General features: G+C 43.5%; 2 protein-coding genes across 4 annotated transcripts in view; both read left to right on the forward strand.

The window, feature by feature from the left end:
* The first annotated feature begins 28,819 nt into the window (after nucleotides 1-28,819).
* Nucleotides 28,820-51,590, forward strand: epc1a (enhancer of polycomb homolog 1 (Drosophila) a). 2 transcript variants are annotated; one of them, XM_028970113.1, is made up of 15 exons: nucleotides 28,820-29,118; nucleotides 31,396-31,473; nucleotides 42,904-43,063; nucleotides 44,574-44,719; nucleotides 44,822-45,028; nucleotides 45,205-45,353; nucleotides 45,780-45,933; nucleotides 46,037-46,195; nucleotides 46,296-46,385; nucleotides 47,373-47,521; nucleotides 47,608-47,939; nucleotides 48,887-48,987; nucleotides 49,092-49,236; nucleotides 49,334-49,694; nucleotides 51,122-51,590. In XM_028970113.1, the coding sequence occupies exons 3-15, from the start codon at nucleotides 42,964-42,966 to the stop codon at nucleotides 51,192-51,194; spliced, it is 2,166 nt and encodes a 721-aa protein (XP_028825946.1). In that variant the 5' UTR covers nucleotides 28,820-29,118; nucleotides 31,396-31,473; nucleotides 42,904-42,963; the 3' UTR covers nucleotides 51,195-51,590. The 2 variants fall into 2 exon arrangements, with proteins under 2 accessions (XP_028825946.1, XP_028825945.1); XM_028970112.1 differs by lacking the exons at nucleotides 28,820-29,118; nucleotides 31,396-31,473 and adding an exon at nucleotides 33,127-33,577.
* A 14,381-nt stretch (nucleotides 51,591-65,971) lies between these two features.
* LOC114783752 (kinesin-1 heavy chain-like) overlaps nucleotides 65,972-72,089 on the forward strand; it is a 14,078-nt gene continuing 7,960 nt past the window's right edge. The window contains exons 1-9 of one of the 2 annotated variants that reach the window (XM_028969261.1): nucleotides 65,972-66,440; nucleotides 70,157-70,244; nucleotides 70,449-70,522; nucleotides 70,598-70,702; nucleotides 70,780-70,828; nucleotides 71,359-71,414; nucleotides 71,499-71,586; nucleotides 71,762-71,886; nucleotides 71,990-72,089. The exon at nucleotides 71,990-72,089 is cut by the window's right edge and continues 5 nt beyond it. In XM_028969261.1, the coding sequence (XP_028825094.1) occupies nucleotides 66,315-66,440; nucleotides 70,157-70,244; nucleotides 70,449-70,522; nucleotides 70,598-70,702; nucleotides 70,780-70,828; nucleotides 71,359-71,414; nucleotides 71,499-71,586; nucleotides 71,762-71,886; nucleotides 71,990-72,089 (811 nt within the window). In that variant the 5' untranslated portion in view covers nucleotides 65,972-66,314. The remainder of the gene's footprint in view (nucleotides 66,441-70,156; nucleotides 70,245-70,448; nucleotides 70,523-70,597; nucleotides 70,703-70,779; nucleotides 70,829-71,358; nucleotides 71,415-71,498; nucleotides 71,587-71,761; nucleotides 71,887-71,989) is intronic. The other variant, XM_028969262.1, reaches the window with a different exon arrangement.

Here is a 72,089-nt window from a genome sequence, read left to right on the forward strand (position 1 = left end):
TGAGAGAGAGAGAGAGAGAGAGAGAGAGAGAGAGAGAAAGAGAGAGAGAGAGAAAAACACCATATATATATTTTTGGGGGCATGGAAAATCGTTTGGGCAAAAGTTTGCTTTGCAAGTTATTAATAACATTCTTAATTGAGGAAGAGTTTACCTAAAAATGAAAGTGAAGTGATAGTCATTGTGATACACTGCAGCACCTCATACGGTGACACAACGAAATGTGTCCTCTGCTTTTAACCATCACCCTTGGTGAGCAGTGGACAACAGTGAAAAAGGCGCTCGGGGAGCAGGGTGTGGGGACGGTGCTTTGCTCTGTGGCACGTCAGTGGCACCTTGGAGTTTCGGTATTCGAACTAGCAACCTTAAGATTAGGGGCCTGCTTCCTTACCCGCTAGGCCACCACTGCCAAATTGTTTTGCAATGCACCTCATGCTTTGTCATCAATATTTTTCCAAAATGCTTCAGGCAACCATATATAACAACACTACAGGTGAAAAAGATCAATATAATATATATAAGTATATAAATATAAAATAATATGCAAGTCATGCTGGAAGTACTTTTGCATTCCACTACAGATATTTTATTCAAATTATTTAAAATTCAAAGGACCTTTTTAATATAATTGTATGATCAGTATGTGGTTATTTAATCTTGGTAATTAGAATGAAATGAGAGCTGGACAGAAGTAACCCGGGAAAGAGGATTGTTCACTGATCTGAAAATATTGTCAACCTAATCGATCCTAATGAATTAATTTAACTTGGTATAATTATGTTATTAAAATGCAAAGTTAATCCATGCTAATTGTTAGACTTCACATGTGATAAATCATAACCGTCTGGCTGTCCACATATGAAAAGCCGCTGCTCTCAGGATTGAAGTCTGCCAGGTCAGAACAAAGAGCAGGACCTCATAATTATTTCATTAAAATAGAGACAACTTTAAACATTTATGATAAGTCCCATTCATTAATTTCTAATAATGTCACTTTATATATAAAGAGTATTATAATCCAAGAATATTGAAAACATTTGGAAAACGAGAGCTCGAGCGCTCTTTTATGTGAATTGGTTCAGATAATCTAGAAAAGAAGAATTTTAATAATTAGAGTTTAACCAGTGGAAGTTGGAATATATAAAATGCAGAGGCATGTAATATTAAGATCATGTTGTGTTGGATGTATGTGTTATGGAGGCAACGTGGTGAATGGATGGATTCATATGCATGACTTACAACAAAAATGGCATTTCATCACAAGCTTACGCAAAGACAGGAAAATGACCATGACCCGACGAGGACACAACACAGCAGGCAGACATTTATAATCCCACACGGATGCACACAATCACAAAAATCAGGAGCACAACATTGACAACATGAAAACACCACGGAAACGACCCCCAATAACAGTATGAATGTGTGTGCTGTTTTTTTGTCCAGTTGTTGATTTGAACATTTACAGCATTTGTCTGAGTGATGTACACAAGTGCTTTAAGAAGTTCCATCATGTCGGGGCTGGAGACATCACCTGGGGCCAATGCAGACAGGAGTTAAAAAGCACCATGCAGCCGCCTCTCTTTGGACCTTGCACCTCTTTGTGTTTAGTATAGTTTTGAGTTCTGCCAATCGGACCAGAATAGAAACAAATAAACCCGGACTCCCCTTCTATTCATGAATACAGCGAATCCCACTCAAAAGTAGATCTACTGTTCACAGTTCAACACAGCAGATGCTAATAGAGAGATTCAGAACCATGGAGAGCAGCCACCTCGGTGCGAGGTTGCAGTAGTGACAGCCCCAATACCCGGGTCCCCTATCGAGGCAATCCAGCTGCTTTCAGCACCCCAGACGGCTCCCCGTGCTGAGTCAGCGTCGGGAACTCCACACTGAGAAGTACACACCCACAGAGGAGCTAATCCGAGCCGAGCGAGCGGCTGGCCGCTCCCCATCCCACGGCAGGGCCAAGGGAGCCTGACACGTCCCTTCGAAAACTCTGTATTTGTTTACTTCGAAGATCAATAAGAGGCGTAAAGACCTGCCCCAGGCCGAGTTTGTGGGGGGCTCTGGCTGCCAGCTCACATGCGTGAGGGTCGATGAGAGTGTGTGGTCAGTGGAGCTCCGCTACTATCCACCCCATGAGTCACAAAGCATTACCTCAAAAGCTGCGAATGCATGTGTGACAGCACACACACACGTGCACCTACGCACACACTCAATCAAAGTCCTGACATAAGCAGGGACAAATTCACTGCTGTAGTCGTGCACAGGGAGGCGCATACTTGTAGTTGGGAAGAAGATTGCTGTAGTCAAGGGTTTCATTTTAAAAAAAGGGGGATTAGCCGCTTTGTTGGCCTCAGGAACGTCAGTCATTACGTCAGCATTATCCCTGACACTCACCGCTCCGTGGGCAATGGCTAAACTTCACATGCACATGCGTGTCTTTTGTAGAAGAGAGGGCTGTCCAAACTGTCATTTTGAACATTAAATATGTGGCAATGACCAAATTTGAGCTAGTATGCTAGTCACTGGTGCTAGTATAGCGCAACATCCAACATCATCTCTGTTCCTCTGCTTTTCTTTGCACGTAATATATGTTCTTCAAGGGCATTCAACATATATCACAACACCGATCTCTGTTTTTGTCATCTCCAGATTTAGGGTCACATAGAATTTTATTACCATGAAATGTTTTTGAATAGAAGCATTTTCAGACAGAATAATTAATAGTCCAAATATAGACAAGCTTGCTTTAGTTCTTAGCTTGACAAATACTCACGGCCACGATCATTCAGTCCTTAACAACCCATGAATCAGAGCAATAGACTTCATGGAATGTGTGCCATCCTAACGATCGTGAAAATGGAAGCGAGAGTTTGATGTGTGCGGTGTGTGTGTGTGTGTGTGTGTGTGCATGTGTGTGATCTGCTGCTGCTGTCAGCTGGGACAACGAAGGACTGTGCATCAATGCTGAATCTCCCACTTATCAGATCTGCTCAAGTTCACAGGTCAGATGTATATCTGCCAGGGATAACAGAGTGTGTATGTGTGCATGACAGCTTGAGAGGGAGAGTGAGAGAGGGAGAGAGAGAGAGAGTGTGTGTGTGTGTGTGTGTGTGTGTGAATACATTAGTGGCCCTGTTATATATATTAAAACCCTACTTCCCTAATACAGACACACACACACACACACACACAGGCACGTAACCACTGTAGCACACATTATCAACCTCCCTCATACAAATGAGTGCGCGGATGTGATGTTTGTGTGCGTGGCTTTTTCAGTGCTAAATTCTGAGACCCAAAGTGATTTGAGAAATAAAGTTTGATGATTTCATATTTTGCTATACACACACTTTTGCAAAACATCCAACTTGCAGACAAATCCTTTACCCTCCTGCTGAGGCGTTGTCATTAGGACCTCTAATACTGCGTCTCTCTGCCGTTTGCAGATGGGTTCAGGGCGTCGCGTAATTGATGCGATTCCCAGTACTCATTTTCAGGCGTAATTTAGCCTTTAAACAGAAGCGGCGACGTCTAAAATAAGTTTCCGATATGTTGTTGGATATGTTTAACATTCAGCACATATTGCACGTGCATGGTTGAGATAAAGTTCTACGATAGGAATCCAAGCAATATGGAATTTGTTCCTTCACCCAAAGTAAGAAAAATGGAGGTTCCGCTGTGATGAGGGTCGAGGGTGCTTGGGCTGGCGTGATTGTGGACCCTGGTGTCATAAATGTAATTTTTGCATTGTCAGTGCTCACTTTATTTGAAAGACCGCAGCGTTGACCCCATGGCTGTGACCGTGACTCAGAGATTAGCAGTAACTGTGAGAAAAGGAATGCCTGTGGCGTTGCAGGCATCACCGGCTCAAACAAATGAAGACGCTGGTGCTCAAATCAGACCCACCAACCTTAAGCAGACCGGATGTTTTAGTCTAAATGTGTCCAAGCCCTAAACACAGGTAATTAGTTGGTTAATGGCTGATGATGCAGCCGACGCAGGAAGGCTATGGCAGTTAACCTCCTCAGTCGGCTGTGTTCATGTTGGTTAGGTCATGTCATATCTAACCGGAATGAGCTGTCACACAGTGCCATGACGGACCGGTCCTGTGATGTCTTATTAGATGTACATTAATTTTTGACTCCGAGAGGATTCCTGCTCAGTAAAGTGTTACAGATTTAATGGATTCATTAAAAAAATGTGATGAGGCAGGTTATGCTGCATGTGAGTGTCTGTTAAATGCATGCTACACATAGAATCACATACACAGAATTACGCTCACACACACACACACACACAAGTGCAGCAGGTAGTTGAGGAGGCTTTGACGCCCGATGAATGTGTGTCTTCAAAATGCCTTTGTACCTTCATGCCCCACCCACTCAAATGAGCTTGTGGAGCTCTGCTGCCACCAAGAGATGAATGAAGATTAGTGAAACCGCTCATTAATTACATATTTGTATCTCAGCCCTGATAGGGGCCCCTAACAAAGAACTGAGTGCCGAGATCCATCACCTGAATCCAATTTTCACCAGCAGGCCCGGTTCTTCTGATTTGCTCAATCAAGACGCCGCAGCCGGTTCGCCAACTCCTCCCCCCTCCAGCTGACTCCTGACGTTCCAGGAGGGGGTGGAGGCCTGAAGTGGGCGATCTGTCAGCGCTCCCAGTGGAGATGCGGTCGCCCGTCTTTCTCCACTCCTCACTCTAATTGGGTTTGTTTCTCTGCCGCTGGCCCAGTGCTCTTCTGTTATTACTGCCTCCTGAGGACTTATAAACGAGAGAAGGAGACGGAGAGGGTGAGGGGGCTGAGCGAGGCACCTAAAAGGGTTAGGGTTATTGTTCACTCTGTTAGAAAGTGGATTTGAAATGTTTTTCTCTCTCCGCCCAGTCTCCCTCCATCTGTCCCCCTCAGCTCTGTGCTTGTGTGGCTAAACATCTTTTATAGATTGCAGCAGCTATCGGGATGATGAGACTCTTCCAAAGAATCCATTCCTCCCAGTGGCTTCTTATTGATCACATCTCTCTTTACCACGTAATCTGTCTACCTATCTGCCTATCTATCTATCTATCTATCTATCTATCACCTAAATATGACTTCCTGTCATAGGGTCAACAACTGTCATAGTCTATCAACAATTTGTTCTGTGATGTCACCAGACGTGGAAATCTGATCTTCTGTACATAGTATAGTATAGTAGTACATAGTAGTACATAGTATATAGTATGATTACAGACCTTGAAACAGTTCATGATATGAACTATTTATCAAACCATGGCCTCGTCCACACACGAACATGTTCTCCTACAACAGGTTTTCGGTCTCTAAAAAACCTGCATCCACACGAAAGTGTGTTCTGAAATTTTGACATCCACAAGGAGACACAGAGAATGACCCAAAACACTAAGAGGTTGGGTCCCATAAACACCGGTTTCATCTGGACACATGGCAAAGTCAAAATTGTCCTGTTTAATCAAAGACATTTGTGTGTGGTCCTATTTTTTAACAAAAGAAAAGCCTCATGAGACAGATTCTTCCCAGTGGCATCTCTATCTTCATGGCTGTTTTGCACACTGTTATCATCATAAACAGATTTATGAAACAATTGTTTGCATGAGTGAAGGAAGAGCGGCAACCAATGTTCAACTTAACAACTTTTCAGGACTGTTGGGAAACCATCTCCACTACCAAATATCCTCACATGGGTTATTTCCAAGTTTTTGTTCTACAAAGTAAAAAGAGCCTACCAGAACCACCTACCATCTGCCTATTGGTCAGCTCCACATATATAAAGAGACTTTGGATGGTGTTCAGGAGTTCTGCTAGGCCCTTACTCATTTGGGAGGTCCCCAGGGTCCGTGGAGATCTGCAAGTAGCTCCGTTGGGGATCTCATTTGCATGTGTTGTTGCTTTGTGTGATGGACCTCTTGTTGTTTTTGTTGTGTGTGTTTTTGGGCCCTTTTCATTAACCTTTGTGCGTGTTTGAGTTATCCCCTCTGGACCATCCCCTCCTTTAGGCTGTTCTGAGGCTTGTTGGCTGTACTGAGTTCGCTGTTTTATTGTACACGTTAGCACTGTTTGTACACGTTAGCACTGTTTGTATGCTTATGTTCGCTTCTGTGTGTAACAGTGGATTTCCTCCTCTCCACACCATGTCATAATTCTTAGACCCGTAACAGGGGGGGATGGGGGCATTTGTGGACATCTCATAAGCTGGCAGGAAAAGTGAAGTGATTGTCATTGTAAAAACACAGCAGCACAGCACACGGTGCCACAACGAAATGTGTCCTCTACTTTTAACCATCACCCTTGGTGAGCAGTGGGCAGCCATGACAGTGGCACCTTGGCGATTCAGGATTCGAACCAGCAACCGGCAAGCCGATTCCATAATGACCCTGAGAGAAGAGTGAATAAAGTGAATTCTTAGACCCCTACACTTAAGGAACGTAACAGGGGGGGATGGGGGCGGCATTTGTGGACATCTCTTAAGCTGGCAGGAAAAGTGAAGTGATTGTCATTGTGAAACACAGCAGCACAGCACATGGTGCACACATTGAAATGTGTCCTCTGCATTTAACCCATCACCCTTGGTGAGCAGTGGGCAGCCATGACAGGTGCCCGGGGAGCAGCGTGTGGGAACGATGCTTTGCTCAGTGGCCCCTCAGTGGCACCTTGGCGGTTCAGGATTCGAACCGTCAACCTTCTGATTATGGGGCCGCTTCCTTAACCGCTAGGCCACCACTGCACCATGATGGTGCTTGGGCTGACATGAAAGGATCAGGGCTCAAGTGCAGGAGTTCAGGATCGAGCAGGGCCTGAGACACGCACGATGGGGTTAGTAATTCAGTCTTTATCGTGGCTCTGGCACCGAAACAGGGGGCTGGAGAAAGAAGTGTCTTTGGGCATGAGTTGCCATAAGCAGGAGGGTTGGTTGAAAGAGGCAACAGGAAACAGGCGAGAAACATAATTGTCCAAATGGCCATAGGCGTATTCCAGGGAAAACGGTGCGCAGCAACAAAGGAAAAAAGTTCATTATGAAGAGCGGGCAACGTTCAAGATGGTGGCTGGATGTTCATACCGGATGCCGACCCCTTCTTTGCCCACGGCCAGGTGGCCACCCCCACAGACATCTTGGCACTTTGTTTATTCAGACACCAATTTTTGTAGAACCACCTGAGGAATGTGAATGAATTTAAAATGTCTCTTATTGCATTTGTCTGCGTTAGGCCCTCTAGAACTGATGAATCACTCAACCCCCCTCACGTGAATGAATCATTAGGGGAACAGCATGAGACATAGAAATGTGTGTGTGTGTGTGTGTGTGTGTGTGTGTGTGTGTATGTTGAGGAGGAGAATGCTTTCTCTAAAAGAGACAAAAAAATCTTAAGTGTAGTCATAGGCAATTCTTCTAACCACAAGGTAGTTACACATTTATAACACATGGTTACACATTTTATATATGTACTCTAGGTCCAAATACATGAGTCATTTGAATTCTAGCATGTATTCGTACATCTGATACAGGCCCAGGATGCTTCAATAGCGGCCTTAAGCTCATCCAGTGTTGGGACTTGCGTCTCTCAACTTTCAACTTTCTCAACAATATCCCACAGATTCTCTATGGGTTCAGGTCAGGAGAGTTGGCAGGCCAATTAAGCACAATATCATGGTCAGTAAACCATTTACCAGTGGTTTTGGCACTGTGAGCAGGTGCCAGGTCATGCTGAAAAATGAAATCTTCATCTCCATAAAGCTTTTCAGCAGGTGGAAGCATGAAGTGTTCCAAAATCTCCTGATAGCTAGCTGCATTGACCCTGCCCTTGATAAAACACTGTGGACCAACACCAGCAGCTGACATGGCACCCCAGACCATCACTGATTCAGGCATTTTGGCATTTCCATCTGCCCAGTCTTCCTCCAGACTCTGGCACCTTGATTTCCGAATGACATGTAAAATTTGCTTTCATTTCTCTGTAGCCCATGTCAGGCGCTTCTGCCACTGTTTCTGGTTCAAAAGTGGCTTCCACAGGTCCCCCAAGGTCTGAAATCGGTCCTTCTCCACAATCTTCCTCAGGGTCCGGTCCCCTCTTCTCGTTGTGCAGCGTTTTCTGCCACACTTTTTCCTCCCCACAGACTTCCCACTGAGGTTCCTTGATACAGCACTCTGGGAACAGCCTATTCGTTCAGAAATGTCTTTCTTGCTTGAGGGTGTCAATGATGGCCTTCTGGACAGCCATCAATGTGGTTGATGTGAATGTGGTTTTGAGCAATGAACCAGGCTGGGAGTTTTTAAAAGCCTCAGGAATCTTTTGCAGGTGTTTAGAGTTAATTAGTTGATTCAGATGATTAGGTAAATAGCTCGTTTAGAGAACCTTTTCATGATATGCAAATATTTTGAGATAGGAACTTTGTGTTTTCATGAGCTGTATGCCAAAATCATCAATATTAAAACAATAAGAGGCTTGAACTACCTTCAGTTGTGTGTAAGGAATCTAAAATTTATGAAAGTCTAATGTTTATCAGTACATTACAGGAAATAATGAACTTTATCACAATATGCTAATTTTTTTAGAAGGACCTGTATGCTCCTTGAGTAGCTAATGTGAAGTTTGCTTATGATGTTATCAACAGAGTTTTGATGGTTGTTACGCCCTAGGGATGCACTGTGTTTGGTGTGTGTGTTTCCCTTTCAGGCTGTTGGCTGGGTGGAGTTTGGGATTGATGGTTCCACCCATCTATCCACTCATCATCTGTCTACCAATCAACTCATCAGATAGGAGCATTTAAGGACAACTCCAGCCATCAGACGGTCCCTTTGTTGTGGAGCCAGAGGAAGATAAAGAGGAAAGTTCGGGGTTTTGGAGCAAAGCTAGAGAAAAACCTGTGGTGTGACATGTTTGAAGACTTCTGCAGGTCATATTAAGGGGAACTGAGACAAATTAAGGGAAAAGGGCATATGAGGCACAACTGCATGTCCAGGCAGTCACTGTGGCCAAGACATGATATCTGCTAATGTTGCTGATGTGGTGGAAACTTATGATAACCATGGAGATTTATAACTTTTCAATGCAGGTGAGTCCAGAGTTTGCCAAAGATGTTCTGATGAAGCTCTGGAGTGTTCTGTGGGAGACCTTGGAAGTGTTGGAATAGGCATCCCAGCTTCCCCTCTCTCCGTCTGGCATTTTCAGAACCGCTGACGGGGCTGTCCTTGATCCCCACGTGGCAGTCGGGACACTACCTGTGCCAGAAAAAAGACGGAGTCATCACAAACTACGTAGGCGCTGCTAATTAAAACACGACAGAGTGATATTCAAATGCCCTCTGTCTGTGTTTGTAGAGCAAACAAGAAGAACTTTAATTTCAGGAACAGTATCAGTCAGTAATTGTTCAGGATGTCCCAGCATGCCTCGCTCCATCTGCCCTGCTGTCTATCAGGTTTAAAGGGTCACAACCTATGTGCAGTTTTGAGAAATAATTTCACGCCCACTCGTTAGCGCGTCCTGGCTCATTTTTTACTGCAGTTCAGCAGGAGCTTAGCGGATTAGCACAGAAGCTCTGGCAGAACGTTTGGTCTGGCGAGCGGGGTTTGTGGGCTGGACCCTGATTTCAGACCCAGCAGTAGTGGGCAGAAGAAACCGAACCCCATAACCCCGTTCCCAGGTGGGATACAGCTGAGTGAGAGACCGGGGGAGTGGGAGCGGATTTAGAAAGGGGCCAATGGGAGAATCGTGGATCAATGGCAGAGTTAAGAGGTGACCCTGACACCCGTGCTACAGCAAGGAAGGACTTCATGCGGGTGACGCTACATATGTGTGTTCTCTGGTTTGTAATTGTTTTTGAGAGTGTGGCTTGCTACAAGACACACATATGGCAAGCCTTGCCAATCACAATACGTCACGTAAATTTCGGCGTAAATCCCGTTCAAAACGCCGCTCCCGACGACGTTGGGGCTGGCAGACGCCGCTCCCGACGGAGTTGGCAAGAACGCCGTCGAATGCGCCGCTCTCGTAGTCTCCACCCCTTAGTTTTCTCAGCCAATACATTCAAAAGGGATTGACCCAATCAGTGTTGAAGCAGGACAGTCCAAACTAAGCGAACACTGATGTCCTCAGACCTCAGTGGTGATGATTTCAAACGTCGGGAGCGGCGTTTCGAACAGGATTTACGCCGAGATTTACGTGACGTATTGTGATTGGCAAGGCTTGCCATACACACACACACACACACACACACACACACACACAGGAGTAAGAGAGATGTAGATGAAAATAACCAGCGCAGGAGAAGAAAGAAACGACACAATGCACATTGAAGAGAGGGACACGATACAAAAGATGAAGGCTAAAAGCATTCTGGGAGGCCACTTTTCTGCCATGAATCTGTCTAAATGAATCTGTGTGGGCATAATCTATATTATTCCATTTTTTTTTACCAAGGTCTACATGTACGCACGCTGGCCAGTCCACTGGATGACCTAATTACAAGGCTTCATGTCATGAGGTAGATTTATTAGCCGGCAAATGAGTTCTCAAGGCTGGCGAGTGACGTGAGGGCCAAATTGTGATATTGGATGACTGGGTCGGAGCATCTCCAAAATGGCAGGCCTTGATCCTAGTGGTCCAATTAAGGCCAAATGGTGAGACAGTGGCCTGGTCGTGATGTGCACGACGACTGAAAGCTACTGCCCTGCCTGTGCTTTTGATCTCAGGCGAGAGCCGCCACGGCACAAAGTGCTGAAGACGCAGCATGGTAGAAAGGTGTCTGCTCACTGCTGCCCACAATGGGCAAGAGAGGGTCAGAACTGTACCATGGACGAAGGTGGAGGTGAATGACTTTTCTTTTACATCAGGTGGGAGGCCGGATGTCTGAGCATTTTGACGTGGAAGTTCTCAAATTTTTTTTAGCGTGGTACTTTCAACAGCATTTCAGCCCTTTTGTTCAGATCCTCTCATCTCTCTCCACGTGGCATCAGAGTGCGCTTTCTGCAAACGCATTTCCTGCACTTTGCACATGCAGTAGTGGCTTTACAGGCTTGTTTTTCATGCATCTACTTGAGAAAGGTGTACAGTCACTTCACTTCACTTACACGTTTCAAAAGCTTCCAACCCATCGAGCAAGTCAACCGCAGACATCAATAAATGTTTTGCTTGTTTGTGCCGCTCTCTTTTAAATTCATGTCACTCCCCATTTGAGCCTCGTTCCTACACTTGTCTCGTCCTCTTTCCTTCGGCGGCTCTCGTTAGGGGATCAGTCAGTCTGGCTGTCCGCACCATAGTTTCAGGTCAAAACACTAACCTGAATTATAAAGAGGTTTTCTTCTCTTGTATTGTAACTCCAAACCCCCGCAATAACCTGCAAGAACACGTTTTGAGGGACGCTATTTCTGAACAGAAGGATTGAAATTGTTGAATCAAACGACACACACACACAGCACTCTTTGATGCAATATCTCGCTGCTCTGCCGTAGTCAGTGTTCCTGCAGCGCCGATAAGGACAGAGAGCAACCGAGACACGAAGAGAGACAGCTTTGTGCATCTCTTGCTCGAGAGACGGCGGATTCTTTCCCCAGCGAGCGGAATTAACAGGTTTGAGACATCTCCACCGAGGCCATGGCAGGTTTTAAGCTCTTTTGTTTGGTGAGTTGCCGCCTCCTGCCCAGCCTGTGTGTAAGAGGCAGAGAGCACAAAACCTACCCTTTGAATTTTTCACACCAGCAACAGTTTTGCAATTGTCAATTTCATGGCTGATTAATTGTCATTACTTTGGTTCTGACACAGACTGGGTGAGTGAGAGGGGAAGAATTTTGAGAGGCTTGCAGCACCAGGTGTGCTTACCAAACAGGCCTGAGGGCTGCCTTAGAATGAGATGATGGTGCACATACAGGGAGTGCAGAATTATTAGGCAAGTTGTATTTTTGAGGAATAATTTTATTATTGAACAACCATGTTCTCAATGAACCCAAAAAACTCATATCAAAGCTGAATGTTTTTGAAAGTAGTTTTTAGTTTGTTTTTATTTTTAGCTATTTTAGGGGGATATCTGTGTGTGCAGGGGACTATTACTGTGCATAATTATTAGGCAACTTAACAAAAAACAAATATATACCCATTTCAATTATTTATTTTTACCAGTGAAACCAATATAACATCTCCACATTCACAAATATACATTTCTGACATTCAAAAACAAAACAAAAAGAAATCAGCAACCAATATAGCCACCTTTCTTTGCAAGGACACTCAAAAGCCTGCCATCCATGGATTCTGTCAGTGTTTTGATCTGTTCACCATCAACATTGCGTGCAGCAGCAACCACAGCCTCCCAGACACTGTTCAGAGAGGTGTACTGTTTTCCCTCCTTGTAAATCTCACATTTGATGATGGACCACAGGTTCTCAATGGGGTTCAGATCAGGTGAACAAGGAGGCCATGTCATTAGTTTTTCTTCTTTTATACCCTTTCTTGCCAGCCACGCTGTGGAGTACTTGGACGCGTGTGATGGAGCATTGTCCTGCATGAAAATCATGTTTTTCTTGAAGGATGCAGACTTCTTCCTGTACCACTGCTTGAAGAAGGTGTCTTCCAGAAACTGGCAGTAGGACTGGGAGTTGAGCTTGACTTCATCCTCAACCCAAAAAGGCCCCACAAGCTCATCTTTGATGATACCAGCCCAAACCAGTACTCCACCTCCACCTTGCTGGCGTCTGAGTCGGACTGGAGCTCTCTGCCCTTTACCAATCCAGCCACGGGCCCATCCATCTGGCCCATCAAGACTCACTCTCATTTCATCAGTCCATAAAACCTTAGAAAACTCAGTCTTGAGATATTTCTTGGCCCAGACTTGACGTTTCAGCTTGGTTGTCTTGTTCAGTGGTGGTCGTCTTTCAGCGTTTCTTACCTTGGCCATGTCTCTGAGTATTGCACACCTTGTGCTTTTGGGCACTCCAGTGATGTTGCAGCTCTGAAATATGGCCAAACTGGTGGCAAGTGGCATCTTGGCAGCTGCACGCTTGACTTTTCTCAGGTCATGGGCAGTTATTTTGCGCCTTGGTTTTTCCACACGCTTCTTGCGACCCTGTTGACTATTTTGAATGAAACGCTTGATTGTTCGATGATCACGCTTCAGAAGCTTTGCAATTTTAAGAGTGCTGCATCCCTCTGCAAGATATCTCACTATTTTTACTTTTCTGAGCCTGTCAAGTCCTTCTTTTTACCCATTTTGCCAAAGGAAAGGAAGTTGCCTAATAATTATGCACACCTGATATAGGGTGTTGATGTCATTAGACCACACCCCTTCTCATTACAGAGATGCACATCACCTAATATGCTTAATTGGTAGTAGGCTTTCGAGCCTATACAGCTTGGAGTAAGACAACATGCATGAAGAGGATGATGTGGACAAAATACTCATTTGCCTAATAATTCTGCACTCCCTGTACATGGAAAAGGAGAAACTGGTGCACAGGGCCGGGAACTAAACATCCTTTAGAGGTGACACATTATTGTCACTTTATGTGCAGCTTTGACCACGGCACTATGCTCAAAATCATGTGAGTTCACTGACCTTCTGAGACCATATATTTGTGTGCTGTTATCCTTGCCAGATTTCTTTACATTGCTTTAAGTCAGAAATGAAGCTAGAAGAAGAGGAGGATTTTGGGTTTAAGCTTCAGTTTCTGCAGAATCTGTTTTGGTGTTGGTTGTGATATGACATTTGCATAACCTACTGGCTTTGTTTGTTGAAACTCTCCAATTGTTTTACTGACTAGAGGATAAGGAAGTCACCCCGGAGGTTTGCCGATTCAAATCCCGAACCGCCAAGGTGCCACTGGGGTGCCACTGAGCAAAGCACCGTCCCCACACACTGCTCCCCGGGCACCTGTGATGGCTGACCACTGCTCACCAATGGTGATGGTTAAAAGCAGAGGACCCATTCCGTTGTCACAATGACAATCACTTCACTTTCACTTTACTGAAAGCCATGAGCAATTTTTAGCCATTCTTTGGTTTTGTTCATAGGCTAGACTCAACTGACATAGTTTAAACGAACGGTGGTAATGGAGCCTAAAAGTACAAGTTGAACTTTTATTGGTATTATTTTGCAACAAAATATGCAGTCCTAATTACATCTGGAGGCAACGTAACCCGGCATAATCTGTAGTAATGGAGTTTAAAGGATTTGCATCTCCTGCTGTTATTTCTTCGAATGCTGACTTTATCTGAAAGCCATGTAAAGCTCTCCAGAGAGTTATAAAAAAAATCATTTTTACATGAAGCATGTTTTCTTAGATCTTCAAATAATGTGCTCTGCATTAACAGTGTGACATTTTACTTAAAAAAGTGATTATTTTTGAAGTCGAAGATAAAAATGAAGTGAGCATTAAATCTTTATAAGAACTAATTTATAAACTTCTTAATCGAGAAGTGTTAAATGTGGGAATAAAAATATTCTTGCTGGTTTAGTCATATCCTTTCTTTAGAGCAGGGGTTTCAAAGGGGGATGGTATTTGTGGATTATTTTTTGTGGCCCACATACTGTTTGATGTAAATTTGGCCCACAAATTTGATGATTTTTAAAAAAAAATGTATTCAGTGAATTCATGTTAAGAATGTCTTTTAAGTTTTCAATTGTACAAAAATGCTGAAAAGAGGGTCTTTTTTTTCAGAAATGAAACAAAATGAATGTGTTTTTTGTGCAAACAGAAAAACATTTCACAACAACAATGGAGTACCTTCTTACTGTGTTTGAAAAAGTATGTTAGAAATCATTTTCACCAGTGTTGGATTCGCCGCAATGTAGATTGTACTTTGTTTTTTCACCAGTTGAATGTGCTGATTTGTTTGAAAGTTGATGCCGATTTGGTCCCTACTATCTAGGCGGATGATTTGTCATCATGATGAATCTGCAAATTAATGATCAGATTAATTACCAACACTGATGGTCTGTTGACAACGTCAACAAGGGGAGTGGACCTCTGATAGGGCCACTCAGTTATAGCTCTCACCCGCCATACCGCTTCGGAGACAGGCTCCAACCTGGGGCCTTGCCACCTTGGTTATAAAGTCAGCAGAACTTCAGTGTCAGCTAGGACGTACCGCTGAATTCATTCGAAAAATAAATGCCACTAAATAACACCTACATCACAGTATCCCATGAGCACTTTCTCGATACTTTCTACTACTTATGCAAAAGACATGAACATCAAGCACAAAAAAGGTGGTACTAGCCTAGTGGGTAATACACTTGCCTATGATCCAGAAGACCCAGGTTCAAATCCCACATTGTGTCCCTGAGCAAGACACTTAACCCTGAGTATCTCCAGAGGGGGGATTGCCCTGTAACTACTGACTGTAAGTCGCTCTGGATAAGGGCTTCTGATAAATGCTGTAAATGTAAATGTAAAAAAAGGATTGTTATTGCAACCGAGCTGTTCTTTATCCTCCATGCAGTTGTTGCAGGAAGTAAAAGCAGAAATATGCAAAGAGGCAGGAAGAAGGCAAGAGAAGCCATGTTCAGAAGAACCATTCATATTCAGCTCAGTTTATGTTCAGAAGAACCCATTGAACTAATATTAATGATGTTTGAGAAGATTAGTTTAACAAAGCTTTTTTTGTGGAATTCCTGATGCAGCCCAGACTCCTGCAGCCCCCAGCTTATTTGAGGTTGAGACCCATGTTTTAGAGGCTATGGAGACCATGATGGGAGATATTAGGAAGCCTCTTTTTCCTTTCTTCTCTCCTTTGCAGGACACTTGCAGGCTATGTTCATTTGTTGTAGACATTTATTTGTTTATTTATTAGTTTGACAGCAGTTAAAAGCTGAAAAGCAAGATTCATAATGGTGACAGTCCTCAAAAGCCACAACATAAACATGTCAGCAGAAAGTGCTTATCTGCAGCTCAGATTTCTGTAACGCAGTCGGGTGAACTGGACTTAATGGTGTCCTTTATTTTGCAACCCAGAATCACTCAGGTGTTACCTGTCACATGATTCCATTGTGTGATTCCATCATGTGACTGGGAGTAACACGGAAACGAGGTAACGTGACTCCTATAAATTGGCAAGATGGCCAATGCCAGCAGCTCAGTTATTGATTGACATGCGTCATCGAGACTCGGCTCCTCTCTACTCGCCACTTCGTAAGACCGTTCCTGCCCTTATGGAATCCTTTTCTCCTGAACTCCTTCCTCTCGTCCTGCCCCGTCCTCTATTGTACCCTAACAATTGCGGCTCATGCCGGTTCGCGTTCACAGATTAAGTCAGAGGGAATTTATCTGCCTCCTTGCATTCCACTGCACCGAGGTTCCTCGTCTCCTCCTACACGTGATCACGTTCTGATTCCGGTGACCGTGACATAACCATGGCAGTTTTCCATTTAGAGCACACAGATCAGTGGTTCACCCAGTTTCACTCAGATTTTTTGCTAGTAGACAGGTTCCATGTCTCCGGAAGCAAGCCCCACATTTTAGGTTGCGGTGCGAGATTTCAGAGCGATGGTTTTATCCACCCACGTCTTCCCTCTGAACCGGAACTTCCTGTTTGAGCCTTTGTTTGTATTTAGGCATGAGGAAGATGGCGGCGTGGTCGGATTTTCCAAATGGTGGACGAGATTGCTACACTACAATTAAGGATGGCTGCAGGGCACAATGGTCCAGTGTCCTTTCGCCCCTGGTGGGGTAGGTGACGTGCTGATGAAAGTTTGGCGCTGCGGTTTGAGGCTGCCATTTTTAAAATCTGCCAGAATCTGCCAGATTAAAATCTGCCACAATAAGCGCAGCGTCGCTGTTGAGTGAATACCTCCTGCAGCTCACATATGGCAGTGTCCGTGTCCGCTTTCGGTGGAATGTAAGTGCCGCTGATGATGACCAATGTGAACTCCCGAGAAAGATTAAAGGACGACATTTGATGGACAATAGTTCCAGGTTTGGTGAGCAGGAGTGAGTGAGGGGAACAACACTGTTACACCAGCTGTTGTTTATCATCAAGCACACGTCGCCTCCCGTGTCTTCCCCAAGTCGCGTGTCCTGTCCATGCGGTGAACCGAGAAGAACTCGGCCAGCTGGATTCAGCCATGTCTCGGTGAAGCAGAGGAGGTTGCTGTCCTGGATGTCTCTCTGGAAATTTACCCTGGCCCTGAGGTCATTGAGCTTGTTCTCCAGGAAGCTAGGCAGAGGTGTGCTGTGTGCACGGGCCCTCAGCCTGTTCCTGACGCCGGCTCGGTTTTCCCGGGGTCACCGCTTTGCATCGCATCCTTTGTTCTTCCTCAGGATCTCACTCGGCCAGCTGGGATTAAAATCTTCGTATTGTAAGTGTATTGTATACTAATAGAAACAAGAGTGTCTCTACTGTATTTAATGCACTCCATGGTGGTGGATTTGCCGGTGAAGGGTTGTTGAAAAGAAGTTTAAAAGACAAAAACAAACTAAACGGGGTCGGAGCAGTCGCGACGGTAGCCAACCTCACCAGCGCCATCTTGGTCGGTTCGCGTTCGCATAGTAATTCGGAGGGAACTTACATGCCTCCTTGCGTCACACCGCACCGGGGTTCCTCGTCTCATCCTACACATGCTCACGTTCTGCTCTTGTAGACCGTGACAGAATGACTGAGCCCACAGTGAATCCAGCAGATTTCACTGCCTTGTGCAATCGGGTATCGCGCCAATCAAACCTCATTGAATGTCTTTCGCAGGAGGTTCGCCAACTGCGGCAGCGTTAATGAGGTGGCTGTCAGGTGCCATGAGCATGATGCGGCACAAGGTTTTCCCCCTCCCGCTGTTCCTGAACCCAGTCTGGCACTCCCGGAGCACTGGAATGGTACCGAGGAGAGCTGCAAGGCACTTCTAACCACTCTGTCTCTGGTTTTCGAGTTGCAGCCTTGCCGTTACCTGACTTCCTGATCGCAGATCGTGCTGCTGCTCTCGCCCAACATGACCCCCGACACCCACGCCGACTGCGCTTCCGAGTGGGACAGAGAGTGTGGCTGTCCACCCAAGATCTTCGTCTCAGGACCGAGTCACACAAACTGTCCCCTCGGTACATCAGGCCGTTTCGAATCCTCAGCCGTCTGAATCCCTTCACCTACTGTCTCCAACTCCTGCCCACTGTTTGTGCCCATCCAGTGTTTCATGTGGGCACTGTCACATGATTCCATTCATGTGACTGGGAGCAACATGGAAACGAGGTAACGTGACTCCTATAAATTGGCAAGATTGCCACTGCCAGCCGCTCAGTCATTGATTGACACCCGTCAACTAGACTCGGCTCTCATCTCTCGATTCAAAGTAAGACCATTCCAACTCTTCTCTTCTCATCTCCTCTCAACTCATTCCTCTCCTCCTCCCTAGTCCTAAATTGTACTTGAAACATGAATGACAACATCCATGTGGTGTTGCAGCTCACACCAGTTTGCGTTCGCATAGTAATTCGGAGGGGACTTACTTGCCTCCTTGCGTCACACCGCACCGAGGTTCCTCGTCTCAAGCTCTGGTCTCTTGGACCGTGACAAAGACATTTATTGAAAAATGGCTTGTGTTTACATTTGCATTTAACTTTGTGGCATTTATCATACACAAGGCATGTGTTTTGACAATACGTTTCACGATACATGGGTCACATATCATGGTATATTGTGATACTGATTTTTTTGTAGTGTTCTATAGTTCACTGAAAATGTAAAAACAGAGCTGATATACAAGATGGTGTGTACAATACGTGTGGTTCACATTACATTAATAATTCAGCCAAAATGAGATAACACGGAACTGAATTTTTTACTAAATTTGTATACAAAAATATCAATATTTAATTTCCATGTATCGATACATTATCACCACGAAAAATATCATGATATATTGCTGTATCATTATTTTCTAAGATAATCCTTTATTAGTCCAACAAGTGGGAAATTTGCAACACCCCTACTAAACACCCATATCCAGAGTGACTTACAATCATAAGTTACAGGAACAGTACCACTGCAGACAATCAGCAAGTGTCTTGCACAGAGACACATTGGTATTAATGGTTTGAACCTGGGTCTTCTTTGTTCATATGTGAGTGTTACCCACTAAACTATTACAACCCTTTTTTAGAGTAATGCAAATTCAGTAAAGTGTCCATCTACATACTGTGTGCATTTATTTTCGTGTTTTAGTGTTTTAGACAGGCAAAAGGCGCCCCCTACTGCCTGTGAATTCCATTTCACACTGTGTACTGCACTGAAGAGCACTTTATGAATTTCATCAATTTTCAGGATTAGTTTTTGTTAATGCAGGAGGCATAGGAAAAGAATAAGAATGCAAAAATTTGCAATACATATACAGTACAGGCCAAAAGTTTGGACAAACCTTCTCATTCGATGTGTTTTCTTTATTTTCATGAACATGCACATTGGTAGATTCTCACTGAAGGCATCAAATGAATTAACACTTTTGTTAAGTTATGTACTTAACAAAAAGTGGAGACCTGGCCTCCACAGTCACCAGACCTGAACCCAATCGAGATGGTTTGGGGTGAGCTGGACCGCAGAGTGAAGGCAAAGGGGCCAATAAGTGCTGAAAACCTCTGGGAACTGTTGGAAAACCATTTCAGGTGACGACCTCTTGAAGCTCATCGAGAGAATGCCAAGAGTGTGCAAAGCAGTAATCAGAGCAAATGGTGGCTATTTTGAAGAAACTAGAATATAAAACATGTTTTTGGTTATTTCACCTTTTTTTTGTTTAGTACATAACTATGTGTTCATTCATAGTTTTGATGCCTTGTGAATCTACCAATGTAAATGGTCATGAAAATAAAGAAAACACGTGTGTGTGTGTGTGTGTGTGTGTGTGTGCACACACACATTTGATTCTGTGAAGTCATTCAATAAAGTCATCATTACTGGAGAGCATGTTTCATATTATATATAATTATATACATATATCATTAATATGAAACATGTTCTCTAGTGATGAACGACTTCATCATTAATAATAAACTTTTTATAGTGACATGTTCTTCTTTGAGTCATGATTCTTTTGTTTGCCACAAGGAGGTGCCAAGGAGAGCTGCTTGAAACGGTTACATTGTTTTGGTACTGCATCTAAGGTCTTCATTGTCAAACCATGTAAAGGACATTGTGAAGATACTGGTTTCCTTTTTAAGAACTGATTATAAAGTTCTGGGGGTGTGATCTTGAAGGAGCGAAAGAGGGAGATCACACACACACCTCACTTCTGGAAAGGGGAGAAAAGGACAAAAAAGAGAAAAGACATATAGGTACATTTTCCACAGGACAAGCAGGAATATGGACACAAGGACAAAACCCTCACACCAGTGTCATAAGAGACACTCAGAACCTGTCGGCGGCAGGAATCCTAAACAATAGCAGACAGTACCATGTGCCGCTATGGGGAAAGGGGTTGGCTGAGGCTATTTCTGGCTGCCGAGAGCTGCCAGGGCATTCCTGCTCCGCAGTGGGCCGAGCCAACCCCAGGCCTGACATTTACTCGCGCTGTGGGCCTGCAGGCTGTGCAGGGCTTGTATAAGGCACAGTCAGACACCAGCATGTTGTACCTCAGCGGAGACTCTTATAATTAAACATTGAACAGATTGCGTGCATGTACATACACATTCCACATTCCCCTTTTCTTTTCTGAAAGTCTTTGTTACGTGACTCAGCATCTGTGTGTGTTGTTACCGCTAGCAACGCTCTACCTGAAAACGATTTAAACCCGATGCTGCAGGTGTGGGATCGCTGGTTCACGCTTCAGCTTCCATATGAAGCAAACATTTCTGTACAGCAGCATGCAATTGATTTCTTTTTTTTTTTTCTACATATTCGCCCTCATTTTTAGAATAGATTTGTGTTGGCATAATTTCCCACCCTTTCTCCAGCACTCTTTTTTTTCAATTCAATTCAACAACATCATGCTATTGATCCAAACGAATTACATAATAAAATCATTGTATACAACTGTACGTATATAGCATTATTCCAAAGTAATAAGAACGAGTACAATTGATGATAGGGTACAGGTTATCCTACCACTGGTTTTCAACCTTCCCAAATTCTCCCACACCACCCCACTGCCACGCTTCCTCCACTGGCTCCCAGTAGCTGTACGCATCCGATTCAAAATTCTGATGCTGGTCGACAAAGCCAGACATGGGTTAGCACCATCCTACCTCACAGCCCTTATTACACCTCGCACTGCACCTCGTATACTCCGAACCTCCAGTACTGCTCGCCTGGTCCCTCTATCTCTGAAGGTAAAAGGAAGACATTCAACTAGACTCTTCTCTGTCGTAACTTGTAAGTTGTACAAGTTACATAATTTGTAACTTTCTTCTAGTCTGATTTATGCAAGAAAGACTACAACCGAGTGAATAAAAGAATTTTATCCATCCTAGATTTAGTCTTCGTCTTAGTCTTTTGGACTAAAATGTTTATTAGTTTTAGTCAAATTTTAGTCACTTCTATATGTGATAGTTTTAGTCCAGTTTTAGTTGACAAAAACTCAAAAAGGTTTTAGTCTAGTTTTAGTCAAAAAAAAAGGAAAAAAGTATAGTCTTTTAACAAATTAATTTAGGTCAATAAGTATTGGGGATTTCTGCTGGGCAGTGTCACACATAAGTTGTGAAAATAGAAGCAGAAGTTCAACACATTGTGAGTTTGCAGATCAGCTATTTTCACCAGTAATTACAATAATAAAGGAATGGTTTTAGACGTATAAGGTTTCCACCCAACTGCAAATACTTTCTGATCTAATGATTGTGCATTACACACAGATAAAGTGGTAACAGTGGAATCAATGTTCATTACTCCAAAAAAGCCAAAAACATTCTACTTCAACAATTGTGGCTTTATTTCTCAGAATTGGCTAAAGTACAATGAATATACACATACCCAAAATATGAGTGATGGATGAGGAACACATATGCTCAACTTGGCCTTGTCTGCCAGTGCAATTAAGATGCATATTATTTGTAAAAACAGACATCATACAACCCCACTCTTATCTTTAACTTGTGCAAACAATGTAATAAAAGAATTAAAGATTCCAAAGAGCGATCGCCTGTTCTTTGGCACGTTGTTCCAGGGAGTCTGACTTATATTTGGATGCTGCGGCAAAGGCTGCTGGGATAGATGACTGTGCCCTGTTGTTCTTTGGACCACCAGGTTTCTCTTTAGGAGTTCTGGTCTCTGGGATCTGGTTGAGGAAAAAACAAAGAAGGGATGAAATTACTCTATCTCTGTATACAACGTACATGTCCTGTAAAGGTTTACAGGTGAATACAAAACAATCAAATGTAGGTATTCCATAAAAATACTTAAAATACTATGAAAAATACTCAAAATACTACCATGTTAAGAAAATAGAATGGTCTTAACTCTCACTCTCTCTCTTAAGTCTCAAACAAGCAAAACAAAAATACATAGTTTATTAACTGGCCCTGTACTAAAACTTTCTGATCTTTCATTCTGAGCAGCAGCCAAATTATATTGTATCTGTACTGTGTGTGTGTGTGTGTGTGTGTAACTTGACTGTGAGCGCACAGGCCATGGTTAGGGCTGTAAAGCGTCACTTGTGGCTTTTAGACTGAAGCTAGCAGACTCTACGTATAACAATAACTCGACCTGTTTAACATATTACACGCTGACAGTACATAGACACACAAAGAGATGACCACACCGTCGCTGAATGTAAACATGGCTAAAGTAACACACGCGTAACAAAAGCTAACTTTAGCCTGAAGTTAGCAGCCATTTGCGGCAGGAGTATGTGGAAAACGTACTAATTTATAAGCTTACTATGAAATTAATCACGAGCCGATTGTCGAGTAACATTGTAACATTACGTAGTCTATACGATATGTTAACAGAACTTGTAACTTACCTTCGAAAAAATATCCTTGTGGTGAGCCTTCAGGTGCCGCTTAAGGTTGGTCGTATTTTTTCCGCCTACTTTGTGGCCACATTTGTCACCGTCTTCCTTCACAATACACTCTGTTTTATTATCTGCTGGGTTATATTTAGAATACACCCATATGTCGTCTCTACGTTTGCGACCACCAAGCCCCTGTATTGAAACTGCCGCCATTGTCTGTGATGAATGACAACAGTGTGACGTGTTGAGCACGTTGTGCGCTCCATGCCAGGTGATGGGCGTGACCAGATACTTTTTAGGTTTTAGGGTGTACTCTTGGCATGAACCGGGCCCGAGTACGATTGTCCCCCCTCCCCACTCCCCCTCTGGCCTGAACTCACATATGCTTTCAGCATTCGTGCCGGAGCACGCTTACGTCATTATGGTGGGCGGCGCTCTCGCTGATCGCAATGGAGTCCATCGCTCTGGTCACTTTGTGGCTACTACTGAGTCGTTTGGTCCGCAGTGGTTCACAGCCCTCTCACAGTCTGTTGCTAAACAGGTCTGGCGCTTTTGTGGCACGAAAGTTTTCCTGCAGTCGTGCTGCTCGTATGAAGAAGATAATCCCGGATTTTGCGAAATATATCGGAGTTTTATGCGTTTTGTCCAGCTGTTGTTGTATGCTCTCATCTGCCAAAATTTCCAATAAACATTGCACCTCTGCAGTAGACCAAAGTGACCCTTTCCCCGCCATGTTGGTTTTGGAACGTCGCAAAAGCGTGACATCATGTGTACTGTTCCGTGCTTCAGCACGTTTAGCTCTCACACTTCATGCGAACCACGCCCGAGTCCAACTGGACCGCACCTCTTCCAACCGGGCCAGGGCCGGCTAAACGAACCGCGCCCGGGCACGGCTCAGAGCACTCACACTAGCCAAACGAGCCGCGTTTTGGTGGTCAAACGCACTCGGGCACGGTTCAAACCGCCTAGTGTGAGTACACCCTTAATTGACACGCACAATAAGCAGAAATGTCATGCATTTTAAACATCTGACAGACCACCCACTAACATTTTTGTCCATTCTCGTCTCGTCAACGAAAACTCACACACGTCTCGTCATGTTTTAGTCATCAAAGAGCAGTGTTTATCTCTTCACCGTCTCGTTATCGTCATGAAAAAAAGTGACTTCAACGAAATTATTTCGTCATCGTCATCGTTGACGAAAACAACACTGCTACCATCCAAAAACCAAAAAGCCGATGCCTTGTCACATCAACACGCTCCAGAGTCACAAACATCCGACCCCGAACCCATTCTTCCTCCTCACCGCATCCTGGGCCCTCTCCGGTGGTCACTAGAGACCAAGGTCCGGGCCGCCCAGGTGTCCGACCCTGGCCCAGCCAACACCCCACCCGGGTGCCTGTACGTCCCAAAGACCTGTCGGACCGATGTACTGCAGTGGGGCCATTCCTCCATGCGCTCTGGCCATCCAGGACGGCAACGGACCCTCTCCTTTATTCGCCGGCCGTTCTGGTGGCCCTCGGTATGGCGGGACGTACAGGCCTCTGTCGGATGCCTGTGACGTCTGTGCCTGGGCCAAGACTCCTAACACTCTGACTGCTGGGCCCCTATGTCCTCTTCCCATTCCTCATCGCCCCTGGACCCACCTCGCCTTGGACTTCATCACCGGTCTTCCAGAAGCCAATGGTATGACCACCATCCAAGGCGGTCCACTTGGTCGCCCTGCCCGGCCTACCATCCTCTGCCACAACCGCTGACCTCGTGCTACAACACGTGGTCTGCCTTCATGGGTTCCCCCAAGACATCGTCTCCGATCGGGGACCCCAATTCGTCTCAGCTGTGTGGAAGGCGTTCTGTCGCCTTATTGGATCGACCTGCAGCCTCTCCTCTGGCTACCATCTCCAGACCAACGGCCAGGTGGAGAGGGCCAACCAACAGCTGGGACGATACCTGCGGTGCGTTGCGTCGGAACATCAACGCACCTGGGCCGGATTTCGCCTTTTGGCGGAGCTGGCCAACAACCTGCAAGTCTCCTTCGCCACCGGTCATAGCACATTTTGAAATCTGTCATGGATATCAACCCACCATCTTCACTCACCAGGTGCCCGCAGGTGGGGTCCCCTCAGTCCATCAGTTAATCCGTGGTTGCTGAAAGGCCTGGAAATCAGCACGGTCGGCCCTCCTTGCCGCCTCACGAAGGCTGTCCACCCAGTACGAGGCACCCTCGCCGACTGCACTTCCGAGTGGGACAGAGAGTGTGGCTGTCCACCCAAGACCTACGTCTCAGGACTGAGTCACACAAACTGTCCCCTCGATACATCGGGCCATTCCGGATCCTCAGTCGGATCAACCCCCTCACCTACCGTCTCCAACTCCCTCCTACCATCCGTGTCCATCCAGTTTTCCATATCAGTAAACTTAAACCCTTTGTCCGATCCTCCCTTCATCCTCCGGATCCGCCACCGGCACGCATCGCCGTCGGGGGACCGGCGTACACAGTGGAGCGCATTATTGCCTCTCGGCGCAGGGGTCGGGGGGTCCAGTATCTGGTGCACTGGACCGGCTATGGACCTGAGGAACGGTCCTGGATCCCAAGTCGTTTCATCCTGGACCCCTCTCTGGTGACTGAGTACCGGCAGCGTACCGCCTCCACTTCGGGGCCGTCGGGGGTCGGCTTTGGAGGGGGGGCTACTGTCGCATGATTCCATCATGTGACTAGGAGCAACACAGAAACGAGGTAACGTGACTCCTATAAATTGACAAGAGAGCAGCTGCCGGCTGCTCGGTCATTGAATGACACCTGTCGTCAGACCCGGCTCAGAAACCTTCAAGCAAAGTAAGATTGTTCCTGTATTATCTGTCATCCCGAAACCTGAACTCTTTCCTGTCGCCCCGTTCTGTCCTGTCCTGTCTTTGTGCCTTAAACGCAAACGACCACATCAGCGTGGTGTTGCGGCTCACGGCGTCCGCGTTCGCAGAGTAACGCGGAGGAACTTACCTGCCTCCGTGCGCCCCGCCGCACCCAGGTCTCTCGTCTCCTCCTACACGCCTCTCTCATTCTGATCCCGGTTCGCGTGTCAGTAGTAGCCTAGTGGGTAAAACACTTGCCTCTGAACCACTTACTACCATTGCATCCCTGAGCAAGACACTTAACCCTAAGTTGCTCCAGGGGGGGACTGTCCCTGTCACTACTAATTGTAAGTCGTTCTGGATCAGGGTGTCTGATAAATGCTGTAAATGTAAATGTAGCAATCTCTTTGCTAATAACTTATTAAAGTATGATTTGTATGGGCTAATGGACTAAACCTGAGTGTACAAACTCTTATACATGCTACATGATGTGTGTTAGCATTGATATATTAAATAAAACAGCTAATTATTTTTTTCTACAGAAAATATATACGGGTCAACTTATCACAAAACACTAAAGGGGTGTTTATGAAAGACTGGGATTGTTTATTCCTTCAGTAACATTAGTTTTTTTTTACACTGGAGACAGTTGCGTCTGCCATTTTTTATTCCATGTGTGTGCTGGTTGATTTGTTTGTGCCGCTCTGCCACCACAGTGTGTGGTCATGTGATTGCATGGCTAGTCAGACTGGTGAAAAGGTGTCATGTGATTACTGTTGCTATATCTAAATGGTGAATTAAAGCATATCATATATATTGCATAAATGGAATATATACATACTACATATATTATATTATCCATACTTAAAGTCTACTACCATTCAATACATTACCTACGTACTACCATTGTGTCCCCGACACTTACCCCTGAGTGCATAAATGTAAATGTATGCCGCACTTTGTAAATATGTATATGCTGAACTTTTCGCTGCATTGGACTTCACATGAATAGTGACAAAAAAGCTGAATTTAATTACATTTTTGTCTCTAGCCACAAAGAAAAAGCAATCCCCCCTCTGAGCCCAACATGTGGCATTTTATCACATTATGGAAGCGGTCCTGACCCGGGAACCTACGCCAGGATCCTGTATGTGGACTTCAGCTCGGCGTTCAACACCATTGTGCCTGAACTCCTCACCTCCAAACTCTCCCAGCTCAGTGTGTCACCTGCTACTTGCCAGTGGAGCACCAGCTTCCTGACAGACAGGAAGCAGCAAGTGATTCAAGGATGTGTCCTCTCCCTATTGGTCTTCTCCCTGTACACCAACGACTGCACCTCCAGGAACTCAACTGTAAAGCTCCTGAAGTTTGCAGACGACACCACCGTCATTGGGCTCATTCAGGATGGTGATCGACAGGAAGTTGAGCGGCTGGTACTCTGGTACAGTCAGCACAACCTGGAGCTGAACACGCTCAAGACTGTGGAGATGACAGTGGACTTCAGGAGACATCCCTCAACACCATATCAGACAGCCCGGTGTCTATTGTGGAGACCTTCAAGTTCCTGGGCACCACCATTTCCCAGGTCCTGAAGTGGGAGACCAACATCTCCTACATCCTCAAAAAGACCCAGCAGAGGATGTACTTCCTAAAGCAACTACACTGCAGTCATTGAGTCTCCTCCGTCACCGCCTGGTATGGAGCAGCCACTAAAAGAGACAGGATCCAGGACCTATACCTCTCAAGATCCAGGAAAAGGGCAGGGAAAATCTTCTCAGACCCCTCACACCCTGGTCACAAACCTTTTGACCTGCTGCCCTCTGGCAGACGTTATAGAACACAGGAACAGTTTCTTCCCCCTCGCCATCTCCCTCCTAAACAGCTAAAACTATCTCACTGTGAATCACCTAACATTGCACACTGCACTTTATGTACACTCTGTATATAGGATTTAGATTTTTTATTTATTGTACAGGCACATTGTTCATCTCTATACACTTATAGACCTATGTACATGCTTATATATATTTATGCTCACTATATATATATTTATTTATAAACAGTATGAACAAATTCTACAACTTGTACAATAACACTTACACACATCCTTGCACATTGTTGTTGTTTTTTGTGGTTGTTTTCTTCAAATTCCTTGTATGTGCTTGCACATACTTGGCCAATAAACACGATTCTGATTCTGATAAGGTAAGGGAAAGGTTAGATTTCTAAATATGGGGGTCAGTTTTTACGTATTTTTAACCATGTAAATATGGTAACACATGTGTACCTTTCTGTATTTAAATGGTTAAAAATATGTACAGTGCTGCAGATCTAGCAATTGCACTGTTGACTGGTGCATCATTATACCTATTGCACCGTAATACCTATGTCATAGTTAGTATCTTAATAACACTGGCAGTCAGAGGTTCCATTTTTATGACAAGATATTCTGTGCAACAGGTCATATTACTGTGTTGCCATGATGGCCCTTTACAATGTGACTAACCTTTGAAGTATAACTCGTTACACAAAAGGACTGTCCAAACTGGGCATTATTTTTTGAATAACCAAGTTCTCGCCACAGACCTGTTTGCATGATTCTTTTCTCGAGATCTGGCAACATTGTCCGCCATGCCGTAAAACCCAGCCAATATTGTTGCCATTACCGCTTATTCCCTGCAAAACTAGGCACACACACACACACACACACACACACACACACACATATATATATATATATATATTACAGGGAAAAAGTAGATCGTAAAAGCTAATTAGTTATCTGGAATATATAGCATTATAACCACTTGTGCAGAATTAAATGAGAAATAACCTCATACGAAGAAGTTACGGTTTACAATAGTTACTATAGTTTTATTTAAATATTTATTTTCTACATAGACAAAGAATGCCTGCTGGCTGTGACTGGCGTATATATTGTTTTATGTTTATAAATTAATCAAAAATCTATTTTAAAAATCAATTCGAACACGAATAATTAATTGCAAGCGACAGTTCCAAAAACAGTCTTGTGGCTGACGTCTCTCTGACACACCCAAATGTATTTTGGAGCATTATTGAAAAGCCAAGTCATTCATTTGTGACCTATCTTTCGCTGAGACGACTGCTTGATTCTCTCGCGAGATCTGGCAACCTCGAGTTAACCCCCAGCAGGAGCGTTTCGCTGGTTTGGTCACTTTTCCTGATCGACGGCTGGTGCCTTTGGTTACTGAGTGTCGCCACACAACGTGGCAGGCGACGTGGACCCCTCTGCTCCCGGGGACGTGCTGGACACAATGGTCGTTCGGGGGGAAGCAGTCAGCTCCGTGTCTTACTGCAGGAGCAGAAGCCTGCCTTCAGCCCAACTGACATCATCATCCTCCCCGTCGGAGAAATGGTCAGTTCTGCTTCTTTTCTTCTACATCTGAACGGTGCGCTGGCGACTTTGGTTCCGTTCTTGCCATGCGGCAGGGCTGCTTGGACCTGTTTGCTGATCTATTGAAGGCATTTTTTTTATATTATTTTTGCTGAAATGCATTCTGCAATATCACATTCCGCCCACGGGCTCGGGTTAAACTGCATTCTTATTTCCCAAATCGTCCTGTTGAGAAGCCCACTATGGCTCCAAACGCGAAGGAACTCCCTCGGGGAGGCCATATTTCTGCACTTCCATGCGTGTCAGCTGAAGGGAAACTTTGGTTTTGGGGGTCCTGGCGGCTTTCCGCGGTGGCGTTCCCCGCCGCTGGAACTTGTGCGACATGGACACGTCGCGCCTTCGTGCCAGATCGGCCGTTTTCATTACTGTTTAAGCGAATCGGGGGGGAGGTGACGTCATATTGTCCGATTTCAGGTGACCCCCCCCCCCCAGACAAAGGTAAATTCAAAGTTGCCCGTCGGACTGATCAATGTGGTGGGTTTTTTTTGGTTGGTTGCTGGCGATTTCATTTCACTTTTCTGCCATTCCTCCATGGCAATGAGCGTTTAAAACCGTCGTGGTCGCGTCTCTTGCTCTCAGATGGCAATGTCGCTTTTGATGGCCAAGGATCTTCTTTAATCTACATGCGACGCTCGGTTGGCCGCAGCCTATTTTTCCTGTGGAGTTTTTCTTTTTTTTTTTTCCCCTCCCTGTTGAACGTTACAGTAACCCGATGGCACTGCAGCTGGCGCCGAAGCAGTGACTGCCAAACAACGCCCCTTAACCCTGATTTAAAAGAGTTGTTAAAATCGCGCTAAAACGCGACCTCGAGCGGATTCTCTCATCGCCGCGTACCAACACTGCTGGTTGCTCTCGGGATTGTGAACAATTAGGTTCCCAGTAGTTGTGGTCTCGAGAAACCGGTTCTTCCGCCGAGCAAAGTAGTCCGCGAACTGCGTGCAAACGCCAGCGTACGGGCGCAGTGATACGGAGTCGCCTGTCACAGGTGTGCGTGGATCGAGTGCAGCGGCGTCAGCCAATCAGCTGTTAGAGCCGCGATCAGGGGCGATCCTGCCGGCCTACTGCGTCTTACCAAGATCACGCAAATTTACGGCTTCTTTTGCCGACCAATCCTGCTGCATTCCCTGGATCTTGACCCCGTTTTAGTAAGATGCTGCGCCTTTCCCGTTCGATAGGCATGACTTTACTGGTTCTGTTGGACCGTCCAAATTCTGCCAGTGCGGAAATAAATCATGCAGACCTTTATTGAGCACCTTCGTCCTCTTTGACTTTTCACATTTCGTCACAATGTCTGGGTACCTGGAACTTAGCTCATCACTGACAAATTGCACCTCTCCATGTTCTGCTGCGAAGCCTAAACACAGCGTCTTTTTGATCTGACTTTGATGACTGTTTTTTTTTTTATTATTTTTACCACACCGTCACATGGACAGCAGCTACCTTTCCTCAACTACATACGCATGTGTGTGCATTACAGGGTTTGTTTGGCACTTACCTGTAAGACCATGTTTAGTAGCAATTCCATTTGTGTTGAGGACTAAATTACTTCTGAGTTAGTCCCCTTTTGACTCCTGTAAGTGAAGATTACATTTACATTTTCTGGCATTTATCAGACGCCCTTATCCAGAGCAATTTAGGGTTAAGTGTCTTGCTCAGGGACACAATGGTAGTAAGTGGGATTTGAACCCGGGTCTTCTGGTTCATAGACGAGTGTGTTACCCACTAGGCTACTACCAAATGTGAAGTTAAAGTGAAGTGATTGTCATTGTGAAATGCTCCAGCACAGCACACTGTGACACAACAAAATGTGTCGTCTGCTTTTAACCCATCACCCTTGGTGAGCAGTGTGTGGGGACGTGTGTGGGGACGGTGCTTCGCTCAGTGGCACCTTGGCGGTTTGGGATTCGAAATGGCAACCTTCTGATTACGGGTCTGTTTCCTTCCTTGTACTTGGACCCTGAAGAAAAGGATCTGAAGAACCTTATTGATGGGAACTGACTTGATTTATTCTTGTAGAGGGCAGCACCAAACACTGACACATTTCTAGTCATAATAATAATAAGTTGAAAACATTTCAGTCCCATTTTAAATGGCTGAAAATGAACTAAACAAATTCTGCCTTTTTTAAAAACTGATGCAGTTGGAAGGACAGGTCGAAAAGTGATTTGCGAATATGATAATTTCCCTTTAAATCCACTACAGCTAACAAGCCTTTTCCTTTTTTACTAAACCTTATAGGCCACCATAGAAGATTTCCTCCTACAAATGGATTAAATAGATTGCCTTTTTCCTGTATCAGCATGAGTCCATGGAAAGGTGAGTCACTCTTAATTGATTTATTGTGTCTGTTTATTGTGGCATTTCAGAATATTTTTTTGGTGGGTGAAGAAGAGAACACTTTCTGTGTGTGCTGTAAATATATAATTACTTATTGCAGGACCCTCTGTGGAGCTTGAACTTCTGTCTGTCTGCCTGCATTGTGCAACATGAGTAATACTCAATGCATATCAAAACCCATACACAACAAACCACATCATATCATCGAAAATCTGTTACATACACAATCATCTCTCAGAACTGTCTACATTTATTGCAAATATGCAAAACACAGGCCTTCATTACTGTTGGTAAACCAAGTGACGGAATTATGTAATTCTGACAGTGGGTCCAGGAACAGAATAAGCAGCTAGAGCAACACAGTTGTCCTCATGAAGTTCTGTACTGTATCACAAGGGGGCGATAGATAATCTTCCATAATGCCGCACTGATCAAGTTGCCCCATTTTTGTATTCATCCAAATCACTTGCCAGAGCACACAGATTACTGAACCTCTGCATGGTCCTTTATTGGTGTATAGATACATACATACTTTATTGATGCTAAAGGGAGATTTATGCATTGTTTAGACATTAATAGAGGTAGCGTACAAGAAAAGTGAGTGCATAAATGTGCACAATTAACCATGTTTTATGTGTACGGAGCTGAATCCGCAGTTAACAGCGTAGTCATAATGAACTAGATTTAACGAAGGACATGAAAAAGTGGTGCATGTAAAAAGCTACTCAAAAACTCACACTTGTCTGCAGTTACTCTGACAAAAACTTATCATCTTTAATTAGATTGGGTTTTAAAAATACAGCTTTCGATTCAGAATCACATTATTCTTGTATGTGTACGTACATGGGATTTTCGGTTCAGAATTGATTCATGCACACATACAGAGTATTCATAAATACCCAAGAAAAAAATCTATTTATATAGAGAGAGGGACTGACATAAGTTGAAGTCGCGCTTTATTGTCATTGCAGCTACATACATGTTAGACAGTACATAGTGAAACCAAACACCGTTTCTCCGGAACCTGGTGTTTAAACAACGTCACATAGCGACGTGAAGTGCACGTGTGCGACACAGACAAACTGGGCTACGTAAAGTGCAAACAGGAGACAGAGGCAGTGCAAGAATAACATTTAACTAAAAACATGTAGACAACAATTCGACAGACATCGCTAAACAGGTGAAATGAATAATAAATGTGCAAAGTAAAAATTGTGCAAACACTGCTGTGCCAAATGGAACGGTGCATTAATAGATATTGATGATTATCTAAAAACCAAGGCCATTATATGCTATGAAATGTGTATTGTGTACTTTTCTGAAAGGGAAGCGATAAATAAAAATGATTAGAGGCATATATGTAATAATATTGTTAATAATTTTATTAATGATAAGTTACTATTATTGAAGTATGACAGCAATAGTAGTAATTTAAGGTGATGATAACCCTTTACCTTGCGCGTTTTAAAACATGTTTCAGCGCCGTTTCTGTATACGTCGTGCTCTCCGTCTCCCCGGCGACGGCAGAATTCGTGGCCGGGCTCCGCGCGCGTTTCCCGGGACGTCTGTTCGGCGGCCACGCGTGGAGCGCTCCCCTCCCCCGGTGCCCCGGAGCCGCGCAGGCGCGCTGCGCCGAGTGGGAATGGCTGGTTGGCGGTCGGGGGTTGGGCCGCTGGAAGCGAGCGCAGCGCTACAGAGTTTTTAATGTCCGCCATGTTGGCCATGGCGTATTGAGCCAGGCGGAGGGAGCGGAGCTACGGGGGAAGGAAAAGCCACCGAGAGAGCGCGACCGACGCCCGGGCCCTCCCGGCTCCGTTCTTCTCGCACCGAACGGGGAACCGAGCGGATTCATCCATGAGAACTCAAACGTGTCTCAGGGCACAGGACGGATACATGCTGCGCGCCGCGTTGTAAGAGAAAAAAAAATAAAATGAGCAAATTGTCTTTTCGGGCGCGGGCGCTGGACGCTACCAAGCCGCTACCCGTCTTCCGCTGCGAGGACCTGCCGGACCTGCACGAGTATGCCTCGATTAACCGGACCGTGCCGCAGATGCCGACGGGGATGGAGAAGGAGGAGGAGACGGTACGTTCGAGGCGCGCACGGGAAAACCGATTTTGTTGCGCCGACATGCCGTTCTCCGGCATTAGGTGCGCCCCTATCTTGCCTGCGTAGGCTTGCACAAAATGGCCGCCATTTCTGTTTTTTCACGGACACGATGATACGCGACGTATTATTCGCCCGGCGTCGAGCCCCGGTGCCCGTGCCGAGGCGTAAAGGCGCCCTTGTGCGATTTCGTGTGCGTTGGGCCGGTTGCATCGGGCAATCGCGCCGAGAATCGGCTTGCGGCGCACAAAGGAGTCACGTGACCCCCTTTCTTCGGCCCGCCATTTTGGTGCGTCTCCGCCCGGGGCTGCGCTTGCGCGGGGTGCTGGCAGGAAATCGCCGCCAGATGGCGCCGATTGGACTCGGCAAGTGACGACAATGTTGATAACTGGCATGTGACGTCACTGGCTATTGTGCGTCATTCTTTTTGTGTTAGGGGGCGTGGCGCTCGTCTCACCGGCCTGTATTCTTGCTCTGTCAGAATATGTTAGCATTGATGTGACTGAATAAAACAGTTGCGTTCTAATGTCGATGTCTGTGTCTCTAGTCTATTTGCTAATTGATGCTAACAGTGCATTGTTAAAATTCAGGAGAAAATCTATGAGAATCTTGGATGAGCTGGAATGTGTAAATTAGAAAAGCTCATTTCAAGGATACAGCAAGTAGCTTAATTCTATTTTTTCCCCCCAAAGTGCACAATTTCATGAATGACACATTCTATAAGGTTCCAGGTCCACTGTAGACCCTCGACCTTCTTTAAATAGGGAAAGGGTTTGAATATTTGCATTATAACATGTGTGAAAGTCTCTTAGTCTTGTTAGGAGTTAAATAAGTTCTTTGCAACTGTTTCTGTAACAGTCTTTGTAGCTACCGTAGACATATAAAGAATGAAATGATCAGTATGTTTTGGAGGAAAAAAAATTATTGCTTTGATAATGTACCGGCTGTGGTGTTATGGCTCATCAGCTGATAGACTGTTTGCCCTGGGGGCCGTGAACCCTTGTCTTGTATGAAAATAATATTGCGTGCCTGCTTAGTGAGATTAATGTCTACCTGCTCTCGGTGTGCTGAGGGGGTTAATCCAGTCCCGGTGCGCGTTAATGGATAGGCATGTCAATTAAACTCGTTATATTGACAGCTGTTGGGCGATCAGGCTTGTCGTAACCGTGGAAATGACCAGAATAATGCCATGTCTATAGCTATTTGTATGCATTATACCTGTTGGTATTACGTATTGGTCTGCAGTTTGTACCTGTGTGTTTTCCCACTTATTGCCTGATATATGCAGTTCCCAGTCAAGCACCTGGCTGTCTGCACAGAGCTCCGCGTGAACTGTCGGCTTCTTTAGTCTCTGAGTCTGGAACAGCAGACGGCACGTGCTTCGGAGCACTTTTGGGAATTCCGCTGATAAGCAGCCAGGTCGGAACACTGCCAACGATCCGCGGTGTATGGGGTAGGAATGGCATTGCTGTGGAGATGAATGGATGGGAAGACTGTCACGAAGGGGTAGACGGAATAGGCTCTTTTGTGTCAACAGTTCGAGAGCGAAGCTGTTTCGCTGTTTGATCGCTGTTGTCATGAGTGCGAGAGTGATTTAGTTTTATGGAGGTCTGACTGAAGCTCTCAGTCAGTTTTTTTGCATGTATGCAGTCCAGCCATTTGTGTCTGCATAATTTGTTGAATCTGGTACAAATTAGGCAATTGGCAAGGATCTCACGATACGATTATATCGCAATATATTGTGATACTAAACATATTGCAATATTCTACAGTTCACTGAAAATGTAAAAACAGAGCTGATATTCAACATGCGGTGTACAATCAGTGTGGCTCATGGAATTTTTGACTAAATTTGTATATTTAAAAAAAAAAAAAATCAATATCTGATATCGATACAATATCAAAATATATTGCTGTATCAGTATTTCACACCCCCTAAGCATCAGACAGATGGAGAGTGGAGGTGTGGGAAAGTGTGTGTGTGTGTGTGTGTGTGTGTGTGTGTGTGTGTGTGTAATATATATGCACACACACACTAGAACCCCAAATCAGAAAAGTTGGGACAGCGTGGAAAATGTGAATTAAAAAAAAAAAAGAAAGAAAGAACACGGTAATTCACAAATATCCCTTAACTTGTATTTAATTGCAGACTGTATAAACACAAAATAATTCATATTTTTTCTTGCCAACATCATTTGATTTGTAAAAATATCCATTCTTGCCATTCAGGCTTGCAACACATTCCAAAAAAAGTTGGGACAGTGCAGCATTTTCCACTTTGTACAGTTCCCCTGTCTTTTAGCAATGCTTAAAATATGTTTAGGCATTGAAGACATCAAGTGACTAAGTGTTGCAGGTGTCAGTTTGTCCCATTCGTCCTGCAAACAACGTTTTAGGTGTGCAACAGTATGGGGTCAAACATTCTCTATAGGAGACAAATCAGGGCTGCAGGCAGGCCAGTCAAGCATGCACACATTCTTCTTACGCAGCCATGCCTGTAACAGCGCAGTATTTGCTGAAATAGGCATGGGCGTCCCTGGAAAAGACGTCGTCCTCCAAAACTGAGATATACTTCTCAGCATTGATGGGGCCATCGCAGAAGTGCAAGTTACCTTTGTTGAAGGCACTGACTAGGGATGCACCAATACTGGTATATGATATCGGCCTCGATACCACATCTTCTAAAGTACTCGTTTAAAGTCCCCTGATACCACGGTCGGAAAAGTTCTGTGTTTCAGCGGCGTGTAAGGGGTTAATCACAGGTGCAGAGTGCCTGCCCCCGTCTCAGAGCGGGGAGAAGGCGAGGCGAGACATGTCAGCCGTGTGGAACTATTTCAAAGTGAATTAAGACGACAAAACAAAGGCGCACGGCAAATTGTGCTCCAGCGAAATTGTCCAGAGGAGGCTCAAAAGGTAGCGCATTTAACACAAGTCATTTAATCAAGCACCTAACATCCCAACACGACAATGAGCACAAAGAGTTTACCCACGCAGAAAACCAGAGAAAATGTCCAGAGACCGTCCACGTGCTGTGAAAATAACCCTGACAATTATCGAGTACATTGTATTGAGTGACCAGCCACTCTCGGAGGTAGAAAATGTGGGATTCCTGCGTCTCCTCCATGTTCTGGGGTCCCAATGATGTCCCAAGCCACCGCTACATGACTGTAATGGAGCTGCCTAACCTACACGACTCCGTGAAAAATCACGTCCACAGCCTACTGCAAGCCTCCCCTGCGTTTAGTTTCACCGTGTTAGCCCCGTGTCGCTAATTAACCTAACTTCCCAGTGGATAGACGAGAGTTACACTGTCTACTTTTTTTTTATAATTAATTATTCTGTAATATGTTGCATACAATATGCTTTTCATTTTAAATAAATGTTCTTAATTCCAAACTAGTCCCTTGTTTTTTTTTTTTTTTTTTTCGATTATATGACTAAAGCAGTTACCTGTAAAATTTAAATCATGTTTTTAATAAGTACTCTGTATCGGTATCGGCAAGTACTGAAATCCAAGTACTCGTACTCGTTTTCCAAAAAAGTGCTATCGGTGCACCCCTAGCACTGACACAACCCCAGACCATGACAGACCCTGGCTTTTTTACTTGTTTCTGGGAACAGTCTGGATGGTCCTTTTCCTCTTTGGTCCGCAGTAGGGCTGCACGATATATCGAAAAATTATCGTTATCACGATAATAGTATACGCGATATCTGTATCGCAAAGAGTTGCAATAAATGAAACTTATGCTGCGTCCGTAATCGCATACTGCATACTATTGTGACGAGACGTTGCCACGAGGTCAGGAAAGAAGAAATCAGCTCAATCATGGGGGTTTCGGAATAACGCTTGTTATTGAACGGAAGCCAGTAGGTGGTGCCAACAGCCAATACCTACTCCTCCGGCTTCCAAATAACAGTCTCTTCTCCTCCAGACCTACAAATTTACGTCCCGGTGTAAAGTTTCTCCCCTTACATTAAATCCCCATAACACACACATCCCGAACCCCAACAGAACACATTTACCCGCAACATGGTTAACTATTTGCAGTCCCCGGGCGCGCCCATCCCGTCGGCGTGTATCCCCGCAAGGCATGCTGGTCCCAACTCATGGCCGACCTCTGCCAACACACGACATATTGTATGTGAAAAACTGTAGTAGGCATTCGATGGACGCTGCACTATCCCTTAAGGCAGCGAGAGAGGCGGCGTCATATTCGAAAAATGGCGGGGAACTGTTCTTTTTAAGTGTAGAATGTAAAAATGTAATTCAAATGTAGTACCTACTCAAGTAGTATGCGATTTCAGACGCAGCATTCATTTTTGTGCCAAGTATTTGTGTGTCCAAATTTGACCAATCAGATGGGCCCTTACTATCTTCATAACCGCCTCCCAAGTAGGTGATATAATGCTATTGGCTAGACCGGGCCATGTAATGTTTACATGTTAATATTAATTTTTATTTATGTGAATGTTGACTATGTTAGTGTTTCCACTACATACCAATTTTTTTGAGGCCTGTACACTTTGTTTAATTGCATTTTCTTATTTCATTTTTGTTTTAATAATATTTTTTATATATATGAAAAAGACAGGCATGGCAAGGAAATATTTTGTTTAAAAGATTCTCTTGTTTTAAGACTCTCTTGATTAGTGTATGATTACATGTAAATAAAAAGTAATCTTTGAAAGCAATTCTTATTGTGTTGGCAGGTCTATAACAGCAAACCAGAAATCATAATATCTGCTGAGTGTTTCACTCAGTCATTCATAATGTTTTGAAGTTTAAATATTTGCAACTTCCTAGACATTTTGTTTCTTTTTAGCCTGAATTAGATTTAATTAGATCAGATGAATATATATTACATGTTTGTTTTAGAATGATCATTACATATATAAATGATTTTTTTTTTTTTTTTTAATATCTAATAATAATCATTTTGAAAAGTATTTCTCTAGGGAAATGTTATATTGCAAGAAATATCACATTTTTTCCCCAATATCGTGCAGCCCTAGTCCGCAGCACACGGCATCCATTTCTATCAAAAATGTTAAAATTTGTCTGAGAACAATACATGTTTCCACTGCACAATGGACCAAATGGATGCCCATAAGCCCAGACGGCGCTTCTGGACACTATTTAGGGCTTCTTTTTGGCGCAGTACAGTTTTAGCTGGCATTTCCCAATGTAACTACGTACTGTAGTGCTTGAGGGTGACGTCCTGAGCCCACGCAGTTTTATCACTTATTGATGAATGGCGGTTTTTAATGCAGTGCCGTCTGAGGGCTCTGAGATCACGGCCATTCAGTTTAGGTTTGTGCCCTTGGCCTTTGCGCACGGTAATTTCTCCAGATTCACTGATTCTTTTAACTATGTTTTGCACTGTAGAGGGAGGAATGCCCAAATCTCTTCCTATCTTCCTATCTACACATGTTTCTTCATCATTTCAAAGATTTTTGCCCGCACTTGCTGGCAAACTGGCGATCCTCTGCCCATCTTTGCTCCTAAAGGAGTAGGTCCTTCTTCGATGCTGCTTTTGTACCGAATCATGATTGCAATCTGTTAACATCACCAGTTTCAAATCACATCATTATTTAGTTATTATACCTCATTTTGGAATGTGTTGCAAGCCTGAATAGCAAGAATGGATGTTTATTTAAAAATCAAATTGTTTTCCAACAAAAACCTTGAATTATCTTATGTTCATACTGTCTTCAATGGAATAAAAGTTACGGGAAATTTGTGAATTTATTTATTTATTTATTTAAAAAATTTCCACCCGGTCCCAACGTTTTCTGATTTGAGGTTGTATATACAAGTAAGCCTTCATCTGTTAACATAATTACATGTGCAATTATATCATATATTCATAAACTCATTCAAATTCAGAGTTGGTCTTGAAACGTATGAGTTTTGTCTACCACTTCCTGATGCAGGGCATGTTACCATCTTGAATAAGCATTTTTAATAATAGTACATCCCGCTAGTCCAAATTCTTTTGCCGTTGTGCCCGCACTTGCTGTGAGTCAATTTGCATATGCGCGTCCTCTCTGAGGACGAGACATTACGAGTGTTGAGTCTGGGGTAGAGGCGGTCCCGGTTTAATTTGAGCGTGACCTTCTGTGCTAATTAAATGGTAATCTGCGGGTGCAGTGTTCTCCCTGCGGGTGCAGCCTGCGTAGAGGTGTCTGTTCAATCCAGGGTGGTGTGAGGATCCATGGTGTTGATAACTGGATTTGTGTGTGTGTGTGTGTGTGTGTGTGTGCTCTAGGGTTTGCACACTTTAACCCGTGTAAGTGCACCCTGCCCCGTACAGGGCACTGGAGTGTTAATTACCTTTTTAAATTAGGTAGCCTGGGGCATGAATGCATCGCATGGTGTTGTGCAGGTGTGTGTGTGTGTGTGTGTGAATACACTTTTACACAAAAACACACAATTCTTTTATTACCAGTACCTGAATAGCCTAAATGTTTTGGTGGCTGAGGCTAAAATGACTATAAAGCTAGAATTAAATTCAATAAAAGTTATTTACCATTGTCGTCATGATTGTCACAGTATTTGCACATTCACTTGCGGTTTTCCACACAACTGAGCATGTCAATCCACATACGTTACGAACTCTGGACTGGACTGAACGAAATGTTGTGACCATTGAATACACTGCTTGAAACAATGACACAGCAAATGCACACTATAATAAAAAGAACAAATCAAATAATGACGCGTGTGACCGTTTCCACGGCGTTTGGAGGGCACTGCTGTATCTAGTCTCTGACGTGATAGTGGATAAAAATAATTAGTCTTAATAATCATTGGTGTGAGTGTGTGATATATATATATATATATATATATACACACACATATGTCTGTAATGCAATGCTTGTAACCATACTGACCGTTTGTATTTACAGTAGCCATTTGTTGCAATTATCTGCTTAATGAGGTGCATTGCAGTAAAAAGCTTGTTAGTTTTATTACATGGTCCAGGCCAATTACGAGAAGCTTTTTATTCTCGCATGGTTATGTTTTTATTCCTGACTCGGTGGGGAATGATCAGTCAGATCAAAGTTGAAGGTGAGAAAATATTCCTCCTCACTTTTTTCCCCACTTATGTTGGGTTTTTGGGTCACGTCATTCACTTCAGTTGAAGTTTGCAGCCCATATCGGCTTCAGACTCAGAAGGTGTGCAGAGATGAATTCCTGACATTTTTGTGCCATAATCCCTGCATGTTTGAGCTGGTGTTCATCTTGAAGGTACCTTGCAATGTGAGAACCCAATAAATAAAGCAATACCGACTTGTTTTTAAATCCCGTTTCTCTTCTCTGACTTGCAGGTCAGATTTCCATAAGGTCAGACTGTGTCTCGAATAAGCAGCTCCACTGCCTCAAACTTTTCTATAATTTCTGTTTTGCCAGCAGGAACTCTTAATTATGCGGGGGTGTTCCATACTGACCATGTTTTTCTGGGGCATAAATGCATATAGAGAGTTATATATACATCTCAAACATCTAGTCACGGTTGTTCCACATCTCAGTTGGTTAGGCCGATGCCCACTGTCAGTTACCAGCAGAAAGCAGCTGGCATGTGGGGTGTTCCTGTTTATACTGTTCGATACAAGACCAGAAAGAAATGTCTGAACTGAGTCCTCTGATCCTTTGATCCTGGGGCCTTTTGTCACACTGTGTGAGTCAGTGTTGAGTGTGGCATAATGAAATGTGGATGTTAATGGTTTTATTCAAAATTATCTGGTACTAACGTATATGCAGTATCCAGAGTTAAGAAAATGCAGCTTGTTGAAACATGCTTCACTACTTCACTGTGTAAAAATATGAAGTTTTTTTTACATTTTCAATTGCCATGCAATCAAAATTAGTATTAATAATCATTCATATATATATATGTGTGTGTGTGTGTGTGTGTGTGTGTGTGTGTGTGTGTGTGTGTGTGTGTGTGTGTGTGTGTGTGTGTGTGTGTGTGTGAGATATATTTAAAATGTCTCAACTTTCTGTTTATTATCAGGCAGAGACTCTGAAGTCAATTCAGTTTTTATTAAGTAATATTGTTTCATACCTTTAGAAACTTTAGTCACTTTGGAATTAGTTATTTTGTCATTAAAAACTGCCCTCCAAACGCCGTGGAAACGGTCACACGTGTCATTATTCGATTTGTTCCTCTACTTTTGATTATAGCGAAATAAACATAAAGTTGGTGTCATAAAAATGTATTGACACGTGAAATTATAATGAAGTACTTATTTCCTGTAAGACTGCGCAAAAAAAAATGTATTCAAAATTTACAACTACTAGCGCAGGTCTATAGTATCTTTACATAGTGAACATCGTTTCTTCACAGACTGCATCGTGGAATCTGGTCACTGCAGCCCACAACACATGTTACAGCCTCTCAGACGTGTCTGTGCCGAATCCTGACCACTTGCCTGATCAGTTCTGCACATGCGTGTGCATTTGCAATGTTTAGGCTCGGCTCGCTGGAACACATGTCCTCAGAAAATTACGGAATTAGACTCTTTAGTGCTAAGTTTAGAGCGGAATTACACACGTTCTTACAAAAGAGATGTCTACTTTGTTAAGAATTCATATCAGAACCAGAGAAAAGAAGCAAACTGTCGCGAACAGTGATTTAAATGTGATTTGTTATATTGTAGGTTATATTACCCACCTACTCACATCGTTTTTAGGTGAAATAAATATGTTTACAATGGAAAATATGGAATTTAGAAGAATTAAAATGGGGTGGAAAAACAGAATGTAGGCACAATATAAACCTAATATCATGTACCTGATCGGGGATTATTTTAATCTGCCTTGGGTCTGCATAGAGGAAGAAACACTGTCGTTCAAGTTAAACTTTTCATGATTGACATAAGTTTAGTTTAACAATATTTTGGCACATTTCACTTTTTGTTTTTTTTGTTTTTCCCCACATTTGCACACAAATTTCAACTAAACGCTGATTGGGGTAACCATAGAGTTGAATACATGTGAACGTTTAACCTCAATTACCATTAAAGAAACACAAAATATTCTCAGAACAGCATCAGAAAATTTCCTGACTTATTAGTAATTGATTTTTAGTGTTGTGCATTTTTATTTGCTTCTTGTTTGTACATTAGTGTGTATAGTTTTTAACTTTTTCCATTTGTGGTGTTCTTGTCTTTATGGTGCAACAGTCAATGCACAATAGCTGTGTTGGAGAACAAGTGAACAGCTCGGTCTCCCACTGTTCTGACCCACTTGAGCATTGAGCACTGACCTCTGTGCTTTTGTGTGTGTGCATTGGTTACAGGAGCACCATCTCCAGCGGGCCATCTCAGCGCAGCAGGTGTTTGGAGAGAAGCGGGAGAACATGGTTATTCCCGTCCCTCAGGCTGAGAGCAACATCACCTACTATGAGTCTCTCTACCCCGGGGACTTCAAGATGCCAAAGCAGCTGATTCACTTGCAGCGTGAGTACGACAGCTGGGGGTCCTGTGTGTGTGTGTGTGTGTGTGTGTGTGTGTGTGTGTGTGTGTGTGTGTGTGTGAGAGAAAGATGTAGTGTAGGAGAGTGGTGGGAGTGGAGTCTGCATCTGTAATGCCTCTGCCTTCTCTAGTGGTGTGTATGACGACGCAGCACATCTACAATTTTCTTCATGTTTACCTTCTGGTTCTGTCACATTTGTAGACTGCTTGGAGTGACTATTACTGTGTTTACTATGAGTATTATTTAGGACTGAAGTAGTCTGCTTCCCAATCTGCATGTTTTTTGTGCTTGTATTGGACCATGAGCATTGGCATTCAAGATGAAATAATAGAATTTTAGTGCAGTACTCAGCCTGTTTAGGACTCCCACCTGGCAACCATATCTTTTGTTCTTAACTCATTTACATTTACAGCATTTATCAGACGCCCTTATCCAGAGCAACTTACAATCAGTAGTTACAGGGACAGTCCCCCCTCTGGAGATACTTAGGGTTAAGTGTCTTGCTCAGGGACACAATGGTACTAAGTGGGATTTGAACCTGGGTCTTCTGGTTCATAGGCGAGCGTGTTACCCACTAGGCTTCTACCACCCCATAACTCATGCTAACATTAGGGATGTTGCGGCCACATTGAAAGGCTCAGTGAGGTGTTCAGAATATCTTTCTTTGACATTTTGGTGCCCCCTGCTGGTCGTGAATCAGGCTCCACATGAATGACCTACTAAGGCCGAAATATACTTGCTACATACATATATGTGCGTATGTACGGAAGTACAGCCACGCTCCGTATCCTGCATTTTTTTTGCATCGGTACTTGTGCACATACTCAAAAATTAAAGGAGTTTTACGGATGGAATTTTATAGGGGCATTGTTGCGAGATATGCACTCAAGAGATGGCTATATTAAGATACAGGCCTTCATTCATTCATTAATTTGATTTGCAGCCTCGGCACTTACTCCTTACGATGCACAGTACGGACACAAGTATATAAACACAAACGTTAACAACACAACTGTGTATGGATACGCATATGTAGCTTACAGCAAGTATACTTCTGGCTTTAGAGCAAATCTGTTCATCTGTATCATTGGGACTTGGGGAATCATGCTTCTGTAGAATTGATATGGATTTTGATCTGACTCAAATAGACTAGAGACTCTTGATTGTTTAAAAAAAAAAATGCAAGAAATGTTCGGAACCATAACTGCGTGTCTCTTCTGTTTTGCACTAAAAATAACTGAACATGATCAGAAATTATAACAAAACCAGATGCAGATGCTTTCAGGTGCACCCTATTTTCATCTTAGTCTTTTCAGAACTGGTACTGTTTTTTGTTTTGTTTTGTAAAGATCTTTTAATCTGATCTTTAATTTATAATTGATAGTGAGCCACAAGTTGGTGGATTTTGTGTCATCAACAGAGAGGTGACATGCTTTGTGATCCTAAAAGCCTAGATTCATTTTTTATGTCATTTTCTTCTTGTCTCCCTTGCAGCGTTCAGCTTGGACGCAGAGCAGCCAGATTATGACATGGACTCTGAGGATGAGGCATTCGCTGTGAAGCTGCAGAAGCGGATGGAGATGGGAGAGCTGCAGTTTGAGATCATGATAGAACGCCTGGAGAAGGGCAGTGGGCAACAGGTGTGTGTGTGTGTTTTTTTTTTTTTGGTTTTTTTTTTTGTGTGTGTCCACACATGCACAGTGGATAGTTGAACATATAAAATGTTCCATCTTCCCCTTTAGCTGGTGACTCTGCAGGAAGCAAAGCTCCTGCTGAAGGAGGATGACGAGCTCATACAGGAAGTGTTTGAGTACTGGAGCAGGAAGAGGCGGAGCAGTAAGAGTGGCACGCTCATACCGACTGTCAGACAGGAAAAGCGGGATGGCTCCAGCACCAACGACCCCTATGTGGCCTTCAGACGCCGCACAGAGAAGATGCAGACCAGAAAGGTGAGTACTGCTCTGCTTGTAGCACCTTCTACTGTCTCTGAGTGGAAACAGGCTTTTCTTTTTTTCAGTTTTTTCTTTATCAAAGCTGGAGTACCACAGTTTGAGAACTGTGGTATTTGAGGTAGAATGGGAAGAATGAGTCCTCATCACTGATTCTTGGGTTTTTGTGTGTCTAGAACCGTAAGAACGATGAAGTGTCTTATGAAAAGATGCTGAAGCTGAGAAGAGACCTGAGCCGAGCCGTCACCATCCTGGAGATGATCAAGAGACGAGAGAAGAGCAAGAGAGAGCTGCTGCACCTCACATTGGAGATAGTGGAGAAGAGGTGTGTGACTGTTAAAATCAAATTTATGCCTCAGTCAGATATGAGCTGCCAGGCAGGTTTTTGGGAAAAGGGGGCGGCCTTCCTTAGTGTTTTTGTCAATGAAAAATATGATTAAATAACGTCACAATTGCGTAAGTGACTTCATTTGTACAACCGGGTAGTAGATACATTAAACACAAATATATATAATGACGCTATTAAACAATAATGTCTATGTTATTGTTTAGTCAACAATATTAAACATTACTCCAATGTTTAATATTGTGTGGTATTGGAGAAAAAGAATGTTTGTTTATTTCTTCCCCTGTAATTGCATAATCATGAAGAATTCCTGAATTACTATTTCACTTATTAATAGTGTTGCCAGAACCATGCAAAAAAAAAAAAAAAAATACTGTATAATTAAGTTTTCCCCTTCTCCATCAGGAACACTGTGCCAGACTTTGGCAGTGATGTCATGGCAGAGGTTCTGGCCCAGAGAGCGCTTGTGAAACCCCTGTACACGTTACCCATATTGCCTCTGTCCAGCAGCAACCAGATGCGTCACCACGATCACCTCGAGTTTAAAGACTACAAGAAGGTCGGTCTGCGCGCAGTCTGTGTTTTATTCAGTGATTTATGCATTACCACACACACAAACAGGCCTTGTTAAAAAATGAACCCATCTCGCTTGTATCACGCAGCCAGAGAAGACAGAGGTGGTTCGTACCAAGAGGAAATATGAGAAGAAGCAGAAGGTCCCACCACTATCAGCCCCTCAGCACCAAGGACCCACCCTCTTCAACCCCAAAGACCTCAACCAGTATGACTTCCCGAGCTCTGATGACGAGACGTACACGCAGGTATGACAGTGCTCACCTTCACTGGTAACAGACGTACGCTGCATTGTACTGTTTTCAGTGACTAAAAAGAAGCGTGTGGGCTTTTATTAATTATTTTTAGATTCATTCTGGGTCTTCTGAGGCTGAGGAGGAGAACGACCCGGATGGGGTTTTTGCTTTCAGGAGAAAGGCTGGCTGTGTGTACCATGCTGTAAGTACATACACACACCCAGTCAGTCAACACACCATGCTCACTGTACTAATGTGACCCTCCATGGCAACTCTGAAACATTTCTCCTAAATTAAATGCTGACTGAGGATGTGTATTTATGCCACACAAACCTTATAATGCTTACTTATGTCCTTTTACGTGAGACAATAAGGACATTCATTTAAAAGTTCGGCATGGATGATTGCATTCAGACGTTTATGCCAGATTTAAATAAATAAATATCAGGTTCTGCCAATGACTTGACGCTAGATCTGAGAGGTGCAGCTTTCACTTTCATCCACACCAACAATAGGCCCAGAAGCCAATCAGAAATAGAGAAGGGGCGGGACTTGGAGCTAGACTGCTAAATTCTGCACTTGCCGGCAGACGTGTTCTGAGAGTGGAAGTCCTCCTTATTTTATTTTCTCTGATATTACTGAACCAGGAATGGCCTTGTAAGGAAGGAATGTTCCTACATTGTGTTTATTTACATTTTTTCTTCAAAATCAAACAAATCAAGCTTTCAATCTCACGTGTGCTTACCAGTAGGGCATGGAAAAAAGTTTAGGCTCAGGAATTTTTCACTATCACCCTTGAGTACATCCACCAAAGGCACTTCAGTGTCCAAATTATCAAGCACTACGATGACAGGAGGATTTCTAACAATTAATTTACAGGGTTCCTATTGTCATTATCTTGGAAAGAGAATGAGCAAGACACTTGGCTGTCTGTACTGATTGTATACCATGTGAATGTATAACGAAGTACATAGTTCCAATAAGACTGCGTTAGAAACTGGTTTCTAGATTTACAACATTTTAAAACGTCCTTACTTCTAAACTACTGGCTATGCTGCGCTCACGTTTTTCAGTGGTACTGTTTTGTCCACACAAACATTATGCTGTTAACTTCAGAGCAGATGTCTGTCTGCCTTTTTAGCGTTTAATTTTGCTCACACCCTTTTTTTTTGTTTCTTTCCTGTCCCAGGCACGACTTAGTGGGAGTGGTGGCTGGCCATGGAGCAGTCCTGATGAAGGCGGGTCATGTGACCAGCGCTACCGTTTCTCACTCATGTCTCTCAGCAAGCCATGGCGCTGTCTGGGGTTGGCAAGGCGCCGCTTTGGCCGGGGAGGCCGGTGAGTTCTGACCCCTTTCTCTGATGATCCTTTTCTCCCTCAATGCAAACTTAGATTTATTTTTCTCTCTCTTTCTCTCTCTCTAGCGTTGTAGTTGATCGAGCTCAATCAGACCTGGACAGTATGTTCCACAGCCTGGAATCTGGATCGACGTCTGGAATGGATGTCTCTCCCCTCTACCCTTCCAGTATCTCAGACTCACTCTCACGCTCGCCCCCGCCCGCCCCCTCCTCTTCCTCGGATCTGAGGCAGGTTCTGCTGAATATCAGGTCGTGCAGATGGAGACACTTTCTGCCACGCCGACCATTCACCACCCAATCAGGGGAGGGCTTATCATTGTCACGGCGACCGCTCAGGGGTGTAGGCCGAGGTGGGGTGTCCACCCCATCCACCCAGGCACGAGGCACTCCTACAGTGGGTAAGTATGCAGAATAAAGACTAAATGACCAGATGTTTCCAGGGATATTTTCTTATAAAATGTCACAGTAGATCTTAGCAGTGTAAACAGTATGCGATATATATTTGGACAACGGGAGAGATTATAATGACCTAGCGCAGAAATATTGAAATCACATTGGCAAAACCATGCCTACTTGCAGCATAATACATTCTTTTTGGGAAATTGACGAGCACAGAGGGCACTTCAGAGCAGTTTATTTAAAAAGCGGTGCAACAGTTGGTCCTGTATTTGACAGACATTTACAGATCTTCACTGTATTTTCTCTCACTCATTAAACAAAATTTTTTAATACAATTTAATACTAATACTATAGGTTTGGGTTAGGCTTAAGCTTCTATTTTGAATCATATCAATAGTGTATAAATTCACAGACATGCATAACATTTCTAGCATTGTGTTTGAGTAAGAAAAAATACAGCAAAGTTTTATAAATGTCTGTCAAATACAGGACCAATTGCGAACGTACTGAGATCATGCCCTTTATGGGAGACATGTTTAAATGTTATAATATTTTTGCACAATAAATATTGTGTTCACAGCTACCTTGAAATATATATATATATAACGTTTATTATACTACTTCCTACTGCAGTGCTATAGACATTTTATAATCAAATTACATACCATAATATATACAGTCTACTGTCTATGGTTCAATTTATATCGCAATATGAATTATATGCTATAACGCACAGCCCTTTGCTACAATGCATATCTGCCCAGAATGCGGAATAAGGCATCTGTGCTTAATGCCCAGAGCTTAATTACAGTGTCTCTTTGGTCCAGCACTTCTCCACTAATAATAAAAGAGATTATCATATCTGAAGAGACCCCAGTTTATGGACACATCTGGTGATGGGTGAAAATCTACACCATTAACATGTTTGTGGATGTTCTTTGTTTAGTGGTCACAGCAGAACAGTACCAGCAACATCAAGAGCAGTTGGTTCTCATGCAGAAACAGCTACTGGAGCAGGAGGCCAGCCAGACCTCCAACAATGCACAGGTACACTGTGTGTATGAGAATGAGAGAGTTATCGTTGTATTTTGGACTTTATAAAGGTGTTTAGTGTGGTCTCATGGTCTCTTCTACCCTGCACCTCTGTCTAGGCTCTGTTGTCTCAGACTCTGGACTCAGTTAGTGCTCAGTTTGCCGCATCTGCTCTTGTGATGTCTGACCAACTGCTGAACCTAAAGGTCAAAGAGGAGGGGAACCAAGGAGGAGGCGGTGTCAACGGCATAGTGCAGACTTCAGGTGTGTTGGACAAATATGTTCTTCAAATGTCAGTACAAATTCAGACTTTATTTTGTATGTTTCCCTCATGGCTGTTTTGGTTATCATTCTTTTCCAGGCGTGTATAAGGGCTTAATCCTCCCCTCTACCACCAGCTCTTTGTCAACAACCATGGTGTCGACATCTGTGGTCCCTCCCACCATCTTGTCAACCACTAGTATAACAGCCCCTGTTTCTGGACACACCCCAAACGCCCACCTCTCTTTGAGTAACCACGGAAGCGCTGCTAACTCCACACCCCCTGTTCTGATTGGAAACAACCTGCGCTTGAGCGTCCCTGCCTCACCAATAACTGGTCTGAACGCGCGACATTTACCCAGGAGCCTTGGTGCCATGACCGCTTCTGCCCTGAAACTGAACAACAGCTGTCAGATTGCAAAGGTCACCACGGGGTCGAACAGCATGGACCTGGTGCCCAGGTGAGAGTGCAAACTCGCATACAGTGCATGATTTTTTTTTCCTCCATTTTATTATGTTCCAGCCTTATTCAGAAATGGGTGAAATTAATTTTCTTCCGACATCTCCACACACGCACACAATGACAATGTGAAACAATGTGAAACAAATAGGAAAATGTGAGAGAGCACATGTACATAAGTATTCACAGCCTTTGCCATGAATCTCAAAATTGAGCTCACGTGCCTCCTGGTTGCCCTGATCATCCTTGAGATGATTCTGCAGCTTAATTGAACACCACCTCCACATTTGATTGGACCTGATTTGGAAAGGCAAACACCTGTCAATGTAGGGTCCCACAGTTAACAGTTTATGTCAGAGCACAAACCAAGCATGAAGTCAAAGGAATTGTCTGTAGACCTCCGAGACAGGATTGTCTCCAGGCACAAATCTGGGGAAGGTTGCAGAAAAGTGCATTATGCTTTGAAGGTCTTAATGACTTAAAAGACGTTCCAGGACCACCAGCTCTTCCTAGAGCTGGCAGTCCACCTAAACTGAGCATTCGGGGAGAAGGTCCTTAGTCAGGGAAGTGACCAAGAAACCCGATGGTCACTTTGTTAGAGCTGTGGACAGAGGAGTTGTCCTTCTAGAAGGACAACTATCTCTGCAGCACTCCACTAGTCAGACCTGTAAGGTAGAGTGGCCAGTCGGAAGCCTCTCCTTAGTAAAGGATACATGGCAGCCCACATGGAGTTTGCCAAAATGCACCTAAAGGACTCTCAGTACATGGAAAAACAAAATTCTCTTGTCTGATGAGACAAATCTTTGGTGTGAATGCCAGACGTCACGTTTGGAGGAAACCAGGCCAGTACCATTTCTACAATGAAGGACTGTGGTGATGACAGTATCATGCTGTCCAGATGTTTTTCAGCTGCAGGAACTGGGAGACTAGTCAGGATAGAGGTAAAATGGATGAAAGTCTACTCCAGAGCGCTCTTGAAGTCAGACTGGGGCTGAATTATGCCACTTCCCGGCTGGAGTGGCCCAGCCAGAGCCCAGGCTAAAAAAAAAAAAGAGATCTTAAAAAGGTGCTGCAAAGAGGAATGGGCAAAACTGGTGTGCCAAGCTGGTAGCATCACATTGTGACACATTAACATGCAACCAAAATTAACTAAGCATTGAAGCAGCATAGAGAGAGAGATTGGTGGGGGTTTTTTTCGTGTAAATAAAATTGCAATCTTTTTCATTTTGGTTAATTCCAGGGATAAAATTATTTCCAGTGTTTAAATGGATTATATGGATTATTTCCTGTCTATCTATTAATTTTATTCATTTGTTTATTTTCAAGCATTCACGTTATGTTCCCCGCCCTGTCAAATACACACATTTTTCTGCATTCTATCGAATTATATGAATATAAGAGTGAAAAAAAGTTTATTCTTCTTCTCAGGGAGAACCACGAGCAGGAAAAGTCTGGCCTGAACAGTCTTGCGGAGACCACAGTGGCTATGGAGGTGACGTAGTGCAAGAAGGGGGACGTGGCTTCACACCTGCCTGTACATCATTGGGTGCTGTGCACCAGTCACATCCGGGGATGCAAAGGGACGCAGCGTTTTCACGGCAGCTGCTGGGATTCGACAGCAAGTCTCATCACTCATGATTGTTCTTTCATTTTGACACCTTTTTTTTTTTTTTTTTTTTTTTTTTCCCTTTCTTTCTTGTACCACCGCTTCTTTTTTCTAAATGCATAAACTTTTGTTACTGTTTAAGCGGAAATGACATCTGTAAATGAAGAATATGAGAATTATTCTGTGTACAGTAACTACATATTTGTAACCCTCCCCCATGTATATAGGTTACTTGAAATGGAACTGTTCATTTGTGATGTTTTGCACTTGGGAATCAAAAAAAAAAAAAAAGAAAGTGAATGAATGGACGAGGAGAAATGTTAACCGCACCGCACATGCTGGGAAACCCAGCTGTTTTACTTATTTATTGTCATGTTTACAGCTTTCTCTTTTGGGTTTGCTCTTTTTTTTCTGTATTTTTATATTTTGTACACTGTATTTTATTTTGTACACTCATTGTTTCCTTCGCTGTAGTCGGTGTGTGTTAGTTGTAGCGTTGTGAATGTTTACTGGAACCGCGGTTCTGTGTGGATCATGCTGATTCCAGTAATAACATCAACAGTTCTTCAGGAGGGGGGATGGTTGGGTTTTTTGGAAGGGGGGCGGGGGGGGGGTAGGTTGGGTCAGGACTTTTTATCTTACCATTTGACCTCCCAAACAAATGAGCTGCAGAGTGAAGTCTCTCCAGAAGCTTCTACAGCTTCTGAACTATTAAGCACTATATGTGATTTTTTTTTTTTTTTTTTTTTTTTTGGTTAAGTTACAAGTACTGCTGCTTTTTATTACTTTTGGTCCCTAGTTTTTTTTTTTTTTTTTCATGCTGAGGAATTCCATTTTTTATTTGTCCTGTTATCTATATACAAACCAGAGTTATTTTTGTATCATTTTTTTTTAATATTCTTTAAAAAACTATTTTTTGTGGTAATGTGATGGTGACAGACTTCACTCTTTGAGGGCTTGTTTTGGGCGAAGGTGGAGTGAAGCCAGTTGCTGCAGGTCTTGTGGTTTATCATTAAGTTTCTCACAGATGCTGTGGGGGAGGTGTCTTATTATTTAAAAAAGAAAAAGAAATTACTACAGAACAAAATGATGACCTGAGCACCACAGAGAAGGCATCATCTCCCCTCTGCTGCTCTTCGGCCTCCTCTTCCTCCTCGCCTAGCGAACCCGCTCATCTTCAGCAGGCTCCAGGCCTCAGACCACAAGCTAAGGAGGCTTCCTGTGGGAACAAATCTTTAGTCTCTTCTGTGAAGAGTTGGGCGCGCCGACAAAGGCAGCGATCGTTACAGCCAGACCACCGGCAAGACTGTCCTCAACCCCTCTCCAGGGTCAACTGGAGATGAGGGGGAGGGAAAAAAAAGATTTAAATACAATTCTAAAAGCTAAAAAAAAAATAAGAATACAAATGGATTTATGGGTTTAAAAAAAAAATAAAAAAAGAATAAATGTGACTTGAATCAGATAATAAAGCCCAGTTCAATATACATGAAACTGCTTGTGGTGTCATTTGTTACAGGGGAGGTCTGAAGGAATAAAAATACATAAAACATTCATAATGCCAGTAAAATGTAATTTAGAATGAAGCCATGTCATTTTTCTGAAGCAATTTCTGAAATCCACTTTTTATATCACAGAAGAAGTCAAGTGATTGTCACATGTGATACACAGCAGCTCAGCACACAGTGCACACAGTGAAATTTGTCCTCTGCATTTAACCCATCACCCTGAGTGAGCAGTGGGCATCCATGACAGGCACCCGGCTAGCGGTGTGTGGGGACGGTGCTTTGCTCAGTGGCACCTTGGCAGATCGGGATTCGAACCGGCAACCTTGTGGCAAATGCATGTGGCAAATAAATCAGATGAATCTTGAGTGGCTTTGCGTTAGATGGCTTGTTAGGAAACCGTTTGGACCCCTGCTCAAAAATGGCCAACCAGCAAGATATTTTGTAATGTTTGGTATATTTTGACATGTTGTTTTGGTATCGTAATAAACGTATCACTTTTACATTACCATCAGAATCAGGTGAACAATCAGCATGTACGTCACTGGGGCAGTAAAAAATTGGTCCGCTTTAAATAATGTAATTGCAGACAAAACAAACTAGAGGACAATATCTGCCCATGTACCTGTCTGCTCATTTAGTACCTTTGGAATTATTGGAATTTATTTTGTTTAAGAATATTTATTTTGGCAAATTACAGGGGTGTGCCGCATGTATATGTTGTTATGCCCAGAATTGCCCTCAGTATCGGAGACTTTTGGGTAGAATGTCACAACAACTGAAGAGCGCCTGTGCTGCTTGGGTTGGTTACTTCACTGCAGCAAAAATCACCTCAGAGCTGTTTTGGATGTTATCAGCCGGTTTGTCTCTAAATTCTGTTATTGTTTAATCTGCTATGTCGAGTGGGTCGTCCAGTCAGATTCGTGGACTGATGTGTCTGGGGTGAATATTGTTATGAATTTTATTTAATTTTTGAAATGGCTTAGTTGGATAATCCAATATGCCAATCCTTTGCCATCTGAACACCTTCATGGAAATAGTGAGTTCGGAACTGCAGACATTAAATTGTACACTCTATCTGATTAGGATTTGTTGGTGGACAACAGGGTGACCCTGAACTGTACCTGGTCGGTTATATTCAGTACAAACAACACTCAGGTTCCAGCCTCTTCATGTAAATCATATCAGTTCTTTAGTACATTCCAATTGAAGCAGTGTAATCCAGAATCCCTCAGATTAATATTCTCCACGTTTTAGGACCTGATGGCCTCAAGATAAGACAGCGTATGTACCATCACCCCCGAGCATCTGAAGAGGGACCAGGCTGCTTTCCATGGAATGGGATATTAGCATGCTGCCGTGTTCTGGGGGCAGGACTTGAGTGGCTCGTCTGAAGGTCATCATTCAATCTAGGTAGCATAGCTGATTATAGCCCTGGAGTGATGTCATATTGCCCCGTAACAACAGCCATTCCCTGACAACGCATGTCACACACTAATTAATAACAGGCTTTTCATTAAAGTCTCAGTTCAAGAATGGCTCATTTGATCCCCCATTTTAATTAGCAGTATGCCTAGTTCATTAATATGCGCCGTTGAATCATGCAGCCTTTGTGTTTTTAAGATGTAAGGAGATCCAAGAGCGATTTTCAGAAAACTGCTTATAAGGGAGCTTCTAGATTGTGCTGAGCTGGGTGAGGGGAATTGGCTCAGCCGTCTATGATGTGCATGTTAGTTTATGAGAAATATATCATCGTTTTTGCCCTGAATGCTGCTGTTGCGGATGCAGCAGAAAGTGTCCATGTAGTCTCAGCGGGATAAAAACCTTCGCGGCTGGGAGAGAGTCTAATTGAAAATGTGACTTTTGATGTACTGCTGCTTTGATCTCCAGTGTATTTTTAAAAGCTGACCCTTCTAGATAACCACACGTTATTGTATGTCTCGGTGGGCTGCTTGTTAAAGTATTCCTATCATGGCCGGATTCCTTCATGGTGCCTCTAAAAAAACATCCTGAACGCTAAATGGGGCAGTGGTGGACTAGCGGTGAAGGAAGCGGCCCCTTAATCATGAGGTTGACGGTTCGAATCCCGATCCGCCAAGGTGCCACTGCGGTGCCACTGAGCAAAGCACCGTCCCCACACACTGCTCCCCGGGCGCCTGTCACGGCTGCCCACTGCTCACTCAGGGTGATGGGTTAAATGCAGAGGACAAAATTCACTGTGTGCACCGTGTGCTGTGCTGCTGTCTAACACGAGTGACAATCCCTTCACTTTCTCTTTCATATTAATAACCCATTGAAATGATTCAATTTACAAGACAGAAATGTCCAACTTCTGAACAGCGCCTTCATTTATACACTGGTCGGCCATAACATTTCTCATCATTTTCAGAACCAACACATGATTGTAGTTGAGTCGTTACTGTACCCAGTAACGTTGAAAACTCCTGGAATACAAACGCACACACACACCCTCAGCAATGTTTGGTCGTAATATACGTATTCCCAGGATCAGTGACATCTCGGGCGTTAAGCTTCCACTGCAGTCTTCTCCGAGATGAGTTTTCAATTTTCCTCATGGCGCAGGCAGAGCATACTAATGCAGTTATCTGGCCCCGGCGCCTCCCGTTTCGCTGGGCAGCATTCAAGATCGAATGCTAAGTTTGCCGAAATGAAAAGAAAAAAAAATCATTATTATTTTCTTTTTCTTTCATTATTGCGGTGAGGTGAGCCTCAGAAAAGCGGAGATGTGAGAAGAAGGAGGGGCTGGGCCGTTTTAGTGGCAGATCACGTCGCTCTTTCGCTGAGGGGCTTTTTGTGTTGCCGCTGGTTTGATTTCTCTGAGGGGCTGACTGTTGACTTGGCCGTGAGACGCACAGAAATGTCTTCCCGTGCTTCGCTTTTTACACAATCTACACCGTTTTCACAGCGTGTGACCTTTACCACGGTTCTTCAGAAAATGCCCACATACAATCCCTGTCTGTTGTAACACAGGAGACCCAACAATGGCTCGAAACGTCCAGTCTTGCGTGGAGCATGAAGCGTAATGGGAGACGTGTGTGTGTGTGTGTGTGTGGTGCATAATGGGAATAATACAGATGACCTCGAGCTTTGCTACAGTAAATTTGATGGCACCATCTTTTCTGTGGATGCATCAGCTGATGGATTTTGAGACAGAGCAGGTGGTCGCCTGGGTTAAGTTGTGATAGCTAAACGTCGAATACACGGGCATAAATGCGTTCAGCGATGGATTAGGTCACAGAAACTTTTAGAACACTTTACGAAATATGTTTAGTAACAGTTCCCTGCTGTAGCCTAGTGGGTAATACACTCGCCAATGAACCAGAAGACCACGAAGTCACAGGTTCAAACCCCACTTACTACCATTGTGACCCTGAGCAAGACACTTATCCCTGAGTGTCTCCAGGAGACACTGTCCCTGCAACTACTGGTTGTAACGTCCCTCTGGATAAGGGCCTCTGGTGAATGTAAACGCTGCATCGTCCTTTAATTGTTGTCCAGATTTCTTTTCATTCTTACGATGAAGGCGTCCAGGCTCAGACCACAACGTTATACTGGCTCAATGATCAATTGCCACTCCTGCGGTTCCTGTAAGACAGACACGCTCACCCTCATGGTGGCCTAGCGGTTAAGGAAGCGGCCCCGTAATCAGAAGGTTGCCGGTTCGAATCCCGATCTGCCAAGGTGCCACTGAGGAAAGCACCATCCCCACACACTGCTCCCCGGGCGCCTGTCATGGCTGCCCACTGCTCACTCAGGGTGATGGGTTAAATGCAGAGGACAAATTTCACTGTTTGCACCATGTGCTGTGCTGCTGTGTATAACATGTGACAATCACTTCACTTCACTTCTTCAAGTATTTATTCAAAGGCTTAAACGCTTTTATTTATTTTAATGATTCCCACTCACACACTTTAAGGCTTTATGTGCTAAAAGTTAGAAATTACCGCATGAATTCTGACAGCCCCGCTTTATTTGTTGCAACACGTCTTGTGGTGAATTTGTAAATTCCTTTTGTACATCGGCATCAGCGTGAGTAAAATGCCAAATATAACAAGATCATGTGAAGCGGAAACTTTACCAATATGAATACCAATATTACCCATCATTCCCCTCGCAAGTGCCATCCAAACACAGTTACACAATACAAACCTCCGAAAGGCATCAGCCTCACTGTTTATATACTACCGTACTACCCACTTCTCCATCCTCACGCCTCTCCAGCTCTAATCTGCCACTTGACCACAGGTTGTTGTTGTTGTTTTTTCCCACAATGCCCCCTCCGGCACTCTCAGTCATACAGCTCTCAGTCCAGTCGAACGATTGCTCTGTTTTCTCTTCATTAAATCATCTGATGTAACCTTAGCAGGCGCACGCACACAATCACGCATACAATCAAATACGGCCTTCACGGTGAGGCAAGGGCTACGTTTGTCAGTTTTATTAGCAAAATGAGAAAGTGTGTGTGTGAGAGAGCGTAAAAGAGAGAGAGAGAGAGAGAGAGAGATCTTCCGATAAATTGTCTCCGTGTCAATCTTGAACTATTAAGAATGATGTGACCTTTTTTTCTTTCCTCCTGAGGGAGGGATGGAGGAGTGACCCCCACTCCCACACACAACAATGCAGTGTTTGGTTGCCATGGCAACAAGGCCTTGGTCTTACTGTGTGGCAACAATGAAGAGAGAAATTAAAAGAGAGAAAGAGATAAGTCAAGGCTTTTTTCCTCTCCTCTCTCTCTCTCTCTCTCTCTGTGTTTCTTCAAAAGCCTGAGGAATATTGCATCCAGAAACTTCACTTCTGAGACACACTCAAACACACACACACACACACACACACACATAATCATAAATCTAATATGATTATCAACTGAATTCTTCCACAGAGTGAGAAAAAGCATCTGAATCTGCTGGATCATTACAGCATGAATGGACGTGTTTGTGTGTGTTTTATTCCACACTTCTACAGTTTATCAGATAATCACTTCTCACAACCCCCCACCTGTGTTTGTGTGTGTGTGTGTGTGTGTGTGTGTGTGCGTGTGTGTGACCATTTGTATTTGGGGAGATTTGCCTGCACCTGTTTACACTGACAGAAGGTTGAGAGACAGAGACTCTATCTGTCCTGCACCTGCCTGTCCAAACCACCCACCCCCATCTTGGCAGGGTGGGTCTTTGTAAACGTGTGTGTGCGTGTGTGTGGTGTGTCTCAAAGACTTCTTTTAATGCGGACATAAAAGCAGGAAGTGAAAATCCTCTATAAGATCTCTCTCGCCTCCTCATCTCACTCTCCTCTAGTTGTCGTGTGTGTGTGTGTGTGTGTGTGTGTGTGTGTGTGTGTGATGGATACCTCATTAAACACCAGAGTATTACAGCGGTGAGAAGTGGTAGTTTGGGGAACACACACACCTTTCAGTGACCACACAACAGCTAAACTCTGCGAGCTTTGCCGCTGCTTGTAGGAGAGGAAAAATCCGATCCATCCATTTCCTGTTCCCGCCGCCAATAACACAATCGATGGGAGCTGTTGAGATGAAATATGGAATTCTGGGTAATTAGTCTGGCCAAATGGGCCTTCTGTTGGGAGGACTCTTTAATTCTCTGACTTCACTAGCATGAACGCATGATGTTTTGACGTTTCACTGCTAGGCATAAGGAAGTGTGGAAATGCACTCAGCGCTGTTAAGAAATACAGTAAATGTTGCATATTGAAAAATACAGAACTAATTAGTGAAAGTGACTGTCATTGTGAAACACTGCAGCACAGCACACGCTGCACACAACGAAATGTGTCCTCTGCTTTTAACCATCACCCTTGGTGAGCAGTGGGCAGCCATGTAAGGCGTCCAGGGAGCAGTGTGTGGGCACGGTGCTTTGCTCAGTGGCACCTCAGTGGCACCTTGGTGTATCAGTATTTGAACCGGACACCTTCTGATAATGGGCCGCGCCCTTGACCGCTAGGTCACCACTGCCCCAATTAAGGTTTATACCCATGGTTTCATAATTGGATTTCAAAATTGGATGAAATTGGGGTTTCAGTCCACAGCTATGTTTTTTTTTTTTTAACTTTAAATGATTTTCTTAACAAGTTAATGTCATTACTGAAATTATATTTAGGGTCTTTTACAATTGGTACAATTTGTGTTATTATGCACATATATGGTTAATTATTAAAATGGGAATACAGAAGGCAGAATATTTGACATAAAACATTGAAACAAATGTAAGATTTATATTACAGCTGAGTAAATACAACAGGGGATCTTATTATAGATATCATGACAATTTTATGTTACACATAAGCCACATAATCCTTAATACTGCCGAATTTATTGGGCTACAAAAATCTGGTCATTCAGGTGGTGTGTTGAAAGAGAGTAGGCACGAAGTGAGTTAAGCTTTTTATATGGAAAATGGAATCCAATGAGAAAATACAAAAATTGGGGCTTTTACATTTTCATTTTAGGGACCTTAATCTGTGAAAAATATAACATAAGCATATTTAGGGCTCCTCCTAAAAGTCCATTGGCTTGCCCATAAATCGAACTACGTGCATGATGTCATGTTGCAGAGTAAGACCTCTTTAATCCGTGAAAAGAGGCATGGCCCACCGATTATCCCTAATCCCCGCTCACCTTATGCTAACTGAACTAAGACCCTAAAAACTCGCGTGGCCACAGGTGCCGGAGCACACCGCTCCTCTTCATATTCCCACAACCATCATAGATTTTTCTGGCCTTGATGCTTCATATTAACATATTCACTCAAATTGCAGGGTGGTTGTGAGTGTATGTGTGTGTGTGTGTGTGTGTGTGTGTGTGTGTGTGTGTGTGTGTGTGTGTATTATTTGACTCAGTCATAAGATAAAAGAACTAAATAGTGCAGTAATTCCCAGTTCTGCTGGAAGAAACGATTCCTCCCAGCATAGATGGCTGTGAAGCAGCAGAAAGGAAAGCGTGTGAGCACGTGAGCACACAAGGAAGAGGTGTTTGTGTGTGTGTGTGTCTTGTTAAGGCTGTTATTGAGTACTCTTTACATCAAAGCTGGCCTGAAAACGATGTGATTGTGATTGTTAGTCAGGTTTTTGCTTTCAGGATCAAAGTTGTTTGGAGTGCGTGTGTGTGTGTGTGTGTGTGTGTGTGTTTGTGTGTTTTTATAGTTAAATGCTTTAAAGGAGTCATCCAAACCCCATTATCCTGAGAGAACGTAGATAACATCGATACTTTCTATGTTGTTTTCCTTGTGGAGGCGTTCATTAATAATTTTATTTCAAATTTCTCCCCTTTTCTTTCCTCAGCCTTCATGTCATCATTACTCATTTCTGCATCGGTGACTCATCTGCGTCTCGGCTGCGCTTTGATCCCATCACAGAGGAGATGCATCATTAACAGCTAATCTGCTGCAGCTTCATGCATCTGGGTGTGCTGATCTGTAAATATTATGTACAGTTTTCACAGCCCAGATTCTGGGGGTGTCGGTGCGAGAGGTGATGGGGACGCTGGACAGCAGAGACAAATTGCAGGATCAGAGAGGACACGGCTAAGTCAGTTCTGTCAATATGTTGGTAGAATTTTGTTTTATCCATAATGAGGATGTATTGTTTAGAGGTAGTTGAAGTTTTGGTTGAATGGCATTACACTAATTTGTGTTACTATTATATTTAAATAACGTAAGACCTTTAAATAATTTTTTTATGCATCTATGAATGAATCACTGTCTAAATATTTTTCTATCTATCATAAGTGCATTTAATTAATTGATTAATTAATTAATTACTTGTGGCTCAGGTAATTAAGAGCATTTTCTGGACTTATTATTCAGAAAATGATGTTTTGAGTATGATTTGCTATAAAGTGTTTTTATGATTTGCTCATGACAGGTTGTGTTAGTGTTTGAGTAGTGTGTGAGGATGCTACTTGTTTGCTGAGTGTATGCGTGTGTAATTGTTGAGCTGCTTTGAGTCGCCATTGGCCATTAATAATTGGTTATCTGCTGGGAGGACAACACACTGTCACGTGATTGGTTGTTGATTCTGAATGGAATCGGAAAGGTTAATGAGGGGTTATGGGTCATCTGGTTGAGGTTATTATTCGTTAATGAGTTATTTTCATGCTTTAGGGGACTCAACACATGCATACAGACACACACACACACACTTACACACACACACACACACACACACAGGCATGCTGCAGTCATGCATCCATCTTTAAGTCAAATTTAGAAATTACACAGGTGCAGTGCACATGTAGGAAATTTGTATGCGAAAGGCCTGAAACAGCATCAAAAGGACAGACATTACACAGACATTAGAAACATTTCTAAAGCATTCAGGAAGTATACACAGCAATAAAAACCACGCAAACTGCAAACCACAGACTGCACGTAATTTTGTAAACCATGACAAAAATACATATTTCATCAATGTTAAACATGGATTTTTGTTTGCTGCAGAATTTGCTTAGTTTTATTAAACAAATGGAGTCTCTGTCATCCCATTGATCTCTCAGCAGCAATACAATACTGTTCTCCATCTGTAGAATTGTGCTTGTGGGAGATCGTTCATTGGTTTGGGAAAGACCAACGGCAATTTCTTCCAGCCCATCTCTACATATCAACATGAACATTATTAAGACTTTCACTTTTAAATCATTGTTATTTGGGGGTTGAAACACCTTTTGATAGTGCCTTAATGAACAATTTCAGAGTTGCAGTTGGGAAGTGAGTTTAATTATTTCACAACTGATTAAAACTTTTGCACAGCACCGTATGTGTACACAAACTGCATATAATTTCATGTGGATCGTTGCAGGTTACAGATGTGGCCTAGTAGGTAAGGCACTCGCCTATGAATCAGAGGACCCAGGTTCAAATCCCACTTACTACCATTGTGTCCCTGAACCCAACACTTGCCTCTGACAACAGTATGAGGAAGAACTACAGATAACTTTGACTAGTGTGTGACTAGTGTTCGTGCCACAATTATAAAGGCTTATAACAGCTCTGCATCCTGCCCTCAACGTCCTTCATCTCTCTTTAAGGCACACTGCTGCCATCTAGTGCCTTGGCTGGGAAAATACATTTAACTATTTAAAATGACGTAAATACATTTTTTTAATTTCTAGATTAATTAACTGCATCTACTGTGTGTGAGTATGTGTGTGTGTGTGTGTGTGTGTGTGTGTGTGTGTGCATTTTCACCACCACACCCAGGCATTCACACGAAGTCCTGTACACACATTGTGTGAAGTCCAAATCTGTACCAGGAAACAAGCGATCAGATTTGTAGCATGTGTCCTGAATAAATATAACCTTTCTGCCCGAACTAATTCCATTTCCAGGCAGTACAGGCTAATTCATTCATTCACTTATCCCATTCAGGGCATGCACACCCACACACACACACACCTTTCACTCTATTACTACTGGCTACCAGTCCACCTAGTGTTCATGCCTTTGGGCGGTGGGAGGAAGCTGGAGAACCTGAAGGAAACCTGCACCATAAGAAACACACACACAAAGTCGGAGGCTGATGTCATGACCTTGGACACGTGGGGACACTTTAAAGTAAACAATTTCCTTAGGGATTAATAAAGTTTTCTGATTCTAAAATTCTTCTGAAGGCAGCGGAGGCAGTGGAGGCCTAACGGGTAAAAAAGCGGACTCATAATCAAAGGGTTGTGGGTTCAAATCCTGAGCCGCCAAGGTGCCACTATTTCCCCTTGAGCAAGGTACTGTCCCCACACACTGCCCCTGGGTGCCTTTCATGGCTGCCCACTGCTCACTAAGGATGATGGGACACATTTTGTTGCCAGTCAAGAACCCAAATCTGTGAGGATCTGTTATTTCTCATCATTTTAATATCATGAGTTCAGGTCTTGTTTTGCTGTGACACATGTAGAACATGGTGAAGAACGAGAGGAATATTTTTTTTTGTGTGTGAACCTGTGACATACCAGTGCATTGACAGCATCTTATGGAATGTAATAGCATGGTCCTTCCTGTTATTGATGGCAGAGCAACCTGTGCCTTACAGAGAGAAGCATGATGAAGATGACCAGTTACATGTGAGACTCAGTCGTCATGGAGACTGTTCTCCCCTCTTGATAACCCGTTTTGTTAACTGTGGAAAATACAACATACCCATCTCAATACCAAAAAAAATCTGGAGCAGTGAATGATTGTCATTGGGCCTGAGGGCTACTTGAAGGCTAGGAAATTGTATCTGAGTGTGATTGTTACGCCCGTTGGGCTGTAGGGTGGTTTGGGGGTGCTCCGTGTTTGGTGTGTGTGTTTCCCTTTCAGGCTGTTGGCTGGATGGAGTCTGGAATTGATGGTTCCGCCTACCTATCCCATCATAATCAGTCTGCCAATCAACTCAGACAACTCCAGCCACGAGCCGGGGCCCTTGCTGTGGAGCCGGAGGAGGATAGAGAGAAGAGTTTGGGAGTGTTGCAGAAAAGCTAGAGAAAAACCTGAGTTGCGTGTTAGTGTGGTCAGTGTTGTGTTAGTTGTGTTTTGGTTGTGTAAACGGCATAGGGTTGTGGTGGCCTAGCTGTTAAGGAAGTGGCCCCGTAATCAGAAGGTTGCCTGTTTGAATCCCGATCCGCCAAGGTGCCACTGAGGTGCCACTGAGCAAAGCACCGTCCCCACACACTGCTCCCCGGGCGCCTGTCATGGCTGCCCACTGCTCACTCAGGGTGATGGGTTAAATGCAGAGGACAAATTTCACTATGTGCACGTGTGCTGTGCTGCTGTGTATCACATGTGACAATCACTTCACTTCATACATTATCTCCTTTTGTGTGTCTGTTGTTCCTCCTGTCGGTTGTTGTGCTGTTATCTACAGCACTCTAGGTTTTGGTTGGTTGTTTCACTTCTCACTGTAAATACAGTTTTGTGAGGCCTGAGCTTGAGTGGGTCCCAGACGTGTGTGGACCTGGAGTCCTCAGATATATTGCAATATACCTGCCACAGTAGCTGTCATCATGGTAGTTTTGCAGTCGTTTGTGAGCGAGTGTAAGTGCACAACACTGAAATGTGTGTGTGAGGAGCAGATGAAGGATGCCTGTGTGTCTAGACCATCGTGTTTAACCGGTGTTTGTGTTGTTGGATTAATGGTGCCGTTGGCGTGTAACTAAGAGCAGTGTGAATGTTTTCTAATCCAGCCGAATCCCTCTGAGAAACACAGGACACAGTAAAGGGATGCTTTACCCCCCCCCTTCTTTACCTTTCTTACCCCCATTTCTGTGCATGAGAAAAAGGATGCTTCAGAGCACCATCTTTACATCATGTTAGATTGAAAAATATCTAAAGCTGTTAATGTCCTAATGTCCACATATATATATGAACTTTAGGAATACACACATAGACACGTGTGCTGTGATGTGTACCACAATGACAGCCACTTTCACTTTATATTTGCCAATGTGTTTCTGCAGCTTCGATTTGATCTGAATCTACCCTGTAGATATAAGTAGGTTGTTTCCCGGCCCCTGTTTCCCAGTCTCATCACGGTCAGTTGACTAGTCTTGACTAATGTACACCACCTACTGGCAAAGGCAGTACGTGCTTTGACAACAACAAAAGCATCAATCATTATCACAATCAGATTTCTTTCCTTTGTGCCATTTCCTTCCTGTAACTAATTTTTCTTTTTATGTTTGTCTCTCCATGTGCAGTGTTTTGAACTGCTGTAGATTGGATATGGATATGATGTAGGATTATCACAAAAAGTATATTAATTTTCTTAATCACAGTAGGTGGTGAATAATAGGCCGACTCTGTAGCTCAACAAATTCTCTGATGTGTCTTTGAGATTAGAAGACAATTAAAAGCCTATTCCTACCCTTCACTTGGTTGAGGTTTCGACTACTACTAATATAAAGATATTATAATCTCAGTTACGTACGTTTATGTGTAAAAGTTTTAGCCAGCAACTCTGAAATTGTCCAGGCATTCACAAGAACTCTTGTACACACATTGTATGCAGTCCAAATCTGTACGAGGAAACAAGTGTTTTTCACTCTATTTCTGATAATGGTGGGGCACCACAGCCACAAAAACTTCAGCATCATAATGGGCACGTACACCATGACACTGGACAACTCTTTGGACTATTTCTCTTATTGGCCAAACTATCAAAAACCTGCACTGACAGTATTTGCAGGCTCACTCTACCCTGGAAGGGGGTCCCTCTCTGTATCACTCCTTCCCAAGGTTTCTTCCTTTCTGTTTTTCCTGTTTCCTGTTTTTTTGTGTGTGGAGGTTTTCCTTGTGTGGAGAAGGGTCAAGTGTGGGGGGTGTCAACTGTAGGGCCTGTCAAAGCCAATTGAGACATAGTGTATGTGATTTGGGGCTATATAAGAAATAAATGTTGTTGTTTTTGTTGATTATCTAAAACTGTAAAACACAATAAAATGATTTGTATTTATGGTTGGGGTACTAGTGAACCAGAACTGATTACTTCACTGATGGTAACATGAATTAATGATCTCCTATGGGCAAAAGTGTACATTATTGTATTGGTACTCAAACCGACTTTTTTTGCCTCTTTCTCTAGGCACACAATGTGACTGTTTGATCAAATATTGATTTTCTTTTTTTTTTTTTTTAATTCATGTTTGACATGCGTTTCTTGGTTCCAGTCCCAAATCCAGGTAAACAGGGAGGGTTGCAGCAGGAAGGGCATCAGGAAGGGAGAAGCTGAAAGGAGATAACATTCATGCTTGACACAGGGGCTTTTGTTACTTTTAACAAAATTGCCTGCAGCTTAGATAAACAGTGGTTTTGTTTTTTATTGGTGCCAAAGGCTTTTGCACAGTACTGTACATAAGAGCGTACTTATTCTAATGCAGGCTATTGCATGTCGACATGGGTGTGTGTGATATGTGGACTATGGAATGAGGATTCCGATCCCAGGACCCAGTGCTGTCCCATCCACTGTCCTTTATATGAGGGGACGCTCGCCATTTGTCTCCTGTCCCTGCCCTGAATGCGCGGGTGAGTCTCCAGCAGCTGCCACAACTCCAGCATTCCATCGCTGTGCGGTTACATCTGTCTGAAAGATGAGGTCATGGCCAGTGGGGACTATATAACCTCCCCTGTAGCGGCAGCAGCATCACTTCATCGGTGGGGACCAAGGTCCCGCGTTGTCGTTTTCGTAAATAATTTCAGTCCTCTAACAATCCCAACACAGAACAAGGGTGTGGGCTGTGCACGCGTTCGAAACGCCGGGGCGTCCGACGCATCCCGAATGCGGAGGCTGACGTCATCGCGCACGTGAAGGCGCAGCCGTTCGGTCGGGATCCGCGAGCCGAGCCGAGGACAGGCGGAGGGTCCTTGGCGTTTTCCTCGGAGGGGGCCGGTTCGTACGGAGCTGCCGCTCTGCCATACGGCCTCTGGTTGTGCCGGAGAAGGTACCGGGGGCGGGCGGAGGACACCGAGCGCGGAAGGGTGCGGCGTGAGCGGGGCTGGTGAGGCGCGAGCTCGCGGTGAAGATGGCGGACGCGGCGGAGTGCACCATCCGAGTGATGTGCCGCTTCAGGCCGCTGAACAGCTCCGAGGTGATGCGGGGGGACCAGTACATCCCCAAATTCCAGGGGGAGGACAGCGTGATCATCGGGGTAGGTACCCGGGGCCGGGTGGGGGCAGGGTGGCCGTGTTTACCCGCGGACATGACCGCTTTATATAACAGATCATCGGAACTCGATTTGTTATCGATACCGATCGATCGGAGCGAACCGGCCCCGCGACGGACTAGTATTATTGGGACCGGCAGCCGGTACGGTCGGCCGGGAAGAACATGTTGGTCTGCTAGGACCGTGTGGGGCTTTGTTGGGGTGGCTAATGCTAACAGAGCCGCTAATGCTAACACTGCAGCTGCTCTCAACTACATACATACATTATATATACACGCATATGTGTGTGCGCGCATGCATGTACACATGCTTATAAACGCACATATGAACGTACACATTCACCTCATCCACATAATGTATCCTCATCATCCACATGTATCCTGGGGGGGGTTAATTCATTCGTTTATTTTTTAGGTAGCGACATTCGCTTCAGTTGCCATGCAAGACTGACTGGTAATATCAATTGTGTCATTATATTGGGCTAAGGAGAAGCAACATTGCTGGTCATTCATTCATTCATTCATTCGATGATTCGGTCTTTTTATTTGTTGCTCCCAGGTTGTTGCAACCAGGTTGCTTGCGTATGTTTCACAATCAAATCTGTAAAAGTTTATTTGTTGTGTAGACCCCAGCTGCATCCATCTCCTCACCCTTTTTTTATCTGATCGATGTCTGTTCCTGCATTTTTTTTATTGTGCCTATTGTTGGCTCCTGAGCTTGTCCGGGTCTTTGTTGCTATTCAATGTTACATTGAAATGAGAAGTGAATACCTTTGGTCAATATTTGATAGAGTAGTCTAAAGAATAAATTTTTTTTTTTTTTGTTTTGTTTTTTTTGTTAACTATGATTACTCGTCATTCTGTTAAAAGAATACATTTGACATGTAGTAGTATTAGAGGTGTGAACCTTCACTGGTCTCATGATTCGATTACGATTATTGATACATCCCCATAAATTTTCTGCATGGTCACATGATGTGTTCAAATACAAGAGTTAAGGTCTCCTTCACCTGTGTGGACGCCTTGATTTGCTACAATGAGCAGAAAGAACACTCGCCCACTTTGATTCTATTGGTCAAGGAAAAAATACGTCACGGCGTGCAGCAGTCAACAAATTTCAACTTTTGAGCACGGTGGGAGACCCTCCTACCCCAGATTGGCTCAGCACACTGATCAGGCCGCCACACTCACTAACGGCACTACTTTTTAACAAGAATCACCAAGCAACGGCATTATAATTTAATCGATTATGTTCTGCACTGCATCGATGCAGAATTGTCTGGATCGCGATGCATTGATTTATACACTCAATTTCAACACCCCGAGTAAGAATGTAACTAGCCCAAGGTTGAACACATGGTACAGTGGTCACGCTATGTTATAATAAAAAGAAGGATTTGGCATAGGCATACATATGGTTTAACATTTAAGCATGGTCTTACAAGCCCTCGATGTTCGGAAACACTGTCACTTGACCGATCTTGTCCTCTTGAGCTCTCGTACTAACAGGTGTGGCCAGCATAGTGCTATATAAACAGTTTCCTTTTTGTGGCCTCTGGTCACGTGTGTGAAACATCGTCAGGTGATTCACTTGACCTCAGGATCCTGTATTTAGCTGCGCCCTGCAGTGGAAGGAACATCTCTGGTATTTTGGCCGTGTTGAAATGACAGACGTAGTCTAGGTGGAGAAGGCTCCCAGAAGTATTATTTCTACATTCCAGATGGATGCCTTTGGACCATGTCCTGTTATTTAAACAGAAAAAATGCTTGATGTATAGTTGCCAAATAATAATAATAGGCCAAAAAAATGGTATGTCTAATTTCTCAATAATATGTATAATTCTGTATTTGTGTTGTTTGTTTTCCATGATTTAGTGATGTGTTGTGATATAATTATCAATGGCCGTCTCCAGTAACTGTCAGTGCTGAAATCCAGCCCTCCTCCTTCATTTTGAAAGCTCTGGCCCTTTTCTGGTGTGTGTGGTCGGGATGCTCAGCTGTAACAGGATTCCTCTCCCCTTTGTATTTCACTCCATTTCTCCTTTAACAGAGCTCATCTCTAGCCAGACCCATGGGAACGTCGTGTGCCAGTCTCGGTGTGAGGAGGGAAGACGGAGCTCCCTTTACAGGGTTTCACCTCCTCCCTATTTCTTTAGTTTTTAATCGAATAGGGGAGATGGATAAAATGATAAACTCTTTCCACACCTATAGCTCGTGTCTGAATGAGTTTTGAATTCTTGAATACACGCCCAGGCACGGCTGGATTAGGTGACCGACTGTTGGCTCGAATGTGGGAAGCCCGTTTCTTCCGGCCATAAAATGGAATTATGTGTATGTGTGTTTTGGTGTTGTGCTGTTGCATCGGAGATAAAGAGAGACACACAAAAGTTGCTGTAGGCGTGTCTACTATGAATTATTAATAAATAATAATTCTTCTCCATCGACCTTTCACCTTCTCATCTTTTAGCTGCAGCCATCACATTTACCTGTGCTAGGTTTAATATTTTAGAAGCCAGTGTATTTCCCACTGGAAGCTCCTAGAGAGAGAGAGAGAGAGAGAGAGAGCACGGAGAAAGTGTATGTCTGTCACCATGGAGACTCCGGAGAGGATTTTTGGAATAAATGCCTTTTTTTTTTTTCCCCCCTTTGACAGAGACTGCTGCTATTAAGTAGCTTAGCATTCGGTGTACCTAAAGAGGAGATTAGCTGGTGTAATCCAAAGATATACCATACTGGCTGCATAAGTGCTTCTCCTTCACAAGTAATACAACGTCTCTGTAGGCCTGCTTTACTAAAAGGTCGGAGAGCTTTAAATTCACACAAGCTAGTTGCATATTAGGATTAGTGATCATGATCACCGGTGACACAGTCACAATAACAGTGATATATACAATGCAGTTGAAAAGTATATGGGTGGGCCCCTACAAGGCATTTGTAATAAGTGACTAAAAGTGTTCAGTTTCATATTAGAAGTAGAATTTAATTAAAATGCAATATGTTTTTGGAGCAATAGGTGAAAATAGCCTATTCAGATGTTTTCTGATGCAAACCTCAATATACTGTTTCCAAATTGCACCATCTCAATAATGCATCACTAGAGGAGGTATATTAGTCTATTGCAGTCGGGCTTGTAGTCAAGTTCTATCGTTTTTGTCTGGCTTGGGTCAGTCTATAGTATTATTTTCATATTATTTTCGCATGATTCACTGCTTGTAAGGATGTTTTGGTGAGTGTTTCACGTTGTACGTTTGTTTTATTTAATGTTAGTTTAATGGAAGGATCGTTCAATTTGTAAATCTCGGCCACCGTTGTCAGGTGATGTATTTTCATTATCACGAGAGAGATGGTGAGGAGGTGAAACGGAGACAAGCATCTGGCAATTACATTTAAAACCTGAACATTTCCTTTTACGATTAGTCCAGCACTAGTGGCCGGGCTTTACCAGTTACAGCTCTAATATACCCTGCAGTGTAAAACAAGGAGAATAAGAACATGCTATACGAACATTGCAAATAAAAGTTTAATTAATCATTTTATTCTTTCTTTATGACTGCGGGAAGGAATTGGGGGTCCTGTCTTATCCTGGATACAGGCGGGGGGGGGGGGGCGCGCTTAAGGGCTAAAAAGGTTGGGAACCACTGGTCTATAAAAAAAAAAAAAAAAAAAAAAAGTGCCACAACAATGCCCTCTTCATGTTCCCAGGGGAAGCCATACGCCTTTGACCGTGTCTTCCAGTCCAACACTTCCCAGGAGCAGGTGTATAATGACTGTGCCCAGAAGATTGTCAAAGGTAAACAATTCAAACTATTAATCCAGGGGCAATAAACCACATGGCAGTGGACAGATTGGGATTATTAATGGTACAGTTCTTTGGTAAAAGGGGTGATATCTTACTGTTTGTGATATGTTCATGGGTTGTTGTACAAATAGGGATTTCATTAATATGTAGAAATGGTGGAGAATGACCATGACAGGAGTGTTGTCTCCTACACAGATGTGCTGGAAGGATACAATGGCACGATCTTTGCCTACGGCCAGACTTCTTCTGGCAAAACCCACACCATGGAAGTAAGAAGTTTTACATTAAGTTTTTTTGTTTATGAAGTGACCTACATATCTGTTTTAACTGGCGCTTTTTTTTAGGGTAGCCTCCATGACCCTGATGGAATGGGAATCATCCCCAGGATAGTGCAGGACATATTCAACTACATCTACTCTATGGATGAGAACCTGGAATTTCATATCAAGGTACATGTTTTTTTTTTTTTTGTAATATGTTGGCATGTAACACTGTATTTCTCAACCGGCTCTCCTACCTTCTGCAGGTGTCTTATTTTGAAATCTACCTGGACAAGATCAGAGATCTTTTGGATGGTGGGTGCTTTTTTTTTTTTCTTTCCAAATATGTGCATTGTGAAGGGTTCTCTGCATAGTGTGCATTTTTTCAGAAGCGCTCTTATTTAAACCGGCAAAAGATCTGCCTGGTGAAGGATTTCAATTTGGACTTCGCTTATCAAGATTTAAGTGAGGGATGATCCACACTGGGGCCTGTATTAAAACCATAATGCAAAGGCACAGAACCACCTGACATAGAATTTAGTGGAATATCCCAGTTATACCACATGGATGCTGAGTGTCCGTCTCGCGTTTTGTGAGATTGTCTTCCAAAGGCAGTGCTTGAGCATCAACTCAAAGCAGTGTTTACTCAAGACTGCACTATTCGTTCTCCAAAGACCTGTAATGCATAACTATCAGCCAATCAGGATCAAGTATGTTCTAAAATTAAAAACATTTGAATAACATTATATTAATTGCCTTTTAGCTATTAATGTTATTGTTGCTAATATTACACACCTCTAATTTTCTTTACTCTCTATTTAAACTCATGTTTTCTCTGTTTACAGTGTCAAAAACAAACCTGTCCGTGCATGAGGATAAGAACAGGGTCCCATATGTCAAAGTAAGAAACAGGAAATTACAATGTCCAGCCGACCAGTTCAGGACAAGTTTGAGGTTTTAACTGTCCCTCACTCTCTGTCTACAGGGTTGCACTGAGCGATTTGTCTGCAGTCCTGAGGAGGTGATGGACACTATTGATGAGGGCAAATCCAATAGACATGTGGCTGTGACAAGTGAGGACTTTCCCAACACGCCCTATCTACAGCATTTGACATGTTGTGGTGTTAGGATGTTTGTCTATCTTTTTTTTTTTTTTTTTTTTTTTTTAATAACCATTATCTTAATCATTGTAAATGTGTTCTCTGTATATGGATTTTAACATTTGTGTGTTTCTGATGTTTGAAACAGACATGAATGAACACAGCTCTCGGAGTCACAGTATCTTCCAGATTAACGTGAAGCAGGAGAATACCCAGACAGAGCAGAAACTTAGTGGCAAGCTGTACCTGGTGGATCTGGCGGGTAGCGAGAAGGTCATAATCTCCCCCCTCTTATTACTGCTCTAATGTGGTCCTTTAAATATTATTTAAATCACTAAGGTCCTTTTTTTGTGTGTTATTTATTTTCCTACTTCAGGTCAGTAAGACTGGAGCAGAGGGTGCGGTTCTGGATGAAGCGAAGAACATTAACAAATCTCTGTCTGCACTGGGCAATGTCATCTCTGCTCTGGCAGAGG

Source organism: Denticeps clupeoides, chromosome 2, assembly GCF_900700375.1.
Source record: "Denticeps clupeoides chromosome 2, fDenClu1.1, whole genome shotgun sequence".
Lineage (NCBI taxonomy): Eukaryota > Metazoa > Chordata > Actinopteri > Clupeiformes > Denticipitidae > Denticeps > Denticeps clupeoides.

What these genes read in the sequence shown, in the direction of transcription:
- epc1a (XM_028970112.1), top strand. Translation starts at nt 33,425, where the DNA reads ATGAGCAAATTGTCTTTTCGGGCGCGGGCGCTGGACGCTACCAAGCCG. An exon ending in AGAAGGGCAGTGGGCAACAG is followed by an intron (nt 44,720 to 44,821) that starts GTGTGTGTGTGT and finishes CTTCCCCTTTAG; the next exon opens with CTGGTGACTCTGCAGGAAGC. An exon ending in AGTTTAAAGACTACAAGAAG is followed by an intron (nt 45,934 to 46,036) that starts GTCGGTCTGCGC and finishes TGTATCACGCAG; the next exon opens with CCAGAGAAGACAGAGGTGGT.